This window comes from Equus przewalskii, chromosome 25 (assembly GCF_037783145.1).
Source record: "Equus przewalskii isolate Varuska chromosome 25, EquPr2, whole genome shotgun sequence".
NCBI lineage: Eukaryota > Metazoa > Chordata > Mammalia > Perissodactyla > Equidae > Equus > Equus przewalskii.
Window position 1 is genome coordinate 30,488,696 of NC_091855.1, and position 72,089 is coordinate 30,560,784.

A 72,089-nucleotide genomic window follows, 5' to 3' on the forward strand; every position below is an offset into this window, starting at 1 on the left:
GCCCTCTTTGCTCCAGGGATAGCATCATTTTTATACATCAACTCCCCTTTGTTTTGACTTTCTAAAGTTGAAATTCAGTTCCCTTCTACTTTGGAGAGCTTCTTAGAGACCAGCTGTATACACTTCGAACGAGGATGGTTTTGTTCTGCTTTTTAAGGCTGCAATGTAGAATTTGGTGGATTAATGTTGGTTACAGAACCAAGAGATCTAAGTTCCCATTCTGTTCTGGCTTAGACTTACAGCATAAAGAGGGGCCATTTAAAGTGCAACCCAGGAGGTGGTGGTTTTGTTAGGAAGATCAGTTGGCGAATGCACACGATTGATTCCAGATGAAGGAGCAGTCATCCAATCAACTTGACAAATAGAGCTCATAGCATAATATTTTAAATATCCGAAAGTTAAAAATACCAAATACCTGCATGATTTACTTTTTTTTTTTCTGTGAGGAAGACTACCCCTGAGCTAACATCTGTGCCAATCTTCATCTATTTTGTATGTGGGACTCCGCCACAGCTTGGCTTGATACATGATGCCCAGGTCTGTGCCCAGGATCCAAACCTGTGAACCCCAGGCTGCTGATGCAGAGCACGCAAAATTAACTACTATGCCACCTGGCCGGCGCCCTTCATCATATATTTTTAAGACTATAAGTGATTATTGTTTTCTATGGATGTAGAGCTCACATAGGGCCAATATGTAAACACCATATTTTTTTCTCTGGTCCTCACTGGTCCTTTCCTCCTCATATAACAATAGTGAATATTATCATTTTAAACTAGTGGGACTAATCATAATTAGTACTAACAACAATTAGGGGAAAATGGTTTGATTTTCTATATACACACATTTCCTCGAATCCCCACAAGAACAATACGAGGTAGATTTTATTACCATAATTTTTACAAAAGCTGCAGTGAACTCTCAGGTTCCTGCTTTGTCCAAGTAGCTCAACTGGGACTGGCATCCCACATTTTGTTTGATATTATTTTTCTTTTAGGAAAAGATTTTGGGGATTCTCACTAGAAATACATTTCTGAAGCCTCAAGAGTTTCTGTAGGCAAGAATTCCCACAGCAGCTCAAAGAATTTTGCAAGGATGGAGCTGCCAATTCTCTCACCTCAGCTTCCACTGACATGATCCCTTTCAGAAGAAAAGCTAAAGATAGAGTAGTATTTTTCCACCCTGCCCTTCCAGCCTGCCTTCACCCCACCTCACTTCCTGCTGGTCCTCGGGCAGGAAAACAAATGGCATTGAGCTGGATGTCCTTTCCTAGGAGAAATTCTTCAGCCCAGAGAACAAGAGAATATAGATTAACCACGTGCTGTGGAAGTAAATTCAATGGAGAGATTAAGTAAATGCCTAACAAGGACATAAACACCATGTTTGCCAAGCAGCACACACAGATTAACAAGGACACCCCACAAGAATTGGGTGATAGACTAGCTTTTCCAGAATACAACCAGAATGTTCTAATCATCTCTATGATGGGGATTACATTTTCTATCAGCTTTTCTCATTCTTGTATATTTTTTTTTTGGAGGAAGATTAGTCCTGAGCTAACATCTGTCACCAATCCTCCTCTTTGCTGAGGAAGACTGGCCCTGAGCTAACATCCGTGCCCATCTTCCTGTACTTTATATGTGGGACACCTGCCACAGCATGGCTTGCCAAGGAGTGCCATGTCTACACCTGGGATCTGAACCAGCAAACCCTGGGCCACCGAAGTGGAACGTGTGCGCTTAACCACTATGCCACTGGGCCAGGCCCATATTCTTGTATATTTTTAAAGAAATAATTTTACAGCACTGAGTCTGTCCTTATTGTACAAAAAGTTGATAGATGTTCTTTTCACAGTCTGAACTCTTGTCAGTTCATGAGCAGTTTACCTAACACAGCTTTTTAGTCTCACTTCACGGATGTTGCCTAAACTTCTCAAGAGGGAAAACTCCGGTTGAGAATCAGATGCCCTCTAGAGAAAGACTGACTAGACTTTGCTGTGTGCATACACCAAATGACTGATTCTCTCAATAAAACCCTTGGTGTGCCTTGGAAGTTATACGTTGCCTTCTCTCTAAAGAGCCCAAGGGGCCACGGAGATCATTTTCAAAGTGAGCCATCGAACATCGCAGTTCTGTGCAGCGAAGGAGTGAGACTGGATGGCAGAGAAAGAAGGCTTACAAGAGACCAGCGAGAGGAGAACGAGACCAGCAGACAGCTGTCAGTCCATATCCCTTAAGGAAACACTGTCTAGCCGTGAATGTGAATGTTCGACAAAGAGGAAACTCAACCGTGGAGGGAGGACCCATGACTGCAGTAACTCGCAGCTTCCCGCATGTTTATAGAACTGTGTTATTGCACAGGTTGTTCAATTGATACCTTAATTACATGCATTGTGGCCAAGTGATGGCTGTCATGAGAGACATAAATTTGGTCTTTTTGACATGCTCTCAACCTGAGAATTTTGTTAGAATAGTCTTGAATACAATTTTGATGTTAAGAGAAGATATGCAATACAGAGAGTTACTTGCCGGGAAATACGTACAGCGGTTCTCCGCCCTGTCGGTGATGCATGTGTTTTGTGAAAAGAGTGAAGTATAATCTGATGTCAGATTTTGAAGGAAATATATATGCAAAGTTTTAAGGAAGTTCTCTTTCTTTCTAATTTAATAGCCAGTTCATATTTGTAGTCAGTATAGCGAAGATTGATTCAATTAGGACTTCTGAAAATTTATTAAAATACAGACTATATATATATATAAGCTATCAAATAAGCAAAGTGCTGGTGTTTGGGGTAAATGGTTCTTATTGTTTTTCTGCCAAATAATTGTAATAACTTATTTCCTTTGTATTAAACTACAACTGATTAGTCCTCCGAGTTTATTCTCAACATCTACCATCAGTCTTACCTTCATAAATCTCTGCCTGCATTGCAATTCTCAAGGCACGGGGAGGGGGGGGTTGTTTTTTTCTCTTGAGGAAGATTAGCAGTGAGCTAATATCTGCCACCAATCCTCCTCTTTTTTGCTGAGGAAGACTGGCCCTGAGCTAACATCCACGCCAATCTTCCTCTACTTTATACGTGGGGCACCTGCCACAGCATGGCTTGACAAGTGGTGCATACGTCCACACCTGGGATCCAAACCAGTGAACCCCAGGCTGCTGGAGTGGAATGTGAGAACTTAACCACTGTGCCACTGGGCTGGCCCCTCAAGCCACTGTTCTTAAACAAGCATGCACACAAGACTATATGCACCTAATGTGATATAAATAAAATACATTTGATCTTCTACAAAATTACTTTAAACTATTAAAAAACAGTACAAGCACTTACAGGGCATATTGCTTTTAATTTGCAGTTCCAAAATTATCCTGTAATCTTGGAGCTGCATAATACAGGAGCAAGAGCCTAAATGTGGAAGCCCAGAGAGAACTCTCAGAGCTTCTTTAGGTAAAGAAATGCAGATGGTTCCTGGCTGAAGATGATTCGATTTAGGATTTTTTGACTTTACAATGGTGTGAAAGTGATACACATTCAGTAAAATCAGTGCTTTGAATTGAGATCTTTTCCCGGGCTAGTGATATGTGTCTGATACTCTCTCTTGATGCAGGGCAGTGGCAGCAAGCCGTGCAGCTCCCTGTCAGCCTCGCCATGAGGAAGGTAAACAACTGACACAACCATCCTGTCCCCATACAACAATTCTGGTGTTCACTTTCAGTACGGTGGTCAAAAAATTATACAAGATACTCAACACTTTTTTATAAAATAGGATTTGTGTCGGATGACTTTGCTCAACTATAGGCTAAAGTAAGTGTTTGAGCATCTTTAAGGTAGGCAAGGCTAAGTTATGATGTTTGATAGGTTAGGTGTATTAAATGCATTTTTGACTTACTATACTTTCATATGACTTACCAAATGATGGATTTATGGGAATATAATTGCACCCTAAGTCGAGGAAGATCTCTGTGTAGGACACGGTCATTAAGATCTAAATGAAAATATCCTGAATATTTCTTTACATAATTTGGCCCCTACATCCCCTATCAGAAATGAACACATAACAAAGTGTTCCTTACCTGAGCTTTGAAGGTATTAAACTAGATAACTAAAAATATTTTTAGAAGGATAAACCAGAAAATTATATTGGTAGAGCAAAGTAAGTGACGGAGACTATGGTGGGAAAGACACTTTTTTTTTGTATTCCCTGCTATACCTATAAATTTTGAATCATGGAAATGCTCTATCCAGTTATAAACTAAGCATTTTAAATTGTTATTGGCAAGATTTACAATATTTTTAGACATGAACTATATCTTCGTAGGATGAGATTTATTAAAGTTGAAGTTATTCATTATATTTAAAATGTTCATTATATTTTGTTTCTGTATTAGCAGAAGTATAATAGGAATATTCATTATTTGGCAAAGAAACAGCCCCCTGAGTTAGTGGAAAGGATAGATATAATATCCAATGTGATAGCCACTAGCTTTATATACTTTTTGGGCATTTGAAATGTGGCTAGTCTGTATTGAGGTATGCTGAAAGCATAAAATACATACTGGATTCCAAAGACCTAGTACAAAATAAGGAATGAAAAAATCACACTAATAATGTATATATTATTCATATGTTGAAATGACAATATTTTTAATATACAGCCAGGCACTGCATAATGATGTTTTGGTCAACAACGGACTGCATATACCACTGTGGTCCCACAAGATTAGTACCATATAGCTTAGTTATGTAGCAGGCTATACCATCTGGGTTTGCGTAAGTGCACTCTGTGTTGTTCACACAGCAATGAAATCGCCTAACGACGCATTTCTCAGAACATATCCCTATTGTTAAGCGAAGAACGATTATATTGGATTAAATAAAAAATGTAACTAAAATTAATTTCACGTTTTCTTTTACTTTTTAATCCAGCTACTAGAAAATTAAAAATTACATATGCGGTTTCCAATCATGATACGCTTTATTTTTCTAAAATGTTGTTCTAGACAAGGGATCAGAAAACAATGGTCTGTGTGGGCCAAAAATAACCCATTACTTGTTTTTGTAAATAAAGTTGTATTGGAACACAGCCGCATCTATTCATTTACATTTCTATGTGGCTGTGTTTGCACTGCAATGGCAGAATTGAGTAGTTGAGACATATGGCCTGCAGAGTCTAACATATTTACTATCTGGCCCTTTGAGGAAAATGTTTGTGGACCACCTAGACTGTAATCTTCTAAAGGTAGCAATATTTGCAAATAGTCTGTGTATGATTATTTTGTTTTAAAATGGCTTGAAAAATGCAAAACCTACAGAGATGTATTTTGAGTAAGATTGCCTTACACAATAAAAGTCTTCTCAAAAAATTACTTTCATTTCCTAATATTGAAATAAGAATCTAATATAGGTGAGCCATAAAATATTGGATGGGTGAGTAAATATTCAATAACTTTTATTTCAAAGTTTTTTAAAGAATCAAGTTCATTGAAACTTATAGCTTGGGTTTTATAGTCTAAAAATATCATCTTTGCCATATTCTGTAAGACTGTCCAACAGCGTTTTATACAATACTAGTCCCAACTATTGTTAATATGTTTTACTCAAAAGGGGCATATGCTTAAAGAGAGCTTGTTTTTCAAGTCTGTTTAACAAATTTTAATGGGTTTATTGTAGAGTTTTCCAGAACATTTAATATGTTAATATGTATTATAAATATCAAGGAAGATAAATGTATATAGGGTATGTTCCAAAATTATTTGACAACAGAACATTTGTTTTTTAAAAATTTTTAATGACTGTTGTGAGATATGGGTATACACAAACAATGGTGCCTGTGATGGTTAGTTTTATATGGTGATTTGGCTGGGCCACAGTGCCCAGATATTTGGTCAAACATTATTCTAGATGTTTCTGTGAGGGTGTTTTTTGGGTGGTATTAGCATTTAAATCAGCAGACTTGAGTAAAGCAGATTGCTCTCTATAATGCGAGAGGGGCTCATCCAATCAGTTGAAGGCCTTTATAGAACAAAGACTGACTTTCTCTGTGCAAGAAAGAATTCTGCCAACAAATGTCCTTCAGATATGAACTACAACATTGGTTCTTCCCTGGGTCTTCAATCTTACAGCCTACCCTGCAGATTTTGAACTTGCCAGCCTCCACAAGCTCATGAGCCAATTCCTTAAAATCAGTCTCTCTCTCTCCCTTTTGGTTCTCTTTCTTTGAGGAACCCTTACTAATAGAGTACCAGAGACACTACAGTCTTCTTTGGGCTCTAAAATTCCTCCCTGACGTACTGTTGATCCTACCTACAAGTGACTGATTAGACCACAATAGAGAAAGGAACTGCTCTCTTACACAAAGATAGATCTAGTTTCTCCAACTTCATAAAAGAATGACAATCTTATTTTGATCGTTGTTCAGCACTTAGGAAAGGAAAGAATATTAATATTTTTGAAAAAGAATATGTCTAAAAGACATACATCTACTCAGAGCTCTATATCTAAATAAATAAATACCTAGAACAGTGAAGAGTCTGAGATTTTATCTGTTTTCAAGTCAACAAGTTATTCTGTGAGTTTTGTGGGTGCTGGCAGAAGACATGAAACTCTAGATTCAGAGACAAATGACATGGTTACTCAAAGCAACAACAGTAGAGTATCCATATTTTCTTCCACTGATTCCCTGATTTCTTCCACTGATTGCCCCAGTTCCCACAGGGTGACAAGAAGAGGAACAGATGGCACTTGCAGTGGGTTTCATTACGGGAGCGGAACTGAGAGCTTGGGAACCTAATCTTTATAATGGGCATAGCGTGGCTTCCCTTCGTTCCCAAGGGAGACACTATCTGTCTTCCAATACTCTTTGCTATATATATTTCCTTGAACAAATTACCAGGACAAAGGCATTCGGTGTCTCTGCTCCCAAGATATGCTAAAATGGTAAAAACCCATGTATAATTATTTCTCAACAATAAGCAAGTAAATAAATAAATAAATAGATAGATACATATATAAGTACATTTAATTTTATCCTTTTGTTAACTCAAAATGATAGAAAGCTACATAGACAGCCTCCCTTCGATGGTTTGGTCACCTTTCTGAAATATATTTACTGTTATATTGTAATGTTATTTATTTTTGCATATTGACACTTGATCCAAGGACCAGTCATATAAAGATCACCTCTGCTTGCTCTATAAAGCCACTTTGAAGATAATGTTAATTCTGTGGTTTAATGCCTCTTCTATAAGGACCTACTTATTAAATTCTTTCTTTTAATATGACATTAAGGAAAAGCTTCTCTCTGGGATGACTCTAACACTTTCTTTAGCAAAGGATACCTCTGAGGACAACCTCATAACTCCTCTGCTGTAAAGAATATCTCCTTCTCTGACATGATCTCTTGTGGGATCCCATGACGATAGATTCCAAGTTCTTGAACAGTGAGCGATGCTGGCTGAGGCCCATAACTCTATCTATTTCAGTGAGAATGAACCACTGTGTTTTCCAGGATGAAAGAAACACAATGTGGTGAACTTGCCATCAAGCAGTCAATGGGTCTCCTCAGAATGGTGCTATATCAGTAGCTCAACACTGTTAGCAAGTTGCACATTCAGAAGCCACAAGAGCTAGATAAGCCTTTATAATTCAGAATTCCATGCTGTTGGTATCCCGTCTCTTCTATCACGCCCATTTCATTCACGTGCTCATTGCACCAGATCTGAGGAAGCTGACGACAGAGACTGGTTGACATCAACTGTCTCTCCTGTGGTTTAAGCTCTCTGGTGAGCATCCATATGTGCTACGAAGATCATCACACTTGTGTATCCACTCCCATGTGTCTATCCACAAATCTGAATCCCAGGTTCCCTGGCCCCCTATCTCCCAATCTTTGTCTGTACGTGGAAGCTTTCTTCTACCAACACTCCTTGCAAACCCATATGGTCTACCAGATTGTGTGGCCCAAGTAGCAGGGCTGATTGCAGCATCTCCTAGACCTGCAGTAGCTCTATCCTATTCCAGACCCCATGCAAAGAGTCACAGAGTAGATGAGTTGGACCACTGTCTTTAGGTGTGAAGTACACTTCCTCCAGAATCCCAAAACAAGATGTTTTGCTTTGTTTTTCATGGTATGATATACAAAATACAAAGGTAAGTATTTTACTCTGGAGGGACTGTCCTAGCACGCCTCTGGCCACTTAGGCCCTACATGTGGCACTAATGTGCACAATGTGGCAGGCCCCTGAATCTTATTCCCAAGGAGTTTGGAGAGCCAAAATCTTTGAGCATATCCATGCAGATGTCCACAGGTTTTGGGGGTTTTATTTACAAACAGGGCCCTAATCTTGATATAACACCTAAGTCTTATTTGGGCATTTCTCTTTGAAGTTCAGCTACTTTGATTAATAAGCATTAGGCTTGGCGTTTGACTTCTATATCCTCTTGCTAGAAGAAATGAAGAGTTTTTTGTGTGCATCCAAGGAGGCCCTCTGTTTTGCACCTGATTTTCAATTCTGTGTTATTCCCTCAGCTCTTCATTATCTTTATGTAGAACAGCAATGGTGCTTAGCAATAGCTATCTAATGCATTATCCTTATAGCTGCCCTTTTCTTTATACATCTCAATTGCCTGATACTTAATGTCCAGTGGCACATTCCCTTCTGTCTGTATACCATCTCAATTCACCACACATCAACATTGTCCCAATTGCAATGTCACTTTAAGCCAGAGGCTGGCTGTGTTCCCCCTAGCACCAGTGATGGGCTCCTTATTGCCAGCTGAGCTGTGAGTAATCTAGGTCAAAATCCCACTTTGTCTCCTGCTATCTTGGACCAATGTCAACACCATATGTGGCAGGTTGAGTTCTCTAGGAGCAGATGATAAAAGGGAGTCTAAGGTGTAAGATGTTCATTAGGGATCAACATCTGTGAAAGGAACAGGGAAGAAGCAAGGTTGGGCCGGGGAATGAATTAAACTCCAATGCAGGCCTGACAAAACCTATGGTAGCCTCAGCCAGTCCCATAGGAAGCTCTAGAATAAGACTTTATTACTCTGCCTGGCTCAACCATGGACTGTCACTGTCCCAGAAGGATGTGAGATTAGAACATGAGGCAGACCTTGCACTTGCTCAAAGCTGGAACATATCTGTTGGCCACACACTCTGCATCTGGGTAGCTAGTCCTTCCTTGAAGGGGCATCTAGGAGGACATCTCTGTGTCTGCCTCAGCAAGCACTCATCTAGAATACACACGCACACACACACACACACAGAGAAAGTAAACCTCAAGAACTGACAGCTTAATTCATAGTGAGCCAGGAGGGTTTGACCAACCCCCGTAGTCTCTCTTTAGAGAGACTCTAGTAGATTGACTTTCAAAGTTTGAGGTTTTAAATGACTGTCATTCACTACCTGTTAGACTGAGAAAGATTCAGCAAAGTGATTAGGGTTTTGGCTGGAGACATGAATAAAGTTGTCCATGTGGATCGATGTCACCCTGCCACTATTAGCCAACGTGACAGTGATGGCTAACTGCCTCCAGGGTTCTGCTCAATTGCTGCTATTACCATAGGAACAAGCCTAGCCCGAACACTTCTCATACCCTCCTCCAGTGGGCACAAAATGTCCCCTGATTTTTTTTATAATAAGCAGATTGTTTCTAACGGAGCAGTCTAGCCAGCTTATTAACTGTCACAAATTTGCAAAAATTCCCAAGGTGTATTTCATGGTTCTCTCAAAATTCAGAATCACATAAGTTGATGCCTCTGAGCTCCAGAAAACAATTTGAGTCACTGGAGAGAAACTGGGGATGAGTAAAAGGGTAATTTTATTCTTCACTGCGTGCAGCTAAGAGGGTTGAGACTGATATAACTAAAGATTTTGTGACTCTTTCTTCTCAGGTCTACTAAAGATAATTATGATAGCTACAATTTCTTAAAATGGACTGTGTGCCAGCCACATTATATACTTTATCTATTTTTGGTGTCAAAAATAATCCTATGAAGGGGCTGGCCCCGTTGCCAAGTGGTTAAGTTCACACGCTCCGCTGCAGGTGGCTCAGTGTTTCGATGGTTTGAATCCTGGGTGCGGACACGGCACTGCTCATCAAACCACGCTGAGGCAGCGTCCCATATGCCACAACTAGAAGGACCCACAATGAAGAATATGCAACTATGTACTGGGGGGCTTTGGGGAGAAAAAGGAAAAAAATAAAATCTTTAAAAAAAAAATAATCCTATGAAGTGTGTGGCGATGTTGAGGCTTAACCCTGATAAGAGAGTTGCCCAGGGTCCCCTGAGAGGCTCTCTTTAGAGCTAGCCACTCTGCCAGACCACTAGCCAGATAAAACCTTTGCATTTGGAGCAGAAAGTGAAGCACATTAAGATTAAATAGGGCATTCACTTTGTTTTAAAATGTTAACCCTTACAATGATCCCTTGCTTTGGATGGGGAAGCATTTTATCCCCTTCCTTTAGATGAGGAATTGAGGGTTCAAAGGATCAAAATGACTCACAGAAGACAATGTGGTTCGTGATCTGAAGATATGGGAATTGAATCCATATGTGTGTTGCTTTCTTTTTCTTTCTTGTTTTCTTCCCCAAAAAGCCATTCACAAATGATGCATAGGAAAATATTATATGTAAGCTTCTAATAGAAACAGTAAGTCCAAATTGCATATTGCCAAAGTATCCAGACAATCTTCCACAAATAATGAATTTTGTTTGAGGAAATTAAAACATGGTTTATGGGAAAGGGCATTCAGCTGAGCCTGAATGCCTGCATTTCGGGCACGGCTTCTCTCCCAAATTCAACTACAATTGAATTGCTGCTGCTACTGCTTCAGCTGCTGCTGCTGCAAACCTCAGTCGTAGTGGACACAGCTCCGTCCGCATACCAGGAGCTCAGCAACACACTTCGCGTACACTGTCCTACATTCCACACTAATGCACTGTGAGTGAGGTGTTACCATCCCCACTTTCTGGATAACACAGTGGAATCCTAGAGAAGTTAATTGCTCAAAGCCAAAGAATGTAGCTAGTCATTAAGGAGCGCATGCTTTGAAATCATCGCCACGGATTTGCAGGCCAGCTCAGCTACTTACCAGTTTTGTGAATATGGAATAAGTCATTCAACGTCACTGGTCTCAGTTTTAAATGATAGAATTTGGATCAGATAGTCCCTAAGGATCCATTCAACAGTGGGAGTGTCTGTTTTTTTGCTTCTTTAAAAAGAATTTAGGCAAGCCTTCTGTGCTGCTGGGCTCCCATGGAACCCCCAGCAACTGAATTTCAACTTGTAGCATCAGGGGTTTGGCTTAAAAATTAATCTCAATGCCAGCAAACTCCATGCTCCATGACTGGATCTCCTACTCTTCGAGTCACTCATAATGAGCCTAAAGGCAACTGGAATTAACCTAACTGTCCAGGAGTAAATGGTGGTGGGGTGGGTGTGGCAAGGTTTTCTGCGTGGGGGGCATGGAGGTGGAACGTTGTTCACTCGCACACATATTTGGTCTTTATCTCCCCAGCTCCGTGTTCCCCCTACATCTATTCTTCTATCCCTGTGAGCCCAACAATTTTTTTCTCTTTTTTATTGGTTTTAAGCTTCATTGTCTGTTAAATGGACTGCAGGAAGCCCTAAAAGGGGGTTGAGAAACCTAAGAAAAGACAAAAAAAGAAAATTCATTTGAGAGCAATGATCATTGCGTGAATTACTTCCTTTCTGACTCATAAAATTGTTTAGAAATTACAAGGCTTAAGCAGGCATTCAGCTTTTGATTAACATGCAGCACCTTGAGTTTCGTGAACTTTGTAGAAATCGGTTTTGAGCCAGCATAACACTCATAAGGAGATGGAATTGCATGCATATTTTAGAAATAAACTAAAAAATAGGAACATCTTTCAAAAATATAATACATTCCAAAATTCTGAAGCCATCTCTGAAGCAAATTCTTGGTATACAGAAGAAGGTTGGGACATTCATATCAAAGTTAGGTTTGAATCCCAGCTCTAACACTCATTGATGTGTGACCTTGGGTAAGTTACTCAGTATCTCTGAACTTCTACAGTGACATCAGAATAATAATATTTACATGAGAAAGTTTTCATGAAGATCAAACGAGTTAACATTTATAAAGCGTCTCATACAGAATATGACAAAATAAGACTCTTAATAATTGTTGATTTCCTTCATTAAAGAGACAAGTAAAATCTAATTTCTGATGCTTCATTTCCTAGTGAATGAGAACTGAAGGGTAATATTTATGTTGGAGAGAATAATATTCTTGAGTGACCTTGTGGAAGAAGGGAGCTATGATTCCCTTCCATTTAGAAGTGCTGTGCCAGGAATTACTGAACAGATTCATTTGAAATAAGAACTTTCATACCTGAGCCACTGCCCAGAAATTATGGCACCACTTCTGGGAAGTTTTGAAAACACTTTGAACTTACTTGCTAAAGTTGCTTTGAATTCCGCACTGCTGGGCCCCTCTGCACATCCATGACTTGGCTGGAGCTGATGCTGGCTGTGCCAGCATATTTTCAACCTGATCAAGGCAGAGCCCTGAAAATTTCATGAGATTCTGTTTTTGTGAGATTTCTAGATTTATACCAAGCTTTACAGATCCCAAAGGGATGTATAATTCAGAAAAAAATAGAGAGAATCTACCAACTTTACCATACATCAATTGCCATGCTTAATTTAGGTTGAATTAGGGTGTGGTTGGGAGTGTGACTTCTTGTTTTAGCCTTAGTGGGGAAAACCTCTTATTGTTTTACATGATTTCCTTTCAAATTTAACAATAGTAGAAAGTTCCTAGAAACTGAAAGAGAAGAAGGCCTGGCAACACTAATAAAGATTTAGAGTCAAGTCCTGGACTGAATGGAACTAGGTAAGTGTTCTCCTGGATTAACCATGCCTTTTTAATAGAGTACTATCCAAGGCATATAGACTCAGTAGTTCCTTAGTAATAATCAGATATCTGTTAAGTGAGGTATTCTTATTTTCTTTAATTGTCTACTGTGTTAGTGCATTTATGTACAGCACATTCAACCACCAATAATAATGCAGTTTACCCTTTCCTTTCATCAGGCATTTCTGGAAAAATCTTGTCTATTCAACTACACCGATTACATAACAGCAAATCTATTTCCTCCTTTTTTTGTGGGGGAGGGTGAGGAAGACTGGCCCTGAGTCAACATTTGTTGCCAATCTTCCTCTTTTTGCCTGAGGAAGATTGTCACTGAGCTAACATGTGTGCCAATCTTCCTTTATTTTGTCACTGAGCTAACATCTGTGCCAATCTTCCTTTATTTTATGTGGGATGCCACCACAGCATGGCTTGGTGAGTGGTGCTAGGTCTGCACCCACGATCTGAACCTGCAAACCCCGGGCCTCCAAAGCAGAGTGCGTGAACTTAACCACTATGCCACCAGGCTGGCCCCCCATTTCCTCCTTTTTAATCAGACATATCAGTATCAATCAGAGTTTCTGCGCAGCATGAGGCATCCAACACGGCACATTGATCTGACCCAATTCCAGGCGAAAGGAAAGAAACATGGTGATTTACTTAACCTAGACTAACATATTGAAGGAAAATGTTCAGTTTCTGTCAGATTTCTAAAAATATTGAAAAAAAAAGTTTGACTCTCGCCGCTGGGTTTATAATAAGGGTTTCCAGGCTGAGAACCATTATTTTATTCACTCATTCATTCATTCATTCAGCAAACAATTTTGGAGCATCTATTATATACCAAGTGCCAGACAGAGATACAGTATATCCTTTATTTGATGTCTTTGTCAACATAGATTCAGGTAGAATTATTGAAGGATGAATCTTAATACAAATATTCAGAGAAATGGGTTCAATTTTCATGAAAGTAAAGTTTTTTTGATTCGGTATATATATATATATATATATATATGATGCCAATTTTTAGCACTGATTTTTCTAAGTCTTGTATCCTTATCCTATGTGGCAAGAAAAAAAGTTTCTTGGCCAGTGGTTTTTCAAAAAGAAATTGAAACTATCTAAAAATGGATAAGAAAAACTGATACGAATAAGGAAGTCTCACATAAAACCAAAACAGGCATGCAACAACTTTATAGAAGAGACACCTCTTCTGTTGCTCTTCGGTTTGCCGTGATCACTTTGTTCAACTCTTGTGGTTGATATGTTGGTCTCTAAAATTCTTCTAATAAGAGTAAGCAAGAAAGGAGATATAAAATGGGCAATGCGTCTAGAAGGTTAAAATGTAAAACAGTTGTTTTCCCAGTGGATGGTAGGAAGATGCTGACCCTCTTCCATTGGCATCGGTTAGTTGATCACGTGCAGGGTTGAGGATCTGGGATACGAGACTTCAGCTTCCACAATTAACAAAATGATATAGGGGAAGAAAACCAAGATTTGAAGCCAACAGATCTGAATTTGAATCCTGATTTCATCAATTATTAGCTTCATGATTTGGGCATAATCCTTTAATCTCTTTAAGTCTCAGATTCCTTATCTGTAAAAGAGGGATGATACAAATATCTATCCTATCACAGCCTCAGATTCAGACCATCAGAAACATTATCATGTTAATATTGACCAAGTCAAGCATTGATTTTTAAAAAAACATTGGTTCCCTTTCAAGCCCACAAGGAAGTAGATGACAGAAGCTTTATTAATCAGGGTGGATACACCCAGTTCTGACATAGGAAATCCTAAAACCTCAGGAGTTTTAACACAATGTAATTGTATGGCACATGCCTGACACAACCCAAAGCAATCTATAGATTGGGAGGAAGGGAGGTTTTGTTCCAAGTGATATTGCTGATCCTTGGGACCACAGAATCCTGTGATGGCTTCTCTGCATTTGGCTAACCAGAGAGTGAAAAGAGAGAATGAGGAAAAAAATTTCATAGGGAATTTGGGGCCAGGCCAGAAAGTGATATATAACCACTTTGCCCACTTTCTACTGCCTAGAGCTAATCCTGCAGATCCACCAAGATATAAGTCCTCTTTGGAATGGAGTCTTTCATTGTGCCCATCAGAAAATGGGAAAAAATAATCATGAATACATAGCATCAAATGAACCACAAAGTTTCATCCGGAAAGTATGAGACTTACTAAAAGTATCCAGAAATATTTCTGGGGACAAAAGAGTTTTGTACAGAATTTAATGTCTAAATCGTGGCACAAAAGTTATTCTCATGCTACGATCTCTGGATGCGTAGATGTTGATTATGATATCAATAAGATTCTTCAAGTTATTATCTAAGGAAAGCATGTGCTTACTAATTTAAAAAAATCAAAAACAACAAAAAAGCACAAGACAGCTAAATATCAAACAACTAATTAAGGCAATTTAGTATCATTTGAAAATTACTGCTTTTATTGCATACTCAGTTATAGTCGTCTTTGATTAATGCAAAATTAGAGGATGACTTCTATTTTTCTTGTACACATTTGTTTGGTTGACAAAATCTTTCATATACAGAATCCCTTGAAGAAAGTACTAAAAGAACTTGTAAAGTGGTAATGAATGATCATCCTAGACACAATCATTAGACTGAATATGTATGGCAAGAAATCAAATCTGAATTAAGCAAGAGATATTTTGTGGGTGGTCCTTTACCATTTACTCTAGCTGTGGTCTTCAAAGGTTGATTGAAAATGTTGGGTGGATCTTTAGTATTGACCAAATCAAGCAGAAAATCCACAGAAACAGGCATGTTGTTAATCATCATGACCTAAACCTGACTGCATGACCCTTTCTTAAAGCCAGCCAAGTAAATGAACTCAACTGGTGGGTTCTGAAAATGAGCCTTTGCAATTGCTAACCAACTTTGTTGGTCTTCTTGTTTGAGCATGATGAATTCCAAGTCTTCATGTATATGAGAGAAAAACAGAAGTTCATACAAGAAAAGTGCCTTCCTGGTTAAAAGGAAAAATCATTTCTGATATTCTAACCCAAGGTTTTTCCATACAGCATAAAACATGAATATATATATGTACAAACTCAGAAATGTGTTTGTCACCCATTGGCTAACATGTCTTACATTCTAGACCCAGACAAGTTATGACAACTCTTCTCACTCTTTCAGAACTATAAGTAGGTAAGAAAAGAAAAACAACTCAAGAAAAAAGTTAAGTCAAAGAAAGAGGGCCCAAGGAGAGTTATTATTTTTTTAATCATAATTTAAACTTACTTTACTTTTCCTCCTTAAATGTTCAGTCTTTAATCAAGTTGGCCAAATGTGTTCAAGTTATTTTTTCATGTTTATATTCCTTTTACTCTGAAAATGGAAGTGGGTCAGGAACTCCCTCTAAAGCAGAAGTTGAAAAGCAGTGGCTCTGTGACCATTAGATATGCTTTTTACTTATTTTTATTCAATTTTTTGCCCACATGCAAATTAGTTGCCAAAAATTAAAAACCAGGCAATTTGAGGAAAGAGACAAACAAAAAAATAACTAAAACAACCTGGATTTCTGCCTTCTTTTGAGAAGTGGGATGATCTAACTCTGGGTCAACACTTCTGGAGCCAAGTGACCGGGGCAATTTTTATATGGATTTTGTCCTCTCCAGTTCACCTGAGGCTCTACCACTCCCTGATTATGAACCCAACACTGGAGTCCAATAGCACCAAGCACTTTTCTCCATCTGGCCTAATCTACTAACATGTCACTTGCTTGGTCCCTGGAGACTTCTGAGTTGGTGACTTCTCTCCAAGATACTGTAGCATGCCGTTAAGACAGATCTGGGGATTCAAAACTTGATGTTTTCCTTTGCATCTCTGTGGCTTTATGAAAGTAAATTTGACCCTCAGTGATTTCATCTGTAAAATACATGTGATTAATTCTATTTTGTAATTTCTCTGATTACATAACAACATGTGAAGAACCTTGCATATATCCTGATGCGTAGAAAATTCTCTGTAAGTAAACTCTGTCCTCTTTACAAAATTTCCTTATTTCAATCAGTAAATATTCCAAGAGAATTTATTTAATTGCTGCAATTTTCAAAGTGCTTAGCAGCCTTTTAGCAATGATTCTGTTCTAACTGACTGCATCCATCAGGTTTACATAGGTTCAAACATTACTTATAATAATAATAATATTAATAATAGCCAACATTTATCAAGTACCAGGATGTACTTGCTACATGTAGCATACCAGAAGCATTTTTTAAACACAGAAACATTTTTTAAATGTTAAATTATGCACTTGTTTTTATGTGGACCAGAAAAAAATATATAATAAATCTGTTCTATGATTTCCCTAATATTCTTGCATTGAATAAAATGTGAGTGTGGGGGAGAAAGGTTGGGTCAATTTAAAATTCATTTGAAGAAAAATCTCATAAATAAAAGTAGGACAGATCTGTACTTGGATATAATCAAAGTAGGATGATTATCAACTAATACAGATAACCATTCAGAAATACCAATCTAGGAGGTGGAAACCAGACTAACCTATTATCACATTTAGGGCTCAAATTCTTACCTCAACAGGTGCTAACACAAAGAGGTCATCTATCCAATACTCACATGCTAATGGCCAAGCTGTCATAGTTTTAGCTTCTCTGTCGCAAGCATATGTCTCTCACAGCTTTTCTATAGTCAGTATTTTTTACACTGAGAGTGTTACCTGCATAGCACACCTGTCTCTGCCAGGTGACAGGTGGCTTAAAAAGGCAAATGGGCCTGGTTCCTATGACATTTTATTAAACAATGAATAATGCAAAACAAAATCCTTTATGGCTCATGAAGTCTTGCTAATAAGGCAGATGTCCTCTGTGTAGTTCCTTGGGGCCTAAAATGCAAATATTGATGTGCTGATAATCACTGGACCCTAGTTTCAGTAATTGTTTCTATCTTCATTATCCTCCATTATTCCCCATAAGAAATCCATGCTCTGCTAAGAAATCTGATGCACGGAATACAACTGATATCAAAGGTTTAATGACCTTGCCATCAATAAATAGAATTAAATCTCTCTTTAGCGGTAACAATTCTTCAGATGGGGCAACAGATAATAATGCGGCCATGGCAATAGAAAATTCAGTGATGATTCTCGCACACTGAAACTTAACATCACGGCTAACTGGCCATTGCTACCTATTCTTTTAGGCATATTGGTTATGTCTCCTCATAAATATCTCAAGTCTAGCTCACGTGCTTCAAGAGAGTCTTTATTGGCAGCATGACACATCATTAAACTATACAATGGGGCACCATCTTTTAGCTTAGACAGTGCTAAAGAACATGTAGTGCCCAATGGTCTAATAAAAAAAAGGAGCCAAGTTCCATTTAGTGACACTAAATACAAAAAACAAGTTTTGTGAGAATATAGACTGTCTTGCCTTTTGCCAATCTTAATCCTAAGCATTTTTCTTTTTCTTTTTGCTTTCGTTTTCCCTTAATTTTCCATTAGGTCCCAGTAAAACTATGATTTTCTCTTCATTATATTATTTAATAATAATAGATAACTTGTTTGTATAATGAAAAAACTAGCAGGAGAGAGCAACTGGAAGTAGAAATTGAAAGGTTATACTCTGGCTGTGATGTGTAAGTTTGCTGCCATCTATAGGCTGGCAGTAATGTTCATAGCCAAAATGAACCTTGCAGACCAGGCTCACCCACACTCTTAACATAGGAACCAAGTGTTTCCTGACAATTAAGAATCCTGGGAGTTTTAGGGGAATGTCTGGCCAATATCACTTTGCTTAATTTCTCCCTGCCTAATAGCTGAGATTTTTACTTGATTTGAAGAAGTCTGAGTCAAAAGTAAAAGAGATATGAGTCAAAACTACAAATTTAAGATAATATTAGGATAGGCAATTCTTTTAAGAAAATGTATGTGTTTTCAGTTAGTTGACTATTTGTCAACTTTTTAAAAAGAAAATGGAAATCAAATATTAGGATAGATTTATGTCAGTCACTTGAGATAAATTTACAAGTCATATATAATTTGCCATTCTATGTTCTTTAGCCAGTAATAAAATTCACTTCGTTATCTTTATATGTCATCTTTTTTTCCTAAAAATCTGAGTTGTGCTTAGTATTTGCAAACAATAAATAAGAGATGAACCTTCAAAACACTCCTCTGAAATAGTACGCATGTATGTATTCACAGATTTGTCTTTTTGCCATAAGTATCCAAGCCTCTGTGAATTCAGATTTTGACAAGAACTATGACCTATACAGGTTTTTGCAAAATATTCTTCCTTCATCACTCTTCTTCTTCTGGATTTAACAGCCAGTGTGGGACCCTGTGCAGAGCTCCCCAGGGGCAATGCCCGGAGGAAAGAAGACCCACTTGATCATGGCCCAGATAGTATTTCCTCAAACATGCAAAATGCAGCATACTTGGACAGGGCAATGCGGCAGGATCTGCTAAAGGCTGGCTGCGGGGTCCAGTAGCAGTTGCCACCACAGGTGGCTTCCAAAGACATCCCAGAGGAAAAACACAAATTAGTTGCTAATCACTCTATTTCACTCCTGCTGTTAACACATGTTGTCTGCAAACCTCTCCCAGCACTGTCTTCTTGTCTTGGATTGGAAATGTGTATGTTTAAGGCTTATCTCCTTAGCTAGGATGCCAACCACTATTTAATGATAGTAGCTTTATGCCCCTCACAGTCTGAATTACAATGTTTGGAGCTTATTTGAAAAATTAAATAGTTATTAAAGAGTTGAAAAGACTGAGAAGTTGAAAACTGCCACTGTGAATTAAAATCTGGAACACCCACATTTAGTCATGTTAAAGAACTAGAAACAGATTCTCTGCAACCATCTCCCCCCGCCTGTGCTGAAGTGGAAAATGTGCCCATCCTTGCCAATGAAGAGGCTATGTCTGCCCAACTCTTCTCATTTTTATCCTTATGTATCTTCTTCAAGTTATTTCCCCAGACATTTAGAACTTGCTTTATACCTATGGAATGGTAGTACCAAAAATTACTAATATTAATTGAGGGTTTATTGTATTCCCAGGACTATGACTAGTTCTAGCAACGCTAGAATGGATACCTTGGGACATAGTTCACTCCATCCAATTCAATCTACATAGATTTCACTATATAAGTGTTGTTAAAACTCACATTCAAGTTGCGCCTTAGACTGTTGTGCCTAAACTTATCCTATATGATTCTGTCATAGAAACATCGCTGGCCTAAAAGTCAGAGGACCTAGTTCTGGTGCTGGTTCCTCCACTTACTAAATGTGGAATTGGTAAATCAATTAATTTCATTAAGCTTCAATTTCCCTGTATATATGAAGGAGCTAATGCTTTTAAAAATGTTCTTTAAAATGTATTCATGTATGTGAAAGCAATGTGTAAATATACATCCCTATGTAAGCACATAAGGATCAATAATTAGCATTGCTACCAGACTAATACTGGAAATAGTGGAGCAATGAATGCCCTCTTTCCAAGAGTCTTCCTAGGCTGCTTTAGCCTAAGTCAGTTCTTCCAGCACCGGGACTCATTTATGGTCTGCGTTGTCTTGGATATTCCTGGATTTGCTTCATATATAACAATTTTCCATGACTTCCTCATTGAGGTTAAGGAGTTTTTGCTAAGAAAGCATTACCCTACTTAATGGGGAACCCAGCACAAAACAAGGGTAAACATATGGGCACAGCCTAACAAGGAATCTGCTCTTTATATCAAATCCTTCTCCTGCGCCACTTCAAAATCATCTGGCTCTGCCTTTGCCTCCAACCGTGGCTACAGGGACCAGTTTCTCGCAGCTTTCCAGTGACTTCCTTTCGGGCAGGTACAACCTTTGCCTGAGGGCAGTGAAGTAGCTTTTACTCGATGCCCTGGGGCTTCTTCTCTTATACCTTGACAGCTACAGTGTGTGCATGTGTGTGTGTGTGCATGTGTGTGTGTGTGTGTGTGTTTGGGGGTGGAGGTTAATGCCCATGGGGGTAATTTTTAACCAATGTCATAACAGCAAGCGGATAAGTGTTTCTCTCTTCATTCCTGGGGGAATGTTCTCAACTTCATTTCCTAAGGCTTCTCAGAAGGTCCGGGCAGCCTGAGGTCCCAGTAGCCCAGGGGAGTAGCCTGATCCATGGACAACACCTTCCTTTATCCTTTACTCCCTCTCTGTTTATTCCCACTGTTCTGTATTTCTGCCCCTGGGATCATAATCTCAAATAAACTACCCAAGTATTAGCTTCAGTTTCAGGCTCTATTTTCAGGGAATCCTGGCTAAGAGACCTTCTCTAAGACTTCAGCAAGAATTTGGCATCCGAATGTCTTAGACCTTAGTGAAGTAAATGGAACCTTCTTTTTCTTTGTTTTATGCCTTTACATTCTAATGCTGAGTCTCTGTCATATTATAGAGTGAATATATGATCATCAGGGAAATTAAGACCAGTTTTAGAAACATATAAACAGGTTGGTCCCTCTCTTCATGCTTAGATTGTGCTACCCCTTACAGGCACAGCCCTAAAAATCACAGATTTGAAACAATCAGACCATAGCACTTCTAAGTGTAGTCCGACCTTCTGGACTCAGCCCACTGAGATGGGATGAAATGATGGCATGTGCTCATTTTATTGTAGGGCCACAATGCTTTGCCTGTAGCCTTTATAGGAATTGGAACAGTGGTCTATTAAAAAAGGAAAAAAGGGGCCAGCCCAGTGGCATAGTGGTTAAGTTTGTGCACTCTGCTTCAGCGGCTCAGGGTTCGCCAGTTTGGATCCTGGGCATGAACCTACACACAGCTCATCAAACCATCCTGTGGCAGCATCCTATATACAAACTCAAGGAAGACTGCCACAGATGTTAGCTCAGTGACAATCTTCCTCAAGCAAAGAGTGGAAGGTTGGTAGCAGATGTTAGCTCAGGGCCAATCTTCCTCACCAAAAACAAAAAAGAAAAAAGTTCAATAAAACTTGGGAATATGCAAATGTTTATTCACCTCTACCCTCACCACTTCATCTCCCAAAAAATAAAGATGTTCTGTGCCTGTCACAGGACTAACTCCATGAGGAGTGTGACTGAATGAATAGAAGTCCTGGTGCAGGTTCCCCATTTGGGTGCTCCATCAGTGCGGCCTCCTGAAGAGAGGTTCTCCAATGTTGGGGGCAGCCTAAGAGTTGTTTTCAGAAACTGGTGGCTTCCTCAATATGACCTATAATAATAACAATGACAATAATACTAGTAATAATGTTGACCAGAATTTGTCATGTGTCGGGAACTTACGTTTTACATGATTAAAACATCCATTGGAAAAGGCTACATAGTGTATGATTCCAACCGTACGACATAATGGAAAAGGCAAAACTATGAAGCCAGTAAAAAGATCAGAGTTTGCCAGGGATCGGTAGGGATGTTACCAAACCAAAGTGAGTTCTTTCCTGGCGAGTTCAATCAGACTTTCCACCAGAAGTAGTTGTCTCACAAGGTAAAGTACATTTGCGGCAAATGGGAGACCATGCGGAATCATTTCCAGAGTCATGGCGTCCCCAAACAAAAGGAAGCAGGGATATTTATTTCAGATGAGGAATGAATATTCAAAAGGGAGGCGTGGGTATTCACTTGCACAGGCTCAGTTGGAAGACATGATTCCACGTACACTGTAGGTTATGGTAATAAGGTCTGAGCTCCTCCTAGATAGATCCTAGCATTAAAAATAAGGCAAAGGTCACAGGCGTAGCTCTGGTGGCGAGGCTTGGTCTGGGTTCAGGGTGGTTGGTGATTGCATTTCCTTAACATAAGGAAAAAAACAATTTGGAACAACAGTCAAATGCTTCCATAACTCCCCCACGCCCGTGAGTTCCTCAGGGCAACTAGTCAGTGACTGGGGAAGATGAATAGATGTATCACAGAGGATTTTTAGGGCACTGAAAATACTCTGTATGATACTATAATGATGGATACACACCGTTAGACACTTGTCCAGCACCAAGAGTGAATCCTAACATAGACTATGGACTTTGGGTGATGATAACGTGTCAGTGTAGGTTCATCAGTTGTAACAAATGCACCACTCTGGTGGGCGATGTTGTTAAGAGGGGAGGCTGTGCATATGTGGGAGCAGGGGGTATACAGGAAATCTCTGTACTTTCCTCTCAGTTTTGCTATGAACCTAAAACTGCTCTAAAAAAATAGTCTTTATAGGGGGCCAGCCCCGTGGCCGAGTGGTTAAGTTCGCACACTCCGCTGCAGGCGGCCCAGTGTTTCGTCGGTTGGAATCCTGTGCGCGGATATGGTACCACTCATCAAGCCACAGTGAGGCGGCGTCCCACATGCCACAACTAGAAGGACCCACAACTAAGAATATACAACTATGTACCGGGGGGCTTTGGGGAGAAAAAGGAAAAAAATAAAATCTTAAAAAAAAAATTGTCTTTATTAAAAAAACCCCAAAAAACATCGAAGCCAGCTATCATTCACTCCTGCCCTCTTCACCACCACTACCATGAATGAGAGAAGAAGGCGCTGCCCCTCAGAAACCATGAACAGTAACCCCAAAGTCATCAAGAGGGGAATTGGTGAGTCAGGATTTGAACCAAGGTATTTTTTTATATTAATGGCACCAAATTAGACCGTATAGCAGACACCCTGTAGGTAGGGGATAGAAAGAATCCCCCTTCCTGAAGACTCCTCTCTATACCTATCCCTAGACCCCGAGAAGGGAACAGAGGAGACCAGCCTAAAGGCACCTCTATGCAGCCACTGCCTTCCAAACAATCAGGTACCATTGTCCTCCCAACCCACCTTAATTCCTCAAGTCCTGGAAATCAAGAGTCCGTTAAGCACTGATTGTTATTGAGTGGTTGGTGGGGGAAGGGGGTGGGGACTATTCTAATTTCCCTCCCATCACTCTTCTTTTCCTTGCAAGGTGATACCCTATTTGCTAGAAAGCATTCTTATCACCTCTGGGTAGAGTTCTGCTATGACTTGATCCCACTCACTAGCCGACCAGGCAGTCTCCTTGGGTCCCATGGGCATAGGCTCCACTTGGACTTTAGCTATCCTCTGAGCCCAGTTTGCAGGCCCTTTTGGGTTACCAAGGCAACAGCACTCAGGCAGTGGCCTCCTCCCCAAGGAGTTGTCCATTAGAAGGGGATAGGGAATTGAGCTTGAGGGACAGTGTGCGGTCATCCCACCCATATTTAGACATACATGTAAATAACTCAGTGGCCAAAAGACAAATGAATTTCTACCCTGCCCCTACCCTTTGTTCAGGCCATAAAGAAAAATCTTGCGTTTTATACCAGATGTTATCCAACTTGAAATAACGTACATAAGAATCATCAGCAATGTGTATTTAAAATGAAGTTTTCCAAGCCATATCCTGAGTGATTTTTATTAACAGCATCTAGAATGTGGTTCTAAGAATTTGCGTATTAAAATGTGATTCAGGTACAGATGATTTGGTACCTATGGGAAACACTGATCCATAGACGTGTTCATTGGAGACTCTAAGCCTTAAGATCTTTGTTGTGGGCTGAATTGTGTTCCCCAAAATTCATATATTGAGGCTCTAACCCACTGGTACCTCAGAGGTGACTGACTTTGGAGAGAGGGCCTTTAAAGAGGTGATTAAGTTAAAATGAGGCCATTAGGAGTGGGCCCGAATCCACTCTGGCTGGTGTCCTTGTAAGAAGATGAGATTAGGAAGTACAAAGAGACATGAGGGAAGAAGAGGAAAGATCATGTGAGGACACAGCCAGAAGGTGGGCATCTGCAAGCCAAGGAGAGAGGCCTCGAAGAACCTAAACCTGCTGGCAGCTTGATCTTAGACTTCTAGGCTCCAGAACTGTGAGAAAGCAAATTTGTGATGTTCAAGCCACAGTCTGCGGTACTTTGTTATGGCAGCCTGATCATATTGCTACAGTATTATATATATAAAACAAGCTCCAAAAACAGCAAATATGGCAAAATATGTATTACCAGAGACTAGAATAGCAGTCAGTGTTATGTTTTGTGTGCTTCTTATATGGCCAGTACAGTGCTATTGACTTAGATAAGAATGATCTCAAAAAACCATGACATGAGTTACACAATCTTGTAACACACAAAAAAAGAGGCTAAATCCCAGAGAAATTATCTTTATATGATGAATTAGATACTGAATGTCATTTGTGGGAGTTGAGAAGAGATGAAGATCTATGAATCTTCTAGAATATTTGCAGAAAGGCCCTGAGGGTAGTGGGCCACAGATAAAATTCCAGATGGAGATCGATGGGGCTGCCCATCAGTGCAACAACATGTGGAAGTGATGTGTGAACGACAGATCAGCATCAGGTTTGTGGAAATTCACGTATGGATGTAATTCTTTCCTCAGTGCTTTTCTGGTCTATTCAACATTTTATTCAATGACTCAGGAAGGACCTAGATAGGGCAAGCTGATCAATAGGACAGAGATTACTTACAAAGTAATCAGGATGCAGAAAGAATGGAAGATGGGCTGAATGTCATAAAGTGAACCTAAACTCTTGCTTTGAGACCAGGAAATTTTGCTCACTTACTAAGTTATTTTTCTATAAGAAATTTTAGCTAATAATGCTTTTGTCCTCTTAACAATGATTTACGTATGGCATGTAAAATGTGTAAGGCTTGCTTTGGACCAAAACTTTAATTAATTTAGTTAATTTGGCACCAAAAACTAAAACCACTGGATCCAAAACTGCATGAACATTAGAAGCCCACAACCTAAAAATGGCAGAGGAGAACGACAGTCACTCCTTAGTTGTGGCCATCCACCACGTGCAATAAAACCTGGTTGTTTGTCTGTTTGTTTTTAATAGATAAATGTATGCAACCATGGCTAGTATTTCCCAATGTCTTAAATGAATTTGTGGACCGATTAACTAGTGAGTCGTATAATAGATACAGTTATAATACCTGCTATTAAAAAATTTGCATCAAAATTTCAGGGACTTGACTCAAAAGACGCTTATTTCTCTCTTGTAACACACCTGTGCAGATGTTCCTGGTCAATGGGGGCTGTCCTCCAGGTGATGCTTTGACGATGCAAGTTCTTCCCATTCTATGCCTCCCTCTTAGCCCTCTGGAGCCTCAGTGTTCTTTGCATACGCCGTAGAGGAAGGACAAACAATATGAAGAAAGCGTATCTAGCTTATGAATACATTGGCATGGAAATGAAACACATCAGTTTTTCTCATATTCCGTAGTTAAGAGTAAAACATTTGGCCCCACCTCAATGCAAGGCAGGTCGGGAAACATTCCTGAGAATGTGGCCACTTTCCAGCAAAAACTATGGAAGCAGGAGTGCAAATTTTGACATACAACTAACTGTCTTTGTCACAAATCTCAAGTTAATCCTTCAGCCAGGATGGTGAGTTTCGATTTCAGTGATTCATATCCCATAAGAATAAAAAACAACCAAAAAGAGAATATGAAAAATGCAAATTGTAATCATTCTAGGACTAGAAAGCTATTTTCATCTTGGGCAAATAATCTGAATTTACATAGAGGGTCTTGTCCTTTTTGATGACAGGTAATTTTTTTCCTTCCAAAACATGATTTCTCTTGAATAATAAATAGAGACTAGGGGTTAATGGTTGTGTAAGAGCAGAGTACCTGGAAAAATTTGTTGCTATGACAATGTAATTCACATTATTAATAACTTTTATTTATTTCCTCTCTTTCCGAATAGGTGAAATTTAAGAAAAGCTTAAAATAACCTCTAAAATGCCAGAAAACTAGGAGACTTTCACTAAGGCCATAAATAGTCATATTTCCACCACTTGAAAATTATTAGAAATAAAGGAAATAAAATTTCCCTGTAGTCAGCTCAGACTCACATTGATTTTATTTTAGACGAAACCTCTGCTTTTAACCTTGAATAATGTGCTCACATATGTATGTGGAATAGGAGTTCACATTTAGGTTGCTCTCTACATGTCAAGTGTATTAAGTGTGCACATTTTATGTGTTATTTTGAATAAGGAAAGGTAGTATAAAATAAAATAGCAGTAATGACAGTGTTCGGAACACTAAAAGTGGGTACAATTTAACCCAGAACATTGGGAGAAGTGTTCTTAATTTCAGATTAGTTAGCTTAATAAAATATTTCTATCGATACATGGTTCCCATGTACTAAATTGCAGTATTTCTTTCCCAATTTCTGACTCTAGAATGCTAAGGGATTATAATTCTCTCTACTCACCACAAAAAAAAAAAACAAAAATCAGTTAGATCTCAACAGTATATTAATGTTCCCACGTCATGAAATTTCATTTTGCTGCCCACCATTTTCCTCCATATTTGATCTCCAGCTTTCTTCTCTACAGGATATTAAAATCCGTACTTTTTTTTTTAATTCAAAGGAGTGAGAAGAGAGAAAAGAACACACTCCTCACCATCGACTCTCTCATTTCCAGTTTTGCTTTCTTTACGGCGTGGAACTGTTGGAGAAAATTTACGTGATAGAATGGGATTCTCTAAATTTTGTGGACTACTGGCCCCTCACACTGTTGATAGGTAGTATATGAAAAATTCTTTCAAACGTTTAGAATTTAGTATCTTAAGCAAGGTTAAATAGTTTTGTGCTTCTCTTTATTTGCTTTCTTAGCAGCAAGACTTCCCATAGCTTGCAATTACCAATATGCCTACTGACCCTCCCAGATAAAGAATGGAATATGTGGGGGTTTGCCAAACTTATCTGCAATGGAACCCTTCTTTCCAGACATCTGATAAGATTAATGTTCAGTTGAACGTTCTCTGGGAAATGCTAAATCAAAGTTTCACACAGACTCTTAGGGACTTCTTTAATGGAGGATATAAGCCCTAGCAACACGTGGATTCCTTTCTCTATTATGGCCCAATCCTAACCTTATTTTTAATATTAAGCTATCTTCTACTCAACTCCTTTTTATCTACATCTCCAGTATTTACTTCAGTGATTTCTTTCATAAAAATCAGTTGACTAAGACGCATTTTGCACTATATAGAAAGCAATCTTTGCTAAGGTAGGGCACAGAAAACATGACCCACTCAGCTTCTGCTTTCAACCTGGCTACTTTGCGTCCATGACTGTAAGTGTGAAGGGCAAGACATTATCCTTCCAATGACAATTGTACAGCGGTGGTAAGACTATGAGATCTCTAGTATTCAATCCAACGACAGGGAAGAAAGTACGTTACATAACAGACAACGGTTCTTCTCAGGAATCTTTTAACAGTTAATTTTTTAGATTACTTTAGACTTACAGGAGAGTTTCAAAAATCGTATAAAGAATCCCACGTACTTTCCACTCAGCTTTTCTTATGTTAACAGCTTTCATAACCACAGAACTTTTATCAAAATTAAGAAATTAACTTGGGACAATGCTATTAACTAAAGTACAGAACTCATTTGTGTTCCACTGGGTTTTCCACTTATGTCCTGTTTTTGCTCCAGGATACAATCTAAGATACAACACTGTACTGAGTGGTCACATCTCTTGTCATCTGTGACAGGTCCTTGGTCTTTCCTTGTCCTTTATGACCTTGGCACTTTTGAAAAGCACTGATCAGTTATTTCATGGAATGTCCCTCAATTTGGCTTTGTCTGATGTTTTCTCATCATTTGATTGAAGTTACGCATTATGGAAAAGAATACCACCGAGGTGGTGCGCCCTTCCCAGTGCATTATAACAAGGAGTTAATGACGTTGGTATGTAGTAGCAATGATGTTAACCTTGATTACTTGGTTAAGACGGTGTCTGCTGGGGTTCTTCTCTGTAAATGCACTCATTTTCCTTTATGATTAGTAAATATTGTGGAGATGCTTTGAGGCTATGCAAATATTCCTGTTTCTGCTTGAACCCTTGCCGACTCTTGTCAGCATTCACTGGTGGTCCTTATCTGTGGAAATTATTACTGTGGCATTCTAAGGGTGATTTTCTAATTTCTTCAAACTTTCCATAATTATTCATTGAAATTCTCCTGTAAAGAAGGGTCGTTTCTTCTCTTTCATTTATTTCTTCAGTTATTAATTTATATCAATGTGAACTCATGGATATTTAATTCTTTGGTTTATAATCCAGTTCTGTAGTTATTTATTGTTTTGCTCAAGTTATTCCAAGAAGGTTATAATAAGTACCAATTAAACGCAATTACGTCATCCTTTATAGAGTATTTTAGAGTTCTGCACATGTAAGGGATCAAGTTCAGTGAGGTGAGTGGTAGGGTTGGAAATGATTTGTTCTGGAAGCACTTCCTCTGCTTTGGTTGAATTGTGAGCATACTGTGGAGGCAATTATGTGCATATTGGCACTGTGTTCTGTGCTCTCTCCTGCGCCTACTGATCTGTGAAGCCAAATGTGCTGACCCTTGGCAAAAGTCATTCTCAACAGTTGCTGCTCTGTGTGCATATGAACACTTGGCCTAGACCTTGGGCATTGCTGCAAGCTGGTCATCCACTAGACCCGTGCAAGTTTCTCTTTTCTGGGCGCAGCGGCCGTCTTTCTTTCTTCAATTGTGTGCTCTACGCAGTTAATTAAATTGACTTGGTTATAAGGACAAATAGCCTTTATTTGCTCCTTCCAAATACCTTCTTCTGTCCATCAAAGAGAAGTAGAGCCCCATTTAAACTGGAAAGACTTTTCCTCGGGCATCACATAATTGTGTGTCCCAAAACATGCATTTCCATTTAATGTGAGAGCTGGGAATCATCAATGCAATCACAGATTTAGCTACCCCCACTGCAGCAGACTTTTGAGAAGGATAGTTTTGAGCATTGCTTTAAGTCCAGGGAGTGAGAACCATTTTCCTTTCTTCTTCCTTTTTTTTTTTTTTTTGATTATTTATAGGTTTCATATAATTGCTCATTCCTTTAGATAAGAGAAATATAAAAAGGCAATTTCTTAAGAACTCTGAGTAACTTTCTCAAAACAGCGGTTTGACCAGTGGTCTCTTGCTCCACTGGAGCAGGAGCATCCATATATGCAGGGCTCTATTCTTAGCACTTTAAACGCATTAATTCATATTATCCCCTAACAACTCAAGATACATAGGCCATTATTACACCCATTTTACAGAAGAGAAAATAGAGATTTGAGCTCAAGGATATGACTCCAGACACTCTCTCTTAACCATTGGCCACATACTAAATCTCAGCTCCAAATTTTCCCAGTTTTGCAACTTTGGACAAATTTCTTCTCTGAACTTGTTGAGTGATGTATGAAATGAGGATAATAATGTCTATTTTCAGGCTCCTACCAAAGAGTGGATAAGCTGTGAGAAAGTGTTAGTCCAGTAACCACCACATTGTAGATACTCGATGAATGTATCTTTCAGATTCTTCACTCTTAACCACTAACCTATTTCCTAATCATCAATATATAACATTTGCTGTATTTTTTCCTGATTATACTGTCTTGCATTTCCTTGGCTTCTCCCTTCTCCCACTAAAGCTGCTGCTTATTGAATTTAGTAATAAGATAAGGAGAAGAAAAACTCATTTTCTTATTTTTTTATGTGTCACTTGACAAATGTCTCTTCTAAGTGAATATATACACAGTCTTTTATTCTTTATAAAATCCCTAAGAATTAGATACTATTATTGTCGACTTCGTCAACTTATAGAAAAGGCAACTGACACCCATAGAATATGAGTAACCTGTGAAATATCACACACTACCTAGTGAGCAGCAGAACTAGACTTTGAATCAGACAAATCTGGTTCCAAAGTCTGTGCTACTAACAATAAAAAGGATACCAAGGGGCTGGCCCGGTGGCTCAGCAGTTAAGTGCACACGTTCTGCTTTGGTGTCCTGGGGTTCACCGGTTTGGATCCCAGGTACGGACATTGCACCACTTGGCAAGCCATGCTGTGGTAGGTGTCCCACATAGAAAGTAGAGAAAGATGGGCACGGATGTTAGCGCAGGACCACTCTTCCTCAGCAAAAAAAGGAGGACTGGTGGTAGATGGAGGGCCAATCTTCCTCAAAAAAAAAAAATTAAAAAAATTAAAAGGATACCAAAATGTATTATTTGGTAATCTTAGCCTGAACTTTGTATAATCCATAACTCAAGTCATAAGAACTGCCTCTATGACCATTCTGGGTTATAGGTTATAAGAGTGTCCTAGTCAATGAGACCCCTTTTTGTCACTTTAGAGTCCAGTTGGTTTACTCATGCATTTCTTCACTTAGCATGTACTGAGATTTTACCCAGCGTCAGGACCTGTGCCAAATGCTAAGGGAGGGAAGGATTGGGGAGGGAAAGCAAAAATGAGTAAGACAAGATCTTGGTCTTTAAGGAGGGCGATTAGCAATTTTTAAAAATCATTCCAACTGCTGCTACCAAATAGATTCTTTGAGATGCCTATCGAGAAGGCTGGGAAAAAGTAACTTACCATGAAGTAGGAAGTAGGTGAGGAGTGGAGGAGGTAAGATGTCATCTGAGTATTGAAAGCTGAACAAGAAGAACTCAGCCTGTGTTGCAGGCAGGAGCAACAATTCACACGAAGCACAAAATATCAAGGTGTATTAAGGGAGCCGTGGGAAGCCGGAAGTGGCTGGAGTGAAAAGTACTTGATGAATGAAAATGATGGAAGCAGGAAGGTAGAACACAGGGAAATAAAGCTAGAGAAGCAGGCAGATTTCAGCAGATCTTAAAGAGCCATGTAGCAGAATTTGCATGTTTTTCCTTTGGTGAATAGGAGCCACTGCTGGTTGAAGAAGAGATACCCGATAGAGACAGGTCTCGACTGGGTATCAGTGCACGTATGCTTTGTCCCTGGCTTGCCCGTAAACAGGCTCTGTGATATTGGGCGGAACAGTAGTCCTTCCGGACTTCAGTTACCCATCTGCAAAGTGAAGACCGAGGTTCATATTATTTCTAGGATCCCTTCCAGCTCCGATATTTATTTCCATAATTATCCCGCTTGTGGTCTTTGTATAGGAAGTGGTCTGAAACACATTGGGAAATAAAAAGCGCCGCTGATCCCAACCAAAGATGCCAGGAACTTTCCAAGGTAATTGGTAGCATCCGTCATAGAGCATCAATATTTTACTGCTCTCGGGGGTGGAGTTGCTACTGCTACACAGACTTGAACACTTTGGTTCTGCCCATGATTTATCCCTTGAATGTCCGCAAATTGTTATCTTAATACCTATGGGGATCAAATTTCATAACTGCCAGCCATTCTATCAGAGGGCTGTTTGGTCCATGGTACCTTAATTCTTGGAGCAAGATGTTTTATTTAGCCCTCAAGATTCTCATGGGAAGAGGGAAAGACAGAGTTTCTCTATGCTTGGGTGCCTAACACTTTTTAAAACTGGGGAGGAAAAATATCTGTCACACTTTATTTGCGTATGTATTTGTTTAGTAGCTATATTCATTTCTTCCCTGAAATACGCTTATGCAATATATACGATCACTGAATATTTGTTTTTCAGTCAACAAATATTTAATGAACCATTTTGGAGAATATTCACAATTAAACATACATACACACACACACACACATAGAGTTTTCAAGCCATATATAAAGATTCCTCTTTCCCAGGGAAAACAACTTAAGTGAAATGTATCCCTTACCTGTATTTCCTGTGCGAGAGGCTTTTTCTCCAAGGTCATGTATAAGTAGGCATCTGCGAAATCAAAATGCACGTGTGACTTCCTCTGTTCCCCACACTTTCTATTCTTCTGGTGGAAAAATCTGCCAGAAAGTGAGAAAATATTAGAGAATGCCAAGAAAAATTTCTTCCTGTTCAATTCCTGTGAATTTGAGAGCAATCACTAAGAAGGTCTCCCTCCTTGAGACACCACATTCACAGAGAAGAGGTCAAAGGTGAGCTTCTATGGACAGTCAGATCCAAGGATCCAGGCCCCCGCATCTGGGCTGGCCTGGCTCAAGTATGCTGATCACCTCTTTGGGGAAAGCACAAGGACTCTGACGCTGCCTCTCCTATTTCACTCACAAAGCACATTTGAATGCTTTTCTTGTTATTCTACTGTTTCCATAAATTTGGTGATTTTCTTTTTATTTTCTAGTTTTCCCTTTAGTCCTCTGTGTGACTTCCTATCCTGTAAGTGATGGAGACCGATATCCACAAAGTTCTTCAGCCAATCACCGTACACTTACTCTATTCCTTTATTTCCTGTTGTGGGTCCTTTCCATTTGTATTTAACTCGTTCATCCTGCTTTCATTTTTGGAGCTGTCTTTCAAGAAGTTAGGTGCTCCATAAATGCATTACCAAGGTCCTAAATTATTTCGGTGGTGTGGTTGGAAGGCTAATAAGAAAACCCAATCTTATTTTCCACCTGTTATCGGGCAAAGGAACGCCAACTTTTTGTTTGTTTTGCTGCATTCCAGTCTTGCTCTTTCCAGTAAGTTCTCGTAAAAAGAAAATATTATTATAATAAAATGCCAAACCCTCTCAAAAATCATCCTTGCATAAATGGCACAGATATATTGCCTGAACTATGTCCCAGCTTGAATATTCATTTTATTTCCTAAACAGCATGGAACAACTAGTGAACAACTACTTGGAGTTCAAGTCCAAGTTAAAGCCTTCCCCTTTCATGTCATCTCCAGAGGGCGGTGCTTCTCTCCCCTCTGGGTGGCCTGAGCACTGGGTTTGCACCACGAGGACTGCTGGTTCACAACACATGGGCACTAGGTATTTCCTATCTCCTTCCCAAACTGAACTATGATTTCCTCCAGGGCAGGGATTGTGTTTTATGCCAGTTTTTGTCCAAAAAATACAGCATGTTAATTGGCATGTAGAAAGTACTCGAAGGATCCTGACTGGCTGCATGAGTAAATGCATGAGGGGATAGACACATCGATGATCAACACTGAGCAATCTGAATTTTCCTACTTCTGAAGAAGGAACTTAGCCATATTCAGTTTGATCACTTGTGCCTTGTGTTTCACTCTTCTTTTGAAAAGGGACAAGGATGAGCTCCAAAGCGTGTAATTTTTTTTCCCTCCAAGCAGAGAAAGGCCATGGAAATGAGTCCCTATAGAGCTGTTAAACCCTGCCTGCCCTCAGAGTGTCTATTCATAGGCAATTCAACCATCACTCATTCCACTTCTTAGTGTGTGCGGGGGGTTATCTTTTTGCACATCTTAATCGAGGCTTTTCTCCTGGACAATTTTAGAAAACAAAGGGAAAATATCTTGCTTAGATCTAACTCTGAAACTCATTGCTCTCTTTCTGGTAGAAACCCGGTCTCAACAGATACAAGCCTATGTGTGTGGTCAAAGCACACGCAGCTGTTCCTGACGACCAGTGATGTGGATAAATAGGAGGGGAACAGCAGTCAAAGGGCCTGCATGCTAAGAAAGGGCCTGTGTCCATCTAGCTAATCCCCTTTCTCTTCAAACGCTTCCTAGATCCTGACCATGGTCTCGAACAGGCTTTTCCATGTCAGTGTCTAAGGATCTGCTCAGAGCTTCCTGGCGAGGCAAATTGCCAGGCCTTTCTCTCAGAATGACATCTACTTTTTTTTTTTTTTGGAGGAAGATTAGCCCTGAGCTAACATCTGATGCCAATCCTCCTCTTTTTGCTGAGGAAGACTGGCCCTGAGCTAACATCCGTGCTCATCTTCCTCTAGTTTATGTGGGGGAAGCCTACCACAGCATGGCTTGCCAAGTGGTGCCATGTCCAGACCCGGGATCCGAACCGGTGAACCCCGGGCTGCCAAAGTGGAACATGCACACTGATCTGCTGAGCCACCAGGCTGGCCCCAACATCTACATTTTTAATAAGCATCCAAGTCGATCTGATGCAGGTAGTCCCTGTTCATACTTGAAGCAACTCTGTTCTTTAAAGTACATGAGTAAAATCGTGTTTTCTTTCACCTCAATATATCCCTTCAATCCCTTGATCATTTTACTCAGGAAAAAATCTCTTCAGAACTTCTTGCCTTCTCATTCACCCTTCACCTTCCGAAGCCTTTTGCTTCCTGTTCTCCAGTCCCAACCCCTAATCTACATCCTTCTGGTCCCAGATTCTGGATGGAATCATATAACTCTTCATGTCATTACAAAAGTAGGATGTCTAGCTTTCATGGCATCTCAAGGCTTTTCTGCTTCTGTCTTTCTCATTCTTCCCCAGGTACTCCTAACTTGCCTCACTTCTCCACTGGCCTCTTCCACAGAATTTGAATGTGACCCCATTATTTCCAAGAGCATAAAGTTCCTCAAGTTTGAATCTTCTCACTTTTCTTTTCTTTTCCCTCCAACACCAATCAAATGTATTGGGAAACATTAATTAATCTCTCATCATCTTAGATATTCATTTATGTATGAGCTTTAAAATGTCTCTGAAGAAAAATTGTCTTTCTCCTTTAACAGCTGATTCCTTGACCTAGACGTCAAATAATATCACCTAAGAAACTTGCTCTACAAATTTTCTCCCTTTCTCCTGCCTTTTAACTTTTCTGTTTCCACTCTATCTTCCCTCTCACCCTTATAAATATGCTCATCCCACTCTTAAAAAAAAGAGAAAAGAATTTTTTTTCTGCTGACTCCTCAAAGCTGTACCCTCATTGATCTCCCTCCATTCAATACCAATTTTTTAAAATCTATACCTGCTCTTTCCCCTTCTCCCATTCATTCCTTAATTCTCTGACCCACTGTCTTAGCCACTATAATGAAACTTCCCTTATTAAATTCACCAATAATAACTGAAATGTTAAATGCAAGAGCCTCATTGAAGAACTTATGCTATTTGAACATAATAGAATGAAACTTAGGTACTTTAAAACTCTCACCTGTCTTTGGCTTCCATGATGAGACTGGCTCTCCTTCTGCCTCTCTGACTAGTTTTTCTTATGGTGGAAATTGCTATAACTCTGTAATATCTAAGTGCATCTCTTCTTCCTGGGCACACACGTAGGACACAAGTATCAGGCTCCCTGCAGTCACATGTGGCCATATGACTGAGATCCGGCATTAGAAAGTGAGTGGAAGTTATGTGAGCCACTTCTAGATCACGTTGATAAACCTTCCCATGGGCAATTCTTACCCCCTTCTCTATCGAAAGTCTCTGATGGCATAAAGGAGGATGATGCCACAAGAAGGAGAACCAGCTCAGTGACTGTGTCAAGCACAGTCTCTTTTGGCCTGCACTGGATTGTGTCATGAGCAAGAATTTAACACCTATTATGTTAAGCCATCAGAATTTTTTAATAACATTCAGCCAATCTGATTAGTGCAATTCTTTATTCTTTCTTCTGTACTCACTCTATAAACTTGGATTTTCTTTATGGTCTTATTTCCAACTGTCTTCTCAGTATTTTCGTATATTATCCATGTGAAATTTTCTTTTTTCTTATGGTTCCAACCCCTTAGTCTCTCTCTATCTAGCTCCACCTCTTTCATTTCTATATTTCCCTCTGACCACTGAATTTCAATGTCTGGGTATTCTATAAGCACCTCAAATTCAACATGATCAAACAGGAATACAGTATTATGTCTGCCCACCCAACCCCCCGATAAAAAAGAATAAACAAAAGCAAATAAAAAATTAGATGGGTAGATTGAGGAATATATACATCGATAGCTATAAAATAAAGCAAGTAAAGAGAAATATTAATTGTAGAAGTGAGGAGGTTGGTAATATAGGTAATATGGGGTTCAACAATTTGGTATTTTTTTTGAAAATAATAATTTCAAATATTTGAAACTTTTCCTAATAAAATGCTGGGGCAAAAAGAATTTGAAAAACAAAAGAAATCATCTGTTTTTATTCTTCATGGGTAATTGATCATAATAAGATGACCAAACAATGCCTCCCTTTTCCTGCCCCACCTGGGTCCTTAAACGGCAGGTCAGACCTATTGTCTCAGCAAGCTCTGCAGTAGCTCTTCCTTGCAATGTGCCCCAGGGCACCACTGGTGCTACTCTAGTGTTTGGTGTTTAATCAGGTTTTTGGAATCCCATAGACTTAATATTTTAGAGACTCAAAAATGCGTTAGAATTCTCACAGGGGTCCTGAATTTAAAAGAATTAATAATAAATTTGTTTGACCTCCCCCCGCCCCATTTTCCAAATCTATTTGAACATGAAATCCAGCTCTCCTGTAATGCCCGTTAATACCCAGTCTATACAATAGAAAGTGCCAGTTTAAAGTTCAAACAAACTTCTCACCATTCCCTGAACGTGAAGTGTTTCGTCTCGCCACTGGACCTGGACAGCACTGCCTCCCTTCCTTGGGAGATCCTTGGCCTCAGCTCTAACTTGTCAGTGGATACTTGTCTGTAACCAAGCCTTTAGATCTTGTTTCTGCCACTTCCTAGCTTTCTAACTCTGCAATTATTTCAATTTTCTGAGCTTCCTTCCTCATCTCTGAAAATAGGAATAATAGTATCTACCTGACTAGGTGATAGTGAAGTTTAATAAGATAATGTTCTCCAAAATGTCAAGAATATAGTCAACAATAGATATGCTTCCATTTGCTTTTATTTCTATGCAGGTAACGTAGGGAAATATAAATGAGATTGACAAAGTGCGGTGACCATTCTAATATGCTAAAGAGTTTTTAAAAATGCATTTCCTTGACGGTGGTGTGTCTTTCTGTAACCCCATGTACCTAGAGTCATGCTCCCCTGCTACAACCTCAGTCTAAACAAATCATGAAAGTTCAAAGAGTAAAATCCTTCAATGAGCCTGCATTTTTCTCTTAATGTCATGCAAATCATTCAACTTGGCTTATTAGGCCCTTTATGATGGTGAGGAGCGTTACAGATGTGCTGAAATACAGATGTTCCCTAATCTCATAACCTAGGGTGACCTGATACCCAGGCTAGTGGCTTGAGCTACAAACAGCTTCCTTTATTTGCGTCAAGATAGCTATGTTGGTTAATTTTATATATTGACTTTGCTGGGCCATAGGATGTTTAGATATTTGGTAAAATATTATTCTGGGTGTTTCTGTGATGGTGTTCTGGATGAGATTAACATTTAAATTGATGAGCTTTAAGTAAAGCAGGTTGCCATCTATAATGGGGAGTAGGTTTCATTCAATCAGCTGAAGACTTGAATAGAACAAAGGCTGGCTTCTCCCTAGCAAGAGAGACTTCTCCACAAGACTGTCTTTGGACGTCATCTGCAACATCAGCTCTTTCCTAGTTCTATAGAAGACACCCTTCAGACTCAAGCTGGAACATTAGCTTTCTTCGCTCTCCATCTTGCTGGCTTTCAGACAAGAAGTACAGCATCTGCTCTCCTGGGTTTCCAGGCTGCCAGCCCACCCTGAAAATTTTGGACTTGCCAGCCTCCATAATCACATGAGCCAATTCCTCATAACAATCTCTTACACTCACATGCACACATCCTGTTGGTTCTGTTTCTCTGAAGAACCCCAACTAATACAATTGCATACAAAGTGGGTTCCACTAAGTGAAAAAGTTTGGGACGTATTGCTGTTTCTAGTTCTCAAATGCACTTGGTATGCCAACCCTTTTTGTTCTCTCACCTGTAAAATAGCCTTTCTTTTCCTAACTTTACCACGGCTGCCTAACCTCTGCTCAGCTATGAGTTCTCACCTCCGGCACTGTTTCTTCTGATAGGCCTTCCTTGATGCCTCCTCTGCATCTCCGCAAAACTGTATTAAGTGCCTGTAACATCAGCTCCTTAATATCCTGTGCATGACTCCATCCTGGTTGTCACTGCAGGGTTCTGTAACTGCCCATTTACCAATCTATCTCTCCACTAGATCCCAAGACCCCAGTGGGCAAGTCACTTGACCCGCCGCATGTTACCTCCCTAACATCTAGCCCCGTACCTGCCTTGTGATAGATCTTCAAACAATATTTGTTAAATGAATGAAGAAGTAGAAAATACAGTCACTGTTTCAAGAAGAAAAAAGAGTTAAAACTCAAAACAATCCAGAAACACTGCAACGGAAGAAAAATCAAGTGAAAAATGTTCCAAGACAGAAATGGCGACAGGGCTCCTTGTTTCTCAGCAAAACAGTGCAGTTAAACTAAAGTAGGTTGTTTTCCTCATTTTAGAGTCTGGAAGAAGGAACATTCTCATGGATGTGCTTTCTGTCTATTTAACATAGTAATCTACTTGGAAGTCCTTCTAAATCAGACGTCACAAACATTTTCTCTACAGGGATAGATAGTTAATATTTTAGGCCATACGGTCTTTGTTGCAACTACTTGTTGATGCAAATAATCCATAAGCAATCTATAAATCAAAATTGGGGTGGTTTTATCATCAGCCAGATCTGAAGACTAGCCAGGGGTCTTCCTTCCCCAAGGAAGGAAGGGGACCAAAGAAGTAGAGTGTATAGAGTGGTTATATACTGTCAAAAAGCATGTATCATATATGATTGGAATGTTCCTTTTACAACAGTCATGAGATTGCCTAGCCAGCACAGCGATTCACACAGTAGTTAGCAGGTCGTTGTCTCAAGCTGGGTGGTCACCGGGTGAGCAGAGCAATCAATTCCTAGTCTAGGGAGAGATGCTTATCTTTAAGGAAATGCCAGTGTTGGGGAAGTTTCATCTTTATCTTAAGGGTATTTGTTCTTGTCTTTGGGACATAGCAAATGCTTAAGGCAGATGTACAATGCATGCTCAATGGCCATGTCAGGCCCTTTCGAAAAAACAAGGTCAGGCCAAATTAGTTTTACACAAAATGGCTTCCTCATATACTGCTATCAATATACGCTATAGCTTGCCATTTATTTATCATACTCAATCCTGCAATTGTGGCACAAAAGAATCCACAGACAATACATAAACAAATGAGCGTGTGTGTGTTCCAATAAAACTTTATTTGAAATACCAGTGATGGGTCAGGTTTGGTTGACAGAGTGTAGTTTGCCTACTCTGTTCTGGATGAAAGACTCTCAGCCTATGAGCAAGAGAGACTGTTTACATTGTTCCTCCATAGGCTGTTTTCATCAAGCCCAAAACAGTTTTTATAATCAGTATTTTCAGGGGGCCTGAAAAACTAATTGATATTACTCTCCATTGTTGTACTAAAGCATGTTTCAAGGAATAAATGTCATTTGGATAATTCTCCCTTATAGACATACAAGGCCAAACTGTTCAAGGCACACGCAGTAACTCTGAGAGGAAGCAAACCAGGGGACTGGTGAACTCTGGGTTAGTTACACAGCTCGGATCTCAGATGTGGACCCTCTGCCTCAGTTTGCCCTGAGGCACAGGAGGAAGCTCTCCTGATGAAAAAGTGAGAGTGAAGAAGAAACTGTCCCACCACATCTGGACCGCTCAGAGTGATAAAGGATACAAAAAGGAGCTGGGAGTTGGGAGAGACATTTCCTTGGAAAGAACTATTGATGTGTTGTGAGCTCTTCCCCCATCCTTCTCGTTTTTGAGGAAGACTGCCCTCGAGCTAACACTGTTGCCAATCTTACTCTTTTTGTTTTTTTTTTCTTGAGGAAGACTGCCACTGAGCTAACATCTGCGCCAATCTTCCTCTGCTTTATGTGGGACACCTCCACAGTGTGGCTTGATGAGTGGTGCCAGGTCCACACCCGGCATTGAAACTGTGAGCCCTGGGCTGCTGAAGCAGAGCACACGAACCTAACCATTATACCACTGGGCCTCAGCACTTCCCCTTTGAGACAAAGGGGAGCTTTGCTGTCTTCCAACCCTATGCTTGGGGTGGGGGGGTGTATTTGTGTGCATGCATGTGTGTGTGTGTGCGCGTGTGTGTGTGTGTGTGTGTGGTAGGGGAAGGGAAGATTTCAAAAGGAACACTCAGACAGCTCCAAAATGTATTTCCTGCATTGAGAGACACAGAAGTCACAGTGATGGTCTTGTGAGAAAGCTACACCACATGGCGGACCGGTTCTGACTCCTGCTTAGAAACTGAAGATTCACTTGGAAACAAGAATTCACAAGAAACACCTGGACTCATGATTTGGGAGGCCATCCCAGGGAAGAGCTGAGGTCCTGGACCTCCTGCTCCCAGGGAGTCTGTTGAAGAGGATTAGAACACACCAGCCCAAATATGCCACGTTGGCATATTGGTTTTTTTGAGCCGAAGGCAATTGAGAAAGAGCAGATGTAGGAAGGTTGTCTGCCCTCCCCTTTCTACCTAAAAGCAGGGCATAAATTTCCAATGAAAGAGGGGTCCTCTCTGTACCAGCAAGAACTTTCTTATCACCAGAGATGGGGAGTGGTTACCGAGATGTATCTTTACAAACAAACCTTACCAAAATAACCCATATCTTCCATTAGTTTCCCTATATTTCCTAGTCACTTTCCCATAATTTACCATTCCTACCCCAGCCCCTTTTTCTTTTATCTTGTCATGTCGCCACAATTTATTGCTCTTTTTAAAATGGTGTATAAACCCTCTGGTCTAACCACTTCTTTGGGATTTTTACTTCTTCCTACAAAATCTCCTGTACCACATGAAAATATTAACATAAAATAAAATTTCTATGTTTTACCTCCTGTTAATCTGTCTTTTGTCAGTTTAATTCATAAATCCATCACAGAACCTAAGGAGGCAGAGGAAAAGTCTTTACTCCCTTACACTAATAAGGCAGAAGCATCAAAGTGTTTCTTGGTCACTTGAAGTCAAACGAAGGCCCCGTTCCTGAGGGAGCTGATATGGAATCCTCTTTGGATGTTGTCCACAGACTGCTTGAGAAGGTGAGGGAGAAGCAGCGGAAAGCAACTGGAGGTGTACCACAGAATGTCAAGGCGGAGAGATGAGAGCCACAGTAGAGAAGGACCTAGCAGGGAATTCCCAAGACTCTGTGCAGGGGCCAGGAGAGAAGGTGACAGACAGTATTACTAATCTACATGGCCCAGAGAGGAAGAAACATGGCCAGGTAAACTGGGTGCCCTTACCTTTCTCCTGCCCCTTCAACACAAACACACAGTTAGAGAGGTCTTGGCAGGGACAGAGGGCAACTGGCAAGGAAGGCAGGTAGTGAGTAGGTAAAAGAAGATGGAGGTGTCACCCATGGTCTCTGATTCAGACTGAAACAGTTCTGAGCTGGGGAAGGCTTATTCAACCCTACATCAAGTTCAAGCTTTAATTCTTATCCTTGGCTCCACAGCCTAACTACTGCTTTGAGACTCTGTCTATGACTTAAAGTGTTGACAGGACCTAAGAATAATGAGACAAAGTCACGGGATCTGCCGGAGTTTTTATTCTGAGGTAGGGGAAGGTTGCCTCCATCAAACGCTCGAATAAAGTTTCAGAGAAATTGGAAGATATATAAAAAACTGACTTTTGATCACAATCTGTATTTTTACTCTACTGTTACACGTTTCTCTGAAGAAAGAGACAGTTGTCGACTAGACTGATTTCTTTAGCACTGTGCTAATCAATGTGATTTGAGCAGCTATGATTTGCCAGCGCTGTATTAGGCCCCAGTGAGAATATAAGGAATTGGACACTAACCCTACCTTCACTGAATTAATGGTATAGCAGAGATGACTAAATATTTTAGTAAAAAGTGTCCTAAGAAATGGTTCTTTCCCTCTAGTCTCTAAACTCTTTGAGAGTCAGAAATATGTGTTTCACCAATCCCTCTAGGACATTGACTAGGCGTACTTAATAGGTAGTCAAAGAATGTTTGAAGAAGGAATAAATAAGCGTATGTCATACAAGAGATTTTAAGATTGTTTAAAATACAGGGCAATAGAAATCCTGGAGTTTTATCATGCAGTTCCCTAAAAACAGATGTTTGGTTTCAATGACGTGATTTTTATTTCTAACTTGTAGATAATGGACCAAAGAAACTTCGGGATTTTGCATGATAAAAGTTCATATTAACAGACATTTACACAAAATTGGCCTTTTAACAAAGAGTTTTTTTAAAACTGTCCTAAAATATTATCTTTCTTGTTTTCCTTTATAAAGAAAAAGGAGTCATCACGAATTGCTTCTCATTAAGGAATTAAAATTTATCTTACCACAATATTTACTCTCTTTTCACATGTTTTATGTTTTCTTGTTGCTGAAGAAAGAGCTCAGAAACTCCACTGCGTGAAAACAACTGTTGATTTTTACAGTTAAATGACTGCATATTTCTTCTATAGTTCTGATGGTTTTCCTAGCTTGATGTTAGAGAAAATGCTCACGTCAAGGGTCTCGGTGAAGCCGATCGTTTGATGTTGTTGGTCGCTAGATAAGCCTTGACGGAAAGTCAGCCCCAGACATCTTGTTGATCCTTCGTAAGCACGTCTCTACAGCTCCTAAAATTTAACTCAATTTGCCATTTTAGAAGGCCTGGGAAGAGAACTCATGGTGGAAAAAAAAAAAAAAAAAAGACCCGGTAAAAAGCAGAAGAAAAACAATCCTCCCGCAAGCACCTCTCTGCAACAGGGTGAAAAATGTGAGCTCTGGCCTGCCTGCTACTCCGAGGGAAGGGGGAAAGGTCTGAAAAGAAACACACACGTGCACGCCCATTGAGATGCAGCTGGAAAAATGAAGTCAGGCTTAGAAGGCCTGACTCCAAAGAAAATACGTTCTTAAAACTTCTCTGGGGAATCTCTCATCGGTGCCCAATGCTAAGTTATTTATCTCGCGCACCTGCCTCTCCCTCAATTAACAGATGCCGGGCACAGGGCGACAGGGAAGAACACCCGCTTCTGTCTTGCGAGAACTCGAGATGGCGTGGACTTCAGGTCCTGGCTGACCCAGGCCGCGGCCACCAGTTGCTTTCCTAGTAAAAGAACGGATTTATCCAGAGCTTAGGGCTCTCTCATTAAGCAGGAATGTGTTCTCAGCTGGATCTGTTGATGACAGATTTAGAAGCACGTTTATGTACGATGGAAATTTCTAAGATGTAATTATACCTTAAAAACGTATTTTTGTTTATGAAAGATGCACATACACAATAATATTAAAAGTTGTTAGGGACTTCATCTCTTATTAGGGACAGTTCTAAGTACTTTAGCTTGTTTAGTTCTCGCAACAACTCTGTGAAATAGAGATTATTATTTCTTCATATTTTGGGGGCAAGGGAACTAAGAGCCAGGAGATTTAATATATGGCAAGGTCATAAAGCTATTAGGAGGTAAAGTCAACATTTGAACCAGGGTATTCTGTCTCCAGATCCATTCTTTTATTTTTTACATTTAATATAATTAGTCACAAAATTAATGTCAGGCTCTTATGCTTCATAGCAATGAGGTTTGACGACATAATGGTCAGCAACACAGTTGCATGTCCCACTTTATTGGTCTGGGGTGTGAATTGCATTATGTATCTTTTCGTTGCCAAGTAACATGACTCAACACTCCTACCAGGACACAGCAAGAATATCTCTTTTTTCCCCAGGTCAGTTCCGTCAGTGCCATTCCTCCAGATGTGTACTCATACAATTCACTTTTGATCAAGATTCTCCTCTGAGCAGAAATCAGGGACTCTACCTGGAGACTCAGTGCCTCTAAAATCCTGATCATGAGCTGATTTCTTCAGAACAAGCCTCTCAGCTTGCACTGTCGCCACTGTGGAAGAAGCTGTGTGTCATAACTAAACAACTTTGGCCAATGAACCACTCTGTAGTTACCAAGTCAAAGCCAATGGGGCCCAACTGGGGGTATAAGTGAAGAGTCCTCCATCATTGCCATGAGCATAAGTGATGAAGCAGGCTGGCCTCAGGCCCAGCCCTGCTGTGCTCAGGCCTCTGCCGGGTCAGTGTGTCTCTCAGGGAGTAGAGTGGTAACAAGCAGAAGGCTCTGTCCCTTGGTTATATCATAAAAACTTCTTCCTATACTTCTACTCCCTTTACTATGGTACTTTATTTAAAATTTATACTCACTGACAGTGATGACAAAGTGTATCCATAATGGCTGTGTTAAGAGAATCAGCAATTCCTCATGATTATCAGGCCCAGACACAGAACTTGGATCAACAATTCAAGCAAGTCAATCATTTGCTATTAATTTCTCTTATGAGAAAGTGCTGTGGAGATCAGTGTCTTTCATTACTCCCTGAATTCACTTAAAACTACGTCAGTCTTGAGATCAGTTCTAATACTCACAAGGCCAGAAAGGAAAGGAATGGTGGTCTGGAGCTTTTTTGTCTCCAGAGGTTCCTTGAGTCCCATGCAGTTGGTCCTGCCTTCCTAGTGTGCTTGGATTTCTGCCTATCACAGCATTAGAGGGGAAGCATACATATCCTCTGTTTTGATAGCAGTCTTCTCTAGGACCACAGATAATTACCTCAGGGGAAACTGATCCTATTTTAGGAAATAGAGTGACTTTTGAGTTTTTGCTTTAAGAAGCAAATAATAAATATCAGCTATTGTTAATGGGGTAAAATAGGATACACTGTTAGATGAAGAACCAGGTGGTTATACTGATGAGCGGAGTTTAGACATAAAGAACAGGAAACCTTAATAATTAATGCCTTGACTTTACTGGGTTTACCTAATGAGTTTAAGAAGATTTCAAAATGTACATTGTCCTGCACAGATCTCCTCAAGCCACTCTCTGCCCTCCCTACCCTTCTCAAGCTATGTATTTTGCTAGTTTCAGATCAATACTCAGAATCTCAGACTGAAACAGAACTTGAGAAATTGCCTGCTATTTACCCAGTGTGAAATCTAAGATGCACAGGAGTTGTATGACCCATGTTCTATGCCCAGATAGTAAGTGAGAGAGCAGGGCCAGAATCCAGGTCTTCAAAATCAGCCTATGGGGCTCTCCCAAACCCAGCTCACTGCTCATTCAGTTGCATCGACTTAATTTGTGCTGATTATTTGACTCTAGATGGACTACAAGGAGATCGCTAGCTAGCTACGAATATGAAGAATTCTTCATATTCTTTCTCTAGCTGGGCTATTGCTTGAGAAGCGTGGTGCTGCCAAGAGGTCAGGATATTCAGCTTGATGGCTCATGGAAGACAGTTCCTGCAGAGATGGTAACTGAAATCCTTCATGGTATATTTGATCTATTCACGTTATATGTAAGCCTTACATGCACGTTATTACATATCAAGCTCTTATTCCTTGTGAGATCAGGAGACTTCCCTGATTCTCTTAAGTAGAGACAAGAGATAAGCCTTTTTGTGTTCATGATGTAACATGATAGTTAAAAATTTGCATGTGTTGATTTCAAATCCCAGTTCTGCCTCTTGAATAGTTTACACAACCTACTAGACCCTTAAGCTCTACAACTGGAATAATGGATAATAAAACATCCACAGTATATTATGAAGATTAGAAGGTCTGACGCACAGAGTAGACTGCTGTTATTATCTTAATCTCCATTTCAAACCTCTGGGGTTTTCAGTCCAACATGTAGAGCTTAGAAGGCATTACCCCTGTCCTCACAACAAGAAGAAAACTGAACAAAATGAAAATCAGCAACTCTTCTTAAATCCACCCGAGATTGAGGTCATAGGGCAAACTGCTACCCTGAAAACTGGAGAGACAGGCAGGAAGATACAGAAAATCATAGCTATGGGAACAAGAAGTCCACAGCTGTAGCCAATATTGTTAGGACGAGTTTAAACTGTAATTGAAGAATTCCTAGATGCTCAGCATAGACTATCGTGAGAATTAAAAACTCCAGGGGGACTCAGGACTGTGGGAGGTACCCGTATTTGTGAGTTTTACCTAGAAACCCTACCAAAGTCTCCTTGTGAAGAAAATTCCTCTTGTGCTTCTAGCTGGGGGAGAGGAAACATAAGCATTCTGAAAGATATGCAGAGCTCTCCATTCTCCTTAGCAAAGCCTGCCCTCAAGGGAAACTATTTTACCAGAGCTCAACCAACCTGGGATTTTACTAAATTCTAACCAACCTGAGAAAAAGAAAATGCTCAGTTCCAGAGCCCTTTAACCCTCCCTATGGGGGATGAGAAACATCCAACTCCAGCCCCCTCTAGCCTTCGACAGGGAGAAAGGGAATTACCCAGCTCAGACTCAATGAAAGACCAAAAACTAATCCAAGGACTGTAGAATGCTTCCTCTTCTCTAACGTCTTACATCACATCAATGGGGATCCTGTATAATAACGAGATTACAGCTAACAGAGCTGTAAGCCTCTGATTTAAGGAATCTCTAGGAAGATTCCTAGATTTTCCTGATTTAAGGAAGCCTAGAGATTCCTTAAATCTCTAGGAAAACCAAAACAAAAAGAAAGGCAAAAATAAGGACACTAGAGGAAATTTTAGCTTCTGACACCACAGCTAAAGCAAACAGTAAACAGAGAAAACTCCTAGCCAGCTGAACACAAAACATCACACTAAAGGTGCTTCTACCCAGTCTCCAAGCAGGCCTGAATTTAGTGTGCCCTTCTCTGCTGCCCATCTGCAGTGGGTTGACTAGTGTCCTTCAAAATTCATGTCCGGCCAGAGCTTCAAAATGTGACCTTATTTGGAAACAGGGTTTTTGCCAATATAAGTAGTTAAGATAAGGTCATACTTTAGGGCGGGCCCTAAATCCAATGACTGGTCTTTATAAAAAGAAGAAAGAGACATTCAGATATACACCGAGATATAGAAGGAAGAAGACCATGTGAAGATGGATGCTGAGATTGGAGTCTATAAGCCAGAAATGCCAAGGATTGTTAGAAGCCACCAGAACTGAGGAAGAGGCAAGGCAGGATTGTTCTCTAGAATCTTCAGAGAGAGCATGGTCCTGCTGATGACTGGGACTTTGGACTTCTAAACTCCAGAACTATGAGGGAATAAATTGTTGCTGTTATAAGGCACCCAGTTTATGGTACTTTGTTAGCACATTCCCAGGAAACTAATATACCACCCAACTAAAAATGTCACTATAATCATACTAATACAATTGCTTAAACTCAACACAAGTTTTCAGTGATAGAAATGTGGATCAAAAGATGCCTAGAAGAACTCAGAAATCTTCATTCACATACTTTATCAATAAATTTTTATTGAGTGCTGTAGGGAAGATTTCTTAAAGCATTATTTATAATGTCCTCAATTTGGAGGATAAAATGGAATTAGAGAAAATTATAAGCTTTGGAGGATTTTTCACAGAATATCCATAGGATTATCTGTTTCCCATTTGAAGTGAGCAGAGGTAGGGAGATAAAGGGAGAGCAAAATTCGTAAGGACTAGATTTTAACTCACTTCTTGACCACGATTTGGTTAAAAGCATTCAATAAACCAAAGAAAAAATTAGTACCAACTAGGGTGACCCAGTTTGAAGAATGTTTTGATCATTATATGTTAAAAACCCTGACTCCCTAAATAATGTAAAGGAATTGAGCCACAAATGGACTGCTGTTCCTCCAACTGAGTTTTAGGAGGAATTATACTAGTTAAAAATGAACTCTACCCTTTTCATAGCCTTAGAAGAGATACTCTGCTGAATGGATGTGGGAGGTGGAAGGCATGAACATTAGTTCCTGTCAAGTGGGTAGGATAGCATATTGCTCACCTTGCTTGGAAAAATGAAGCATTGACACCCAGTTAAACCCTGATAACTTCCTCCATAAGAGTAAGGCAAGTTACCAGAAATCGGGGCTCATGGAAGCTAAGCTGTGGTCTGAGAGATGGCATTAACAGTGCATCTGTTACCACTCACATCCGTTCTGAGAAGGTCTTAACTAGGAGCATATTTTTCTTTCCTACATGTACAAGAATCTTCAGCCAACTAATAACACTAATTTCTTCTTAATTTTGGCCGTGACACCCGCTTTTTCTTTTGTGTTTGCTTTTAACAGCATTCAATTTGGGCAAGTCAAGAAATCTGGGGATGTTTTGGAAAAATCAGCCAATTTTCAAGCCAGTGCAGAAATCATTCTGTAAGCAGTTAGCCACGGGGTAATTGGCACAGGTGTAGGCACTAGGGATTCAGAGGTGAAAAAAAAACACACACTCTAATTGAATGAGTTTCCATGAAGAGATGCTTCACTATATTTACGGGAGTACTCCTAAGGCAGATTGCATGGTCAAGGCGTGGTGGGGGCGTGGGCAGAATGGTCCCCTGAAGCTTCACAGTCCCTAAGGAGAAGGACACTAGGGTTTTTTCCACTATCTCCAGGAGCCTCTTTTCACCACTAGTGTTCATGAGGATCCACATTTGGTTCACTGTGTCACTCTGTGCCCTCCACCGTGTGTAATGAGTGAAAAGAATAGTGTCGTTGGAGTTAGGCAGACCTAGGCCATGTTGAACACGACACTATAGTCCAGTGGTTAAAACTTGGGCTCTGGGTTTGACTGTCTGAATTTAAATTGTGGCCCTGTCACTGCCAGCTTTGAAACCTTGGACGAGTTACTGCTCTTACCAGTCACTCATTTCCTCTTTGGAAAATAAGAAGAATAATAGTGACTTTCTCAGAGATATTGGAAGATTAAACACGTCTACATAAAAAAGACACTTAAGATAGTGTTTGGCTCATAGTAAGCACTCAATAAATGTAAATTATCATGATGATGATGAAGAAGATGATGATGATAGTTCCTTATAAGCTGAGTCATTAAGGAAAGTCATTAAACGCTTTCAGACTCAGCTCCTTTAGCTGTAAAATTGGAGATAACACCATTTACTCCACAAGATTGTCTTTAGGATACCACAAAACACAATATGTGAGAGCTTTATACAATACAAAAGGCTATTCAAAAGAAAATTTTCCATTTTATCGTGTTTTTTTCCTTCCCCCTTGGGTTGTGAGTCCCTTTGACAATCTGGAGCCAGTAACCCTCTTTGAAAGCGGGCAGCTGCTACTCATTTACAGCAGAGTGCTGCAAAGCAGGCCCAAGATTGACAGGTCTGCTGATTTTTCAAGAGAAAATGGAAATACATATTTTTGCACAACCTTCCCCCACCTCCATCCCCCAGTTTTAAATGTCAGTAATCAAGTCAAATTGAGGCACAAACAAAACAAGCTTTGCTATTGTCAAGAGACCATGGGGTTCTGATATCCACCTCTGTTTAATGTAAGTTGGTGCTAGGCCCATAATCAGGTACACAGCAGGCACTTCACTTACGCATCAAGTGTGAAGAAGGTACAAATAGAAGGCAGATGTAAAATTACCAGTTTCTGAACCAAGTGAGCACGTGAGATGCAACTTTGTATACCTGGGGGCCAAAACATATAATCCCTGGTACATAGTAGTCACTAAATAAGGATTAATTGAAAGTATCATAAAATTCAGTCTCTATAATCAGAAATCCAAATTAAAGAATATCAATTGAGAGCACATAAGGGCCTGGCAACAACTGAAATATTCTAAAAGATTTCCTGACATCTTTTTGTTTTTTCCTTTATTTATTCACTGAAAATAATATTCGCAAGCTGTTTACTATACTGCAGGTGATGTACTAAAAACTATTTCACAAAGTTGTGTTCAGCATGGACAAGGGACAGCAAAGAGGCTGGCATGGTTGAAAAGGAGAGAGATGGAGGAGATCAGACCATGGAAGGCCTTGAGGCAGCTAAAAGAACTTTCTTGCTTTCTCTACACAGTCTGAGAAGTCATTGGGAAGTTCTGAGCAAAGGTGTGACCTGATTAGGTGTGCTTTAAGAGAGGCACATGGGCTGTTTTGTTGAGAACAGACCAAGGGTGAAAGCAGAGCACACAGGTAAGATGGTTTTGCAGTAACGCGTGCAAGAGATGATGGAGGCTTGGACCAAGGTTCTAGCAGTGGAGGTGGTGAGACGTTGATGGGTTTTGAATTTACCCTTAAAGTACAGCCAGCAAGATTTGCTGCTAAATTAAATGTGGAGAGTGATAGGAGAGAAAGAGTAAAGGAAGCCAAGATTTTTTTTATCGGAGTCGTTGGAGAGCCAGAGTTCCCATTTACTAAGATGGAAAAGATGGTGGGAAAAGCAAGTTTAAGGGGTGAAATCAGTTTCAACATGTTAAATTCGATATGCCTGTTAGTTATCCAAGTGGTGATGTTGAGTAGGCAGTTGGATATATGAGTCTAGAGTTCAAGGAAAAGGTCTGGTCTGGAGATATTAATTTGAGAGTTGTCATCATATAGATGCCATTTAAAGCCATGAAGCTGGATGACATCACCAGGCAGTGAGTACAGATGCAAAGAGAAGAGTTTCAAGCAAGACCCTGTCTCTCCTCCCCCGACAAGTTGTTTCATGTTAATTCTTATGCTACAGTCTAATAGCAATAAATAAGCATTTTACACTTTGCAGTCTTTTGTGAGCCCGAAGAGAATATTTTAATATTTTAAGATGTAAGCAATTTGGTGACACAGCATTCTTTAGTCTAAAGCAAATGTTACAAAACTAAGGCATATGGAGAAAAGATGAAAGTAAGTTTGCTTATTTTAGAATAAATTTATTTTCCTGTCTCCCTTGACACACAAATGGAGAACTGAGAGTAATATTTTTCCTAACCAGGCTTAATCTCTGAAACCTTAAGCCATTAGCATTGTACTTGAATATAAAGTGGATGCTTTCTGAGTTATAGCAGTCTTTTAAGAAGTAAGGAGAAAATTATGGCAGTTTTCCATGTCTTTAATTTTCCTGTCACAAAGGTATGTTAGACCTGATCTTGAATATGATCACACTCAAACAGAAAAATTAAATCTTGGCATCAGTAAGTTAAAAGCTATTGTCTTATTTGGTGTTAATTTTAATCAAAGTATTAGCACAATAGCAAAGTTTTCTGCATGAACTTTATTCCATCTAGTTTCATCCCTCTGGATAACTATAAAGAAAATAATTAAATTTCTTGTAGAAATTAGCAATTTTCCATAGCATACAAAGAGATAGAGTATTGCCTTCCAGTCTTTAAGTCAGGATACTGGACATTTATTCTGTTTGGCTATTTTCTAAATTTTATTTGTAATAAGAATGAAAGATTTTAATTAATACTCACAAAGCAGTAAAAATAAGAAATGTGAAATCCAAAATACAAAGCTAACCAAACTACAAAAACTGTTCTTAGAGGATTAAAAATTAAAAGCATTCCTGAATTCTGAAATGTAAAATGGGAGATTTTATGTGATTTGATCAAAACCAACTGAGCAGTATCTCATTCCTCTATAATACCCAGAACACGGAGTAAGGAAGAGAAAAATCTATGGCTCTATCCACTCCCCTTCAATTACTCTCGTGGAATAAATGCGATTCCCAATCCACTTGACAAAATTCCCTAGACAGAAAATAGTGTTAATCAGAAATGCTCCCTAAATCATGTATGGGGTTAAAATATACTACTAGAAGATAATGAGAGAGGAGATGAAGAGCTAACGAGATGAGGTTTTTATAGGTATTGCAATGTGGGCCATTTGAAATATGGTGACTAAGCCTATTTTAAGGTTAGAAATACATTAACTCCTAGCCCTAGGAACTCAGGAGAACTGGAGTGTTTACACTGGGTCTACACACCATCCCTCATTTCCTTCTTGCACCCGCCACTGCAGAGGTGGGGGAGGAGGTTGGCATGTCAACAAAGCCATCTTTTCACTTCTTGAGCCTTCGGTAAGGAGAGAGCAGGGTTAGAGTTGGGATTTGGGCTTGTCAGTCCCACCTCACCTCCCCTAAACAGAATAAAAATAGTTACTTTGTTTATATTTCATTAGCATCACACTCCCTCTTACTCGCACTTAATCAAGGTCCTTTATGGCCTCAGGGATGGAGAGGGGCTTGAAAGTTGCCCTTCTTTCATGTGCTGTGCTCCGAAACCTGAGCTAACAGGGCTTGTTGATTTATGTGAACTATTTTAAGTCAACACTGGTGTGTTGGGGGCCTGCTGGCTCTCCTATCGACCAATACTCTGATTTGCAGCTTGGTTACTATTTCTGTGTGCATCAGGAGCTTGTGTCTTTGAGTACTTTCTTTTCAAAGATAGGCATTTTTTTTAAATCAGTATTTCACTAAGAATGTGATTCAAATCCTCTCCTGCGACTTCTCTCGTAAGAGAATTTTTTGTTATTTTCACCAATGTGATCCCAGAGTAAAAACATAGCAATAATTCCTTTCTTAGGGAAGCCCATCTGTGTATTACCTGAAGGTCCCTTGCAAATCAGGTTGAAATTGCTTCTTTTACTTACCATGGTAATAGGAGCACAAGCTTTGAGCTCGTACAAATCTGGGTTCAAATCCTACCCATGCCACATTCTTACTTAGCCTGTTATTTCAATTCCCTGAGCCTCAGTGTCTTCACTATAAAATAGGAAAAGTAAATCTATTGAGGAGAATTGTGATGAGGGCTAGATTTGATGTTGTGTGTAAAGCAAGCTTCACAAGTGTTCACATGTAATAGGTGCTCTCTTCTAGAATTCTGGTCTAATTCCTTAGAATCATTCTTCTTTGATCATACCCTGGACATCATGCCCATGAACAAATACTTAATGGAAAATGCACTAGGCTAAGAATAGAGCTAGCTACGCTGAGGGCTACGCTAAAGATTTTACATAGATCGTCTCTTTTATTACTAACAAATCCTTCCAAGAAAATATGAGCAACTTCACTTTGAAAACAGAAAACTGAGGCTAAGAATGTTTTCTTTTTAAAGATTTTATTTTTTTCCTTTTTCTCCCCAAAGCCCCCCAGTACATAGTTGTATATTCTTCGTTGTGGGTCCTTCTAGTTGTGGCATGTGGAACGCTGCCTCAGCATGGTTTGATGAGCAGTGCCATGTCCGTGCCCAGGATTCGAACCAACGAAACACTGGGCCGCCTGCAGCAGAGTGCAAACTTAACCACTCAGCCACGGGGCCAGCCCTGAGGCTAAGAATGTTTAAATAATTTGCCAAATTCATACAGCTGGCTAGCAGAGATGTCTTTGAGGACCTTATAATCGAATACAGAATAAGTGCCTATCTGCCTGCAGCAGAGTGATACCCAGCTGTGGCTCTAGGGGCCATGCATTTGGGAGGGGTTTAATCCTGGTTGTTACTATTCTGAAACAGGACCCCAGCTCCATTGTGCATAACTTCTATTCACTCTGGCAATATTTCTAATGAAGGTGCAGTTAGACCATGAATTTGTAAAAATTGAGAGTATCCCGTGTTTCCCAACTCCAGTTTCAAGACAGACTTGTGTTATGTTAGGTTGTGAGGTGTGACTAAATTGATAATTCCTAATAATAGTAAAAATTCTGTTTGTTGACATTCATTCACTCTAAAAAAGTAATCATGAATTTTTGCGGAATCTTACTCAGTGTACCTTCTTGATGACAATGGGGTAACAATGGAGGCGATGACAGCTTGCCTGCTTCCTCTGGACCCTCAGTCCTCATGGGCAATGTTTATAACCCCAGCCTCACCCTTATCTTGTAACTGAAGAAAACAAGTTTGAGAGCTACTGCTCTGTAGAGTAAACTGAAGGGAGGGGTTTTCTCTGTTCTCCTGTTGATCTCCTCTGATGTTTATTGAGGCACTAAGGCTTCTTAGAAGAAATCTAAGACTAACTTGAAAATAAAGTGTGATAGAATTTCTTCTAAAGTCTCTATGATGGTTAATTTTACATGTCAACTTGACTGGCATTTATACCACTGGCTTTCTTGGGTCTCCAGCTTGTAGATCGCAGACTGTGGGACTTTTCCACTTCCATAATTGCATGAGCCAATTCTTCATAATAGATCTCATTTTATATTTATAAATGTGTATATATATATATAAATATGATAAGATTTTATATATATCTCTCTCTCTCCTATTGGTTCTGTTTCTCTGGAGAACTGTGACTAATACCCTCTCAATACATTATAATAAAACTGAGTGAGAAGGCCATTGAAAAGAAGAAAATAGATATGGTGATACTCTTCCATTTCAATTATTTTATCCATATTCATTTCTTTCCCTCCAAAATTCCTGGATTTCTCTGTAAGAATAAATATAATATCTATCCAACAATAACCAACTAGGGTGAAATTCCCACTGTGAATAACTTTGGAGGGCATCAAGGAGTGGACAGTGTGCACTAAATTGGGCTTCTTTTCTTCTCTAAACACACGCCCTGGGCAGTTTCTACACAGAAACCTTCCAGGCCATCACCAAATAATTGGCTTTCCCCTTGCACGGCACTGGGTGGCCATGAGCGTTTGCTGGGCTTACCACAAGGAGGCAAACACAGAGTGACAGGGCAAGCGGAATTGACACAGGGCAGGTTCCATAAATTTCCGGTTGGCTTTATATATATATACTTTTTAAATCATCACCTACTTTTGAATAACATTTCTAAAATGAATTTTAATCCTAGCATGATGTTAGTAAACATATTTGCCAGCATTCAGAACTAAAATAAGGTTAAACCTACAAGTCACCAAATGAATAAAATCACATTTGCTTTTTTTCTTTTTTTAACAGCTGCAGTTTCTAAATATCCATCTCTACAGAGGTCAAGTGACCAAAATTTAGAAGCTTAGAGAACAGGCTCATAATCACACTGATGATTTTAATGAGGAAAATCATCAGCTGGAGAATAACATGGGGAACACTTAACAAGATCAGACTTTCCTCGACATTCTGCAACCTTTCCTAAATAAAATTATTATGCCATGTCCAATTCATCTGTCATTCCTCACCATTTTAAATACTTGAGACAAGATCACATTGTTTTCATCCTGCCAAATCAGCTTTCAGATCGACTTGTTCCAATTTGCTTTCAGATTCACCTGATTTTAAGTGAAGGTATAGCCTCAGATCCTTGGTGCTATACTAACGCCTGATCCAACCTCTAAATTTCGCTTATGTTTATGATCTTTCTAGATATCTTGCTCTTCAAATGTGAGGGCTTTGGCACCTTGAAATTCTTCTGGATAATCTCATCATGGGAGCTCAGCATCCTAGTTTTGTCTCAGTGGGTACAGAGAAAAATTATTCAAAAATGTACAGTGGGGGCCGGCCCCATGGTGTAGTGGTTAACTTTGGCGCAATTTGCTTTGGTGGCTTAGGTTCACTGCTTAGGATCCCAGATGCAGACCTATACCACTTGTCAGCCATGCTGTGGTGGCAACCCATATATGAAATAGAGGAAGATTGGCACAGATGTTAGCTTAGGGTGAATCTTCCTCAGCAAAAAAAAAGAAAAAAAAGCATTGAAGCTAGACCCTAGTTCTGGCCACAGACTAAGAGTGAGAATTAAAGTTTGAGCCTTGTGATTGGAAAGGCAAATCTCTAGAGCAGCTTGCCTCTGGATTTCCTCAATGTCATGCTTGCAGAGAAGACACTAGGCTCACTCCACACTAAGGCTAGGCCCAATGAGCATACTAAGCACTCTTTGAGGCTGCTGAGTAAAATTTTCTGTAGTTAGGAATATTATAATATACATATATTAAAAAAGAAAAGCTAAGCACAGTGTATCATTGGAAACGACTACTATCTTCAGGTCAAGTAAATGCCCTATTCTTTCTTGTGTCAGAACTTCCAATTTACTTCAGCCAAAAATTGTTTTCTTTATTTTTTTTCTATGAAGGACGTGTTCCTAGGAGAGCTTCACTTTTTGTCCATAACACAGCCTCTATTAGAGTCCCAAAAGACACCTCAAAAGACTAATCAGGAAGAAAATAGACCTTAATTTTGAGCTATTAATTACTCCACATTGTATTTAATTCTTAATTCTATCTTCATTCTCCTCTTTCTTTCCCCCCCTTTTCCCGTCTTTGTCCTCTCTGACTCCCTTCATTTTTCGTCTCTCTAGTGTCGTACCACCTCTGTGAGAGGACAATCAGAGAAAAAGAGAAATAGGTAAAACTCCAGCCGATTGCAGTTCCCCCTGCAAGTATGGGCTCTTCGTCCTCCCCGTCGTGTTCTTCCTTCTTCTTTTGTTTTGGTTAAGAGTGGGGAGAGGGGAAAGATATATAAAGCGTCATCTATGGATTTTAATGCTTTCATTATCTACCAACTATACAGTGCCAAGGAAAACAAAGAAGCAAGCAAAACATGGCTGAAGACTCAAACTGGCGTAAGAATTCCAATCAACCAGCGTAAGAATTCCGATTCATATTTGAATCCTGTCTCTGCTGCTGGCCAGGTAAATCATGTAATCTCTCAGAGCCTCGTTTACCTTTGTGAAATTCAAAAATTCATCCCTTCCTTGAGTGTTTTTTACAGATTAAATAAGATAATCTAGGAGAACTTCTGACACAGCACAAAATAAAGGATGCCCATTCTAATTGCTTCAGATATTAAAAGTGGCGGGTGTCTTATAATTAATTATCATCCATTAATGTAGGAATAACTCCTTCTCAAACATATATATTACTTTTTATTATAAATAGTATTTAAGGACCTGAACTTAACATATCAGATTTCTAACTCCCAACTTTAATATAAACTCTCTGAATTGAATCTATATCTATGGCTCATGGGGGTAAAATTAGACTATAGTACACGGAAATTCCAGCAATGTCCTGTCTATAGCTCTAAGTGAAAATTCAGCTTGGCTTAGTAATAATAGGGACATGTGCCATTGAGTATATTTTAATCACTAAAAAGCCGAATTGTTTTCTATAACATCTTCTTGGCTTTATTACTCTGCTTCAATGTGCAGCATAAATTGCACCTGCTTCTATAAAAAGTAAATCAATATTCAAGAATTAAAATACAAGCATATGTTCAAATTATTCATTCATGGGCTGTTCTAAAAATAAGCTGTATCCTGGGCACAAGTGCAATAAATGAATTAATCAATTTCCAATTAAAAATAAATAGCCAGAATCTTGCTTTAAGGAGGTGAAAATTTTGTCAGAAAAGTTGGACGTTGTACCAACTCTAGGCAGAGAGGCAAAATTCAATGTTAAGTTGTATTCGTTGCACATTTGAACTTCTGCCCTAAGGGAAGATGTCATTCTGCATCCTAGAAACAAGGAAGCAATGAAAATAATTGATGATAAGCATCCCTTAGTCACATTACACTCTCGTTAGTAGAGCTACACTCCATCTCACCACTACAAAATATTTGAGTTAAGATAATTGTTATATTTCTTTGGTTTTATATAAAATTATCAGCAGGTCACTGTCAAAACATTTCTGTAAGCATGGAAATGGCTTACCTAACCTCAACATTAAATTTGTCTTGCATTCAATGTAAGTTGAATATTGACTAATTCTCTCAGAGTTTTGCATATATTTAACACACATCAAATGAAAGATAGATTATAAGAAGGCCTAGCTCGTGTTAATTAATTCGTTCATTAATAAATAGTGCCTACTAGATGCTGGAAACTTCAAAATTTGGGACCCAACAATGCAGACAACTCAATCTCTGTCTTTCAGAGGTTCAAGGAATACATAATTATGGAATATACATAATTACAGTACGTGCATAATTACATAATACATACATAATTATGACACGTACATCAGTATGTTAATGTGATAAATCTTACAATGTCAGAATAAAGAAGCATATTGGTACAGAAGAATTCATTCTTAACTGCTTAGAGAGTTCATGGAAAGCTTTCTCGTGGCCTATGTCAAGCGGAAAATGCATGACCATGCTCTCTTTAAGGAACATTATTTCTCTTCTGCCACTGCAGCTATTGCTACTCTAGAAGTACTATTCCTACTACCTTTAATTAATCAATTTATTTCTTTATTTATTGATAATACTATTTTCTTTATGCATTTCAATTCTACAATCACCAATAATCGTTATCATTAATTCGTTGTTTATAATGAGCCAGACACTGCTAACTTCTTTCCATGCACCATCTTGTTTAATTCTTTAGCAAGCAATGAGATGTGACCACGGTTCTATTCTATAGGTGAGGACATTCCGATTCAGGGAGGTTAAGTAGTGTTCTCATTATGAGTTATATGCTGGTGTCCAGCCCCCGTCCTGGAGCTAGCCAGGAGCCCATTAGAGCTGTCTCGTTAGAACAGAAGATCCTCCTATCACCTAGGAAATCCCAAGGGATTTAGGAGCTCTGGGTGAGATGCTCCTCTCACCTCCATCACTCAGGAAATTACAAGGGTTTTAGGAGCTCTGTGCCAGGAACCAGGAATGAAGACTAAATATTTATTTCTATTATATCACAGCATCACAATGCAAAAGGAAGAAAAAGCTTAGAAAAATAATTTTATATTTAAAGTGTATGCTATAAACAGAGAATCTTTAATAATGGGAGTGCTAATACTGATCTGTTCTTCATTTCCAGCTCAATGATGACCTTCGCTGTCTCATGCACAATTTGCTTATATGTAAAATGGGTGTAACCGTTTCTGCCTTGCCAGACTCTCAGGGCTGCTATAAAAATTGACTGAGAACTCTTATGTGAAGTGATTTGAAACAATAAGAAATGACACGGGCCGCCTGGTGGTGCAGCGGTTAAGTTCACACATTCCACTTCTCGGCGGCCCAGGGTTCACCGGTTCAGATCCCGGGTGTGGACATGGCACCATTTGGCAAAAACCATGCTCTGGTAGGCATCCCACGTATAAAGCAGAGGAAGATGGGCATGGATGTTAGCTCAGGGCCAGTCTCCCTCAGCAAAAAGAGGAGGATTGGCAGTAGTTAGCTCAGGGCTAATCTTCCTCAAAAAAAAAAAGAAAAGAAAAGAAATGACACAAAATTTCAAGTTGTCTGCAGTTTCTTGTTCCAGCAACTTCTTGTTTGCTCAACTATAAAAAGAAATATTTTTGTATATTTGAACCTTACTTTAAACTTCTCTAATAATACTGTGATAAATGTAAATCTTGCAATGCCATACCTTCATCTTTCTCCAAATCAAACATCCTCCTCTCTCCTGTGTCTTATACTGAATCAAAGCCTGGATGTCCACTCTACTGCTCATGAGTCACGTTACTCTCTCCTTTCCCAACAGTTCCACCAGAATTTAATTTTTTGTATATTTAATTTATATTAAAACATTAAATTTATATATCCATACAAGCTGTTTTAAAACAAATAAACAAACAACAATAACAAAAACAGTTGTATCTCCATCTTTCCTCCTCCAATACATTTCTTGCATCCTAAAAATAATCCCTCTGAATTCTTTTCTGATTTTTGGTATCTGTCTCTATTCATCTTAGTCACGTGGTTGTAGTGCTGCCTCTTGACTTTTCGCTCCAGTTATCATCTATTGACTTTCACTAAGGAATTTGAAATTTAGATATTGTCCCTGTACATCATGGCTCTCTCCACTCACACCACACATACATCCTTCTCATTCCACCAGATTCTCAATAAACTTATACCATAACTTGCTTGAATGAAAACTATTTACATTATTATTATTATTATTATTATATAAGTGTTACTCAAAGTGAAGCAAGGCAGTTAAGATTATTTTCCTTTCCTACACCGTGTTTTTGTTTTCCCTGGAGCTATGAAATGTTTAGTTTTATCATATGCTTAGTTTTCTATTCACTTACAATTAAACTCTCCTCTCTTCATGTGATTCTCTTCTCGATACGTTCAAACACATCAAGGATTCCAGTAATCTCCTGGAAGATTTAGCTGAAGTTTTCTGACTTCCTCCAATCAGAACTAGTTAAATAGCTACTATCCCAGGATGTCCCTTCATACTACCTGTTGGTGCCAACCTCCCTAGGAGCCTCCAGGTATAATCTGAAAGCAGACTCTATTCAGAGGGCCAGGAGAGACTGAAGGAAAAGGCAGACCACTCCAGATTGGTAGGTGGCAAGTTTAATAAGCAAGGGAACTTACTAGAAGACTTGTCTTGGGTGACCACAAGGCAAGTAGTTTTCCGCCTCAGCCTGCCAAATCATAAAATTTGATATAGAGGCATTAACGGTTCACTCACATCCACAGGGGCCTTCTCTGGGCTCAGTCATGTACCCAGTCCAGCATTTCTCTTTCAAGGTTGTATCCTTGGAGCAGCTTCTGGGAGATGGGAAGGCAAGCAGAACATATTCCAAAGCACAGGGTAGGGCATGGGGAACCTCCAATGACCCAGATCCAGTTTGGGGGTCAACTGGCAGTCACATCTTCTCGATGACCTCCTCCAACACTACCTTCTCTAAGCTTCCCTTCACGTCCACTTCTCTCTTGCGTTGTTTCTCCTCTTTCCTGTGTCTCATATCTTTCTCTTTCTTAATTTACTTTCTCATTTTTGTGGACAAATTCCTTTTGTAGCTTCTTCTTAAGAAAAGATACATGAAAGTTGATTGTGAGGCCTTGAATAATGAAAATGGTCTTAATTCTACCCTTGCGTTCTTTCTTTGTTTAGCTGGTATTGGAATTCCAGGTGGGAATCAAGTTTCCCTTGTGCTGTGAACATATTCCTTCTCTGTCTTCTAGCTTCCAGGGTTGCTATGAAAAATTCAATTGGAATATAATTCTTGATTCTCTATGTGTGACATTTTTCTTTCTTTTCTCCCTGGAAGCATGTAACATTTCATTTCTGAATTTTTACCATGATGTGACAGTATGTGCCTAACACTGGACACCAAGTGGCTCCTTTTAATCTTGAAACACTTGTGCCTTGATTCTGAATTATAACTTACGTGATAATTTCTTCTATTCTTTTTTCTCTATTCTTTCATTCTAGAATTACTATTATTTGTATATTGAATTTCCTGGACTGATCTTGTCATTTTCTTTTGTATCTTCAATTATTTTCGTCATTGGGTCTCATATTTTCTGAGAGATTCCTTCAGTTTAATTTTCCAACTCTACTAATTTTTGTGGGTAAGGAGTGATGGGGATCAAGTCTGCCCCCGGGAGAGAAGCCCAAGGCATTCTGGCCTACATGCCGATCTATACCACTCTCCGGGAAGTCTATGATGTCCTGACCTGATTCTTCTCTAAAGTTAAATGACCACATCATAACCAGACCCCACCCGCACGGATACCATTTTAACGACTTCTTTACATGACCTTTCGTTTGTCTTGTAAAGAAATAATTCGTATACGTATGCCTTATAAATTTAGCCTTACTCTCAACCCACTGCAGCTCTTCACCGCCCATGGGTCCTGACCCCATACTATTCTCTGAATAAAGGAGCACTGCTACCAGACCTTGAGAGTCCAAGAAATCTTTCTTTTGACTCTTCGGCTCCCCAAGCCCACAGCAAGGAGTATTGCAATTTTTAAAATCTTACAATTCATTATTTCAATTTTTATATGTTTGATTTTTAATGGCTTTTAATCTGCTCTCTAAATATTCCTTATTTCAGTATCATTCCTTATCTTTGTGGATATTGCAGATAGTTCTTTGTGGGCTTTCTTCCCTCCAAACTTTGTAGACTCCATTTCTTCCAAGTTGCTTTTTTTTTCTATTTGGCTGTCTTTCTTTTATATTTGAGGCTGTGTTAGCTAAGGTAAGGGATCAGATGCTGAAACACAAAAACTTCAAAATCTTGTGGCTTAAAGAACATAGAATATAAAGAAATAATCCCAGCATGAGAAGTCTGGGTTAGTGACATAGCTTTGTTCCAAGGAGTCACTCAGGGACCGGTTCCAACCATTGTTTTGCTCTGCCATCTCCCAGAATCTTATCCTTTCTGCATACTTGAAGCTGAGTCATACGCACCAGAGAAATCTGAGCTTTATCTTGAGAAAGAGGAAGTGAGAGAAATTCCAGGGTTACAATCTCCTTTGAAATAAGTGAGGTAGATGGAACAAGTGTCACTTTTATACACATTTCACTTAATCGATGGTTACCCCTACGTGCCAGGGAGATCATCCTCGAATTTAAGTTCCATTTCTATTGAAGAAGGAAAGAGCAGAATTTAAGGACAACAAGGCCTTTTTGTATGGAGGCTTTCCTAAAGTGTCTAAGCTCTTTGGCTGCCTACTCAACTTTGAGAATTGGCCAGTATACAGCTGCTGGGAGCTCTGAGCAGGTGTTGGAATCTTTCTGTTGCTGTCTTGTCTGTAGAGTGAACAGAATGTTGGATTATTGGGCTCTTTTTGTTTGTTTTGTGTTTTGGGTTGATCATGACCCTTAGGTCTTTCTCTTAGGCTGGCCATATGTGTAATAACTTTTCCATTTTTTCTTATTGGATGTTATAAGTCTTGCTGACTGTGTTCTAGAATCATGGTATGGGAGCCTTTAAGTCACCGAATCTATATGGACCTTTCACTTAAATCTCCTTTATTTAGTATCATGTCCACCCACAACTGTATTTGGTGTACCCCAGTACAGAGGCCAGCTATGTTATGCTCTCCAGAGAATAAAAATCCTGCTTTCTGCAAGAATGGGGAAGGGGCTCTGGGCTGATTATGGAGCATTGGGAAAGAGCTTGAGGTTCCAATGCCTTCTGATCAGACTTTTAAACAATTATCCTGTTTTTGTCCTAATTTTATTCTCAATTCTAGTGTTGAGATGTAAATCAACCAGTTCTTGCCTCTCTTTACTGAAAGGGGTCAGTGGGACCTTTGCATCTTCCATCGATGGGCAAATGGTCAGATAGGTACATTTTCCTTCATCGGTTACCACAGGCACATCTTCTTTCCAGTACCCCAAATATTGCTACTGATGCTCCTTTACCACTCTTGCCGACCTTGTGTGTTTATTCCTTTTTAAAAAGACTACCTTTATCGTTATTTTAGTGGGGTTTCAGGATAGAAGCTAAGCACGTGTTTTCAATTCACCATATTTTAATTGGAAGTGATCAACAGTATATGAATTGTTCATGCCATTCCATCAGTTAAAGCATTCTAGGAACTCTCATCGCATGCATTGGAAAATAAAATCCACGCTCCTTAGCACTGGATGGAAAGTTCTTCGAAACCAGCATCCAGTTTCCCTCGTTAACTGTCTCCCCTCAATAAGGCTGACTTCTGGACACAGCCAACATTCTGCCACTCCTTGAATCCAGTTGTTAACTTTGCCTCTTCTTCTTAACTCTGTTGTTCCTCCCTTACTGCAGCAAGATCTGTAGTATTAATTTTCTTGTATTCCCTATGATTCCTTGATATCATATTGTATTAAAATTAGCTACAAATTTGTCTGTCGCCATCTCTCTTGCATCCTGTCTCCCATCCTTCGCAGAGCTAGCGGAGGTTAGGTTCTTGGCCTTTTAATTTTTGTGTTAGTTTAACCCGGAATAGTGGCTAGTATAGAGTGCATGCTCCCTGAATATTTGTGTAAATAAATTATACTATTCTTTAAGTGTAGATTGCATAGGAAGATGGGCAAGTATTTGGGTTTGAACAGTAAATTTAGTTTTAAAAAACATCATGTATTATATAATTACATATATAAATAACCACGTATTTACTGAATGCCTACTATGTACAGTGCTGAACTCCTCATACCAATTTACCTGTTTGTGATATTTCTTTCCCTAAGGAGAGTAGAAAAGGCAGCCAGTATTCCAAGTATCTTAAAAAATTACTGAGTGGCTTCTTCACATTATTCAAAAATGGGTGAACTTTGAAAATCTCACATATACACGCACACGTGCACACACTTACAATGCATAGGTTCTATTACTCCCAGTCAGCACAGCCTTGTATGGAAACTGAATGAGAACTTGACTGAGAAGCCAAACAAACCAGGGTTGGAATCTTGCTTTGTCACTGACTAGCTAACCATGACCAAGTCCCCACAACTGTAAAACAGTAATAATAGTAATACCAACTTTATTGTAAGATGGTTTTGAGGATTAAATAAGTTAAGTTTTTGTCTGATGATATTTCTCTTTGCTGTAAATTCTATGATGATAAGGATTAAATCTATTATTCACTTCTATATTCCTAGCTTCTAGTAAATTCTTAGTAAATATCCATTGCATGAATAAAAGAGCAGATGAATTAATTAACACATCGAATGCATTACTTAATCCCAAGCATAGTAAAGAGGGAGAATAATTACTCATTTCTTCTCTGTTTTTTTATAACTTTTCTTCCCATCTAACCTTTTTAAATATTTTATTTCCTTTTTTTCTCCCTACTTCTCTTTCTCATTCTGTCTTCTTTTCTCTTTTCCTTTTCCTCCCCCCATCCTTTCTCCCTTCCTTATCTCCTGTACAAAAATTCTCCTCATCCAATTATTCCCATTATATTCTACAGTAAGTTAATGTCTGTAAAAAGCCAGTAAAATGATGAAGCATCATATGCAATATCCCAGTAGTGAAAAAAGGAGAAATATTACATATGAAAGTTATTTTGCCATCTATATAATGTATCAGCCCAACTTGATTATTACTTCTAAGTTCTAGATGTTATACTCATCGATCTTGTGACAAGTTTTATTCTCTTGCAAGTGTACTGTCTGATTATATATTTGATCAATAAAAACTATTTTCATTTTTTAAGATGGAAAAGAAACACTCTTGAAAAATATGATCACTAACTTAATTTCTACCTTCTTGTTTATATAATGTATAGCAGTTACTAAGCACTCATTCCAGGCCAACACATTCTATTTATAAACTCATTTATTCCATGCAGTCATCCTACAAGCTAGATGTGATTCTGCTTGTGCTGAACAAAGGACAAAAATAAGGTTCGGGGAGCTTAAAATTTCCTTGTAAAATTTCTCAGAACAAATAAGTGGTGGAATCAGTATGCAAATTCAGCATTTTCTACAAAGCTCACGATCTTTCCACCACACCAGGCTCTCTCTCTTGACAGACTCTCTCGACAAAAAGCAATCTGGTTTCCTTGACTGAACTTCTCATCTACTCTTGTTTTGGCATAATTATGGGCTGAGTTTCTCAAACACCTGGACAGAAATATGTTGCCAAGGAACGTAAAAAAATTACCTCCCCCATAATTTTCGTAATACAGCAATGTTGATGCAGCCAGCAGCTGCTGCTTTATATGGGGCATGCAGAATAAAGCCAAGCGTGGGTAAGATGGGCCAAGCATGGGCAGCTCCCTGAGATTTTAAAGACCTTTATGAATCGATGTCACAGAGGTCTCTAAGTGCCAGCTCCTCTCTCAACACATTGTGCTATATTAGGTTACCACATCGAGAGATTCTTGAGAAAGAGCACACCTTGGAGGGAAGTGCCATGTCTTCAGGATTTGTAGTCCATCTTTTTGTCTAAATCCTGCCGTTTGATCGTATTTCTGCTGATTCTGATTTCCTTATATCTCACATCGCGTCTTTTAGCTCCACTGCCACTGCCACTAAGTTCAGACCTCTCTCATCTCTTATCTTTTTAATTTAAACACCCTGCAACTCATTTTTCCACAGTTAGTCTAGTTGATTTCTATATCAATTTTCTATTGATGCTGTAACACATTACTTCAAACTTAATGGCTTAAAACAGCAAATTTATTACCTCATAGGTCTGGAGGCCAGAAGTCAGAAATGAATCTCACTGGGCAAAAATCAAGATATTGAGAGAGCTACGTTCCTTTTGAGGCTCTGGGAGACAATCCACTGTCCTTGCCTTTTCCAGTTTCTAGAGGCCACCCACATTCCTCGCCTTGTGGCCCCATCTTCAAGGCCAGTAACATAGGGGGGAATCTTTCTCATGCTTCCATCCCTTTGATTCTCTCTCTTCTGCCTCCTTTTTCTGCTTATACGGACTCTTGTGATTATATTGGGTCCATGTGCATAATCTCCCCACCTCAAAATCCTTTAACTTAACCACCTCTGCGAAGTCCCATTCACCATGTAAGGTAACATATGTACAGGTTATGGGCACTAGGACATGGACATCTTTGGGGGTTGGGGGATCATTATTCTGCCTATTACTCCTTCAAAGTCATTTAACAAATCATCACTCTAGTGATCTCTCAATTCACATCAAGACATCTCACTCCTCCTGCTACTCATGATTGCTCCTTGCTTTGTTTCCAGTGATCTGACCCCCATTGACTTAAAGCCCCATATCTCTAAACCTAACCTCAAAAGTGGATGAGCCAGAGCACATGACATATTGCTCTCTGCCTCAGTTTCCTCATTTATAAAATAGGTGTGTTAGTTTTTTACAAGGTCACCATAAGGAATATATAAGCAAACTCCATTTGTTGTCCCTACAAAAATTTCTAGTCCATATTGATATGGGGCTTTCTTGATTATGTCCCTAAACTTTGCTGGCTCATAAGGTAGCCACGTGTAACTATTTAAATTTCAATTAATTGAAATGAAATAGAATTAAAAATTCAACCCCTCCATCACCCTAGCCACATTTTACTGCTGGCTCTTCGTTCCCACATTGGGCCGTGTACACACAGAACATTTCCAATACTGTAAAATTTCACTTAGATTTTCCTTTTAAAACATGAACATATAATATTAGGCTGAACTACATAAAAGCACTCTTTTTATAAGCCAAAAACAACCAAACATCAGCAGTACTATATGGTTTAACCACATACCTCTTAGATACAAGTCTTCATTTCAGATTCAACCTTTTCAAGGAGAACGTCCTCAAATTCCCCTTACCCTAAACAACAGCCAGCTGAGAATTAAAATCAACCCAGACTTGACTTATGCCCTGGCTCCATTTCATAAACAGAAATACTATAAGCAATTTCCAAATCAGGTTTATAAATTCTTTTTTTTTTTTTTTTTGAGGAAGATTAGCCCTGAGCTAACATCTGCTGCCAGTCCTCCTCTTTTTGCTGAGGAAGACTGGCCCTGAGCTAACATCCATGCCCATCTTCCTCTACTTTACATGTGGGACGCCTACCACAGCATGGCGTTTGCCAAGCAGTGCCGTGTCTGCAGCCAGGATCCGAACCGGCGAACCCTGGGCCGCTGAAGTGTAACATGAGCACTTAACCGCTGCGCCACCAGGCAGCCCCTAAATTCATTTTTTAAAAAGCCACAGATTACTTTTTCTATATAACAATAAATGTGTCCTGAAGTTGAAACGTGGCTTTTTACAAACTGGACTGCCTTTTGAATGTTTGCACCTGGAGTTCTCTGGTTTTTGATTTAATACATGTATTTCACATTCCTAAAGAGTTCTTGGCAAGCATCAACTTGGGTCTTCTGGTTTAAAAGTTATGAATGTGGTGGCCACTGTATGGAAAAAAAAAAGACAACTTTTAGCAATTTAATGGGACACTTAAGACTCTAAGTTTTGCATTTTGGGATCTCTATAAAACTTCATAAAGCCTTGTATTAAATTACCACGAATAGCTTAAACACACTGCTAGAACTGGGAACCTAGTTCCTAGTTCCATAGTTTCTTATTGAGTGTTCTCTCAAGTAGTTGACACAGCTGCAGACCAAGGGGAAAATGCTAGAATGAAAATGCCACAGGTACAAGATCTTTGCTTTTTGATTGCAGAACCCGTGGCATCTAGTACAAGGTCTGACATATAATGGGTGCACGATAAATGTTTATGAATGACGAAATACTTAATATATCTCATATTAAGTAATGAAAATAGTGATCATCTAGGATTACAGTGTTATATAAAGACTTTGGAACTGTTAATGTAAAGTATAAACACATGCATATTCATACTCGTTCATCTTAGAATGATCGAACTGGGGTCTGAGCTTTATATGATACGACAACTCCATTTGAGAGATGAGGCAATAGACTCCACAAGCTAACATGACTTTCTCATTTAGTAGCAGCAAATGAAGGCAAACGTAGCAACCATAAAGCATTTGTCAAAATAAATTACGGTACAAGTTACCATTCGTACAGCACTGGTCAAGTACCAGGCACTGTTCTAGTTGCTTTAAATATGTTAACAATTTTAATCCTCATAACAGCCCTTCAAGGTGGGTGCCTTTACTATACTTATTTGACAAATGAGGAGACTGAAGTATAGAGAGATGAAATGACTCCCTCAAGATTGCCCCCTTGCGGCAAAGCCGGAATTGGAACCCAGCAAGTGAGATTCCATGAAACTTCCTTCTTAACCACTAGCCGTACTAACGAAATAGCAAATTAACTGCAGCACATAACATTTTTAGGGAGAGGCATAACTTGTCTCAGAAATACCAGGTCCCTATTGTTTAGAAACCTAGCCAAGGAGGCTATTAGCCTATGCAAAAGCAGGCTGAGCATCTGAGTCGGATGTTGGGAGAGAAATTGTTCTCCACAATCAAGTAACTAGAATTTTGGAGTAGCCCCTCCTGACTCCAGAGGGTTAGACTTGGAGCTGCTTTCATTTTGACTTTTTTTTTTCCCCGTCCCTGATCTTGAGGATCACAGGACAGGATGGCACCATTGATTCCGGGTTCTGACTTTGAGTCACTTTCCCTGCCTTCCATCAGTAATTTGATTCTCACAGGCATGCCTGTGTACCTGTGGGCAGAAAAAGAAATCATCTTTTTTCGGGTCTGATTTCAGTTGACTGCAAAGAAGGGTAGGCCAGAGCAGATGACAGCCTCTCTGAACGGAGATCTCCTTGAAGAATGAAACTAGATTCCCTTTAAAACACAGAAAATTCTCAACTTCAAAGGCCTAGAGTTAGCAGAGGATCAGATACTTACAAGGCAAAGCCCTGGAAGATTGTAAAAAAAAAAACATTTAAAAACCACAGTCTTTGTTCTAAGCTTGGCAAACATCTTTACTTAAATAGTCTCGTAGAAAAGAAAAGAATGGTTACTTCCGTGAGGAAGGGAATTGCCATGTAATGCGAAGAATTACTATTCTTCCAAATAAAAGGATAGTTTTTGTTTCTGTTTTCTTAAAATTTTCATCCTCATTTCCTTCTTTTTCACAGGCCAGGAATAAGCACGATGTAAGATTTTCTACATAAAACTGAAATTCTGTATTTAAGAGTAATCTCATCAAGCTTTCAAAAATGGCAGCTAAACAAATCCAATTACACCACCAATTGAAAACACTCCTTAGCTCAATATGCACCCCACTCAGTTTCTTTGGTATTTATAGTTTGAATATAATTGTATTTTTTCTTTCTCATATTTTATACCTAAGATTTACCTCCTTACTTGGTTATTAAAAATATGTGGGCAATATCCTCTATATTTTTGGCCAGACATTAAAATGCTCAAAACATAATAATTAAGTAGCTTCTAAAGATATCATAGCTTTTTATACAGATTCGTAACATTGGGGGTCCTTTTATCCTCAACTCTGAGCTTGAGGCCATGCCCCAGAAAACAGAGGCTGCACAAGTGTGTGCTCTAGATAAATACATTTTTATGCTGTATTCATTACGCAAGAGATATTCCAGAAATATGGAGGCAATGCCAGCAACTATAACAACAAACACTCTTCTTGTTTAAGATGTATAAAACTCCAAGGTTGTTTGGGACACTCTACTCCAAAGTGTTTTAGTATTGAAAGGCATCAACAAACATCTGCTTTGCAAAATTCATAGTGACACATGCCTTTTACCAAAATACTTTTGCAGAACAAGCAATCACAAAATCTCTGCGTTCTAGAACACTATACCTTTATTGGACACATGTCTGGGGGGCTATCTCAACGGCTCTGCTGGTCTTGACTGGGCTCACTTAAACGAAGAGGGTGAACTGGCAGTTGACTGATCAAGGTTGGTCTTGGCTGGAATGACATGGACGACTCAGCCCCACTCCACATGTTACTCATCCTCCAGAAGGATAGCCCAGGCATATTCTCATGATCAAGGCAGAAGAGAGAGCAAGCAAGCAAGCCCAATTACACAAGAGTTCTTCAAATTCCAACTTGTGTCAAATAGGCTAATACCCCTTTGGCCAAAGAAAGTCACACGGCTGAGCACAGAGCCAAAAGGATGGGCACATTGCCCTGCCCAAAGTGGGCAACTACTGCAAAGTCACATGCCCCAGTCATGTTTCTAAGGAAGGGTGCTGAACTGGAGTCAACTTGAAAATCTACTATATCCATCACTTGGAGGGAAAAAACTAAGATTCTAACTCTAGTCACTAATGAAACTAGAGAATCTTTGGAAAAGGGCAAAGACTATAGTTGAGTACTAGACTAACAGATTAAAGCAGCAAATGATCAATATAACGTAAGCTTCGGTAGTAGTCTGAGGTTTGAACCTCATTCATTTATTCAGTCATTTATTGAATCCTATCTAAAGCATTAAGCTACGACTGGATATTGGACATGTTTAAAGCAAAATGGATAGAGTATATGTTAAAAAAAGAACAAACCCACAAATGGGAATCTCACAGAAAATCAATCTCTGTCAAAAGTGCACATATTTAAATTGGTTTAACATACAGAATTTTATTGGAAGCAAACATCCATCTGGCCTCCTTGTGTTTCTTGAGTTCTCCAGGAGGGTTCCCACCTCAGGTCTTGGGTTCCCTGTGTCACCTCAGTTTCCAACACACTTCCTTTCCCTCCCATTCGCACAATTTTTCATTTAGCTGAGATTTTGCTTGAATACAATTTCCCCAGAGCTGCCTTCTCTGAGAACACTTCCTAAAGGAGCCCTTTCCTGCCCAGTAATGTTCAATCCTTCATCCAGCTAACTTCCCTCAGCGTTCTTTCCACCGCATGAGATACTGAGCTGTTTATTGTATGTCTTTCCCTGCCATGCCAGCTCACCCCAGGCAATGTAAGGTCTCTGTGAGCAGGAATAATGTCAAATTACTTCTTGCTATATCCTAGTGTCTGGAACTATCCTGGCATACTGTAGGTGCTCCTCCCAATTTTTTTTTCCTTTTTTCTCATTGCTGAGGAAGATTTGCCCTGAGCTAACATCCATGCCAAGCTTCCTCTATTTTGTGTGTGGGTCAACACCACAGCATGGCTGACAAAGGTGTAGGTCCGAGTCTGGGATCCAAACCCCTGAACCTGGGCAGCCGAAGTAGAGTATGCTCAGCTTAACCACTGGGCCATGGAGCTGGCCTCTCCTCCCAATTTTTTTTTAATGAATTAACTGACTGGCTGACTGAATAAATGAATGATATTAACTAACTGAAAATGACCTCTCCACCCTACTATAGTGATGCTGTTGTTGGAGATATGACTCCACTTCCTTTTTTTCCTGTGAAAAATACACACCTTTTATCTCTACTTTGCCTCAGTTACCCTTAACTCCTCAGAGTTGTTTTGTAATCACGTCTTCTCTTCCATTCACATGTATCTTAATAGTCATCTCCTGGTGCTGGAAGTTAGAACTAAAGTGCCATTACTTAACTCTATATGGCATACATTGGAGTTGGTAAGGTGGCTCTAAAAACATGTGCTTATATTCAATTATGGGTACTAAAATATGGTAAAAATAGCTGCCTGACAAATAAGTTGTTATAGTGACTTGTATATAAGAATTGTGACTACATTTTATACAGCATGTTTTGTTTTATAGACATTCAAAGTTACAACATGCTGGGCCAGCCCGGTGGTGCAGAGGTTAAGTTCACACATTCCGCTTCTTGGGGTTTGCCGGTTCGGATCCCGGGTGCGACATGACACCACTTGGCAAAAAGCCATGCTGTGGTAGGCATCCCACATATACAGCAGAGGAAGATGGGCATGGATGTTAGCTCAGGGCCAGTCTTCCTCAGCAAAAAGGGGA